The sequence below is a fragment of the Thalia democratica genome, chromosome 9, assembly GCF_965202585.1.
Source record: "Thalia democratica chromosome 9, ktThaDemo2.hap1.1, whole genome shotgun sequence".
Lineage (NCBI taxonomy): Eukaryota > Metazoa > Chordata > Thaliacea > Salpida > Salpidae > Thalia > Thalia democratica.
Window position 1 is genome coordinate 13137292 of NC_139173.1, and position 72089 is coordinate 13209380.

The following is a 72089-nucleotide window of genomic DNA, read 5'->3' on the forward strand; positions in this document are numbered from 1 at the left end:
AATTAGAAAAAATTTGATTTCACTTAAAAAATATACCATATAGATAATAATTTTTTGTAATCATCAACATATAATTTTTTGTTGAAAAACACATTTGAAGTTGCTTTACACATTTTATACTATTTAATACAGATTTTACCTTGAACTTAAATTTAAATTGAAAATAGCCCAAAAGTGTGTACTTTTAAAAATCTTGAGAAAAACATTTGGCAACCCTGATTAATTTTAGCCTAAAATTATGGTTAAAAAAGACATTGAATATAATATAATTTCAGGTTGATATTGGTGCAGTATCATCCTAGGTAGTTACCAAAAAGTTATGTTTCATGACATAAAAGTTTGAGAACATCATATATTTTTGTTTTTGAATATATTTTAAAGGTAAGTAGTTATATGTTGTCAAAACTGTAGTACTTTTTGGACACTATTACACTTAAAATGGTATTTAATAGTTTGTTATATTTGCACATTCAGTATTGTATATCTGCTTGGGATGGTGCTGCTGACAGTTACTTAAAACCAATTGTTTGTTTGCAAAAAAGGACCAGCTAAAACCACAACAAAGCTTCTATTTAAAAATACTGATGTGCTAAAATCAAATAATATGTTACCTGCAAATTTGTGAACTTATGTCCAACATTTTAATAGGTTTGATATATAGCACAATACACTTGCTAGCTCTGTTCATTCACACAACATAAGGCTTTCAATGAAGTTTAAATTTTTAACTAAAACACCTTGAACAAGACTTTGCCTAAACTGCTTAAGGTATTTGGGTTAAAAGTTTTGGTATTGCGTTCAAGAAACTATCAAAAATTTAAAAAAACATAGTTTTAATTGTAGTTATATTTTTTTTACTAAATTACTACAAGGAGTAGATCTAGAGTGCTTATGTATGTATGTTTTATTTGTATTGAAATTTGATTCATGTTATATGTACATCAACAGATGAGTCTTTTTATTTCTATTTTATGATTGTCTAGCTAATGCAAGAGTGACTGTTACAAATTATTGAAATAAATTAAATTTATTGCTAATTGAATTTATTTATTATCTTTTTTTACTATGATAGATTTAAGACAATTGGTTTTGTTATTATATTTTTTATAACAAGGTAGAGGTAAAAGTAAAATATGATTACAAATATTTACAGCACTGCACTTAATTTGATTGTTAGTCTAAAGTAGTGCTTATAAAATGGTTATTTCATTAAATTTTTACTTTCAAGGAGATATTTTACATTTTTATGGATACAATTTTACAAAATTACTGGTCCTGCATAAAGGTTTTAACCTAAATTTCACCTGCTAACTATAAAATTTGACCACTCCTAATATAGAATAATTTTTATAGAAACAAATAAATAAAACATTCACATAAACTTTTAAATATTAAACTTTATTTCATCTATTATTAAGAGAACACAATAATTAGTATCAATTAATAAACTTTAATTCAGATTAAATGAAATATTAGCATGAACTAGTAGCTTACAGGGTTGCCACACACTCAGGAAAACTCAGGATTTTTTAAAACATTAAAAAATCTCAAGACAACTCAAGACATTTTGACTTTTTTTAAATTCAGAATGACTCAAGACAGTTTTAAACTTTATAAAAATCTCAGGATAGTCAAAGTATTTTTCTAATTTAGGACAGATTTTTTTTCTAGATCTAAAATGATATTTAGTTGATCTAGTTACAATATTTGGTTATTTTTAAAACCAAATTGTTTAAAAACATAAAGTTTATTGATTTTGTAATGCGTTACAGTATCTTTTCAATATTTTTATACTATTTAACACAGTTTCTTACCTTTAACTTAACTTTAAACTAAAAATAGACCCAAAAATGTGTACTTTTAAAAACCTGGAGGAATTTTTAAAACCTGTAGAAAATTTTCCGAAAACATTTGGCAACCCTGTATTATATTTCATACATGAATATACAAGTAGCTAAGCTTTCATATAAGGGAAAATGCTAATTGTTCTAAAAATACTTTTACCAACTATAGCCTTAATTTTATTTGTTACTAAACTAAGCTAAAAAAAATAGAAAAAGATGCTGAGATAAATAAATCTTATAAAATTATTTTCACTTCCTAATGAAATTTCTGTTCAAAAAAAACTGATTTATGTGCAAACTTAAAAAAAAAGCTGACTAAATCAACAATACACATTTGCATTGAACAAATTTAAATTTTGTTTTTTCTTGTCTATAGACAAGATTTATATAAAATTCTCAAATTGGTCCAGGACACAGTCAATTGTTATTACTTATGATTTTTTCCCTGCATCAATAAGATGCATTTAAGATAGTTTTTAATTTGAAGTTTATACCGGTAAAATTTTATTTTCATTTCATTTGGAATTACTTTTACATACAAAAATTTCATTATAATGTAAAAAATCGTCTAGCTTTTAAAAATTAGGTTTTATACACAGTTTAGAGCTACTACCTCATAATATATTTTTCACTTTTATTTACTTAGTTGCATGAATGTGTTTTAGTTCTGCTAGTTTAAAGTTCACTGAAATATGAAATATACTTGTAGAAATTAAACCATCGTTTATTTATTTTTTTTTATCTATAGACAGTCAGCATCGTTTTCAATGGGTACTTATTACTCTATACTTCAAAACATAAATTTCTACTTTTAACTTTTTTTTGAAGCCTAAGTGGTAATCCTGCATATCCAGTTTATTTTGGTATGAAGATTACTAAAGTTATTTTTTCTAGCATCTTGCATATTCTTACTTAGAAATTGTTGTTAATTTAGACTTTGTTAAGTTTTTAATTAGTTTAAATTAAAAAAATTAAGGTGATATATCTACAAACTTTTTATAAATAGATACTTAAATTGTTGAAGTAATGTCTCTATAAATTCTGATAATTTTTTTTAACATATTAATTTATTTGTTGTATATTTTTATGTAGTATTTAAATATTTTAAAAATGTCTTTGGCCCTTAGCAGCAATGATGCAGAAGTAATTTCGCGAGCTTTATGTGGAAAAATAAAAGATAAAACACCCTGTGATAAAGTTTTTGATGTTTATGAAATTCAAAGTTCTGTTGACCATATCAATGTAAGTTTGTTCTTTACAGTTTACTTAAATAAAAAATTTAATATTTTTTAAAGTTTAAAACTATACATACAAAATATCAAAATTAGCATTATAATTTTTTAACAATTTATTTACTATAAAAGTTGTAAAATTTTGGTTCTAAGTGTAACAATAAGAGTTCTCAACTTATTTCAATGAGAAAAAAAAATTTACAAATAAACTGTTATAAAATAATATTTCACTCTATTAAAGATACTCAGTTTAATTTAATTCTGAAAATCAATCATAAGAGTAGATATCAAAATTAAACCTTATTTTCTTGCTCTATTTAAAACTTTTAAAAACAATACAATTTTTTAAATTCTATTATGTTCTACTTTGCAGTTTTTACTAAAATTGTTAAATCTTATTATCAGCTATGTTTTACTTTTAGGTTACTATTACATATATATTCTTTTTGTTGTCTTTTTAACATGAACTTAGATGTATTCATACTCATTTGTAGACATACAATTTAGTTAGTTTTTCCTTTACCTTATAGAGTGGAAACTTTGAATATTATATGGAATTTTTGTAGTTATTATATAAGTTTTTTAGTTAAAGGCTTATACTTGTTTTAAAAAGCTTGCTGTGGCTATAAAAAAACAACTTAATATTTTTAATACTATATCTTTAACTTGTTAATATCAGTCAAGTTCTATCTTTACACTTCAAAATTTTCTCTTTTTTAATTGTACACTGTGTCTGTTATCTAGAAACATAACAAGTCTCGAGTGGCATTACAATTTCCAGACTACTTACTACCAGATTCAGTACAAGTTGTAAATGAATTAAAAAAGAAAACAAGCGCTGAATTCTTTGTACTTGCAGATACAACTTATGGAAGGTTAGATGTGTATATTAACACAAAGAATAAGTTAAATGATACGTTGAAATACAAATGTTAAAGTTAATTTATAAACTTTCTGCAATTTTAGAATAAATAAGTATAAATTTTTTAAGTGAAAACACAGAATCTAGAATGACATAGTATTTAACTAGGTACTTAAAATTAAATTGTTTAAAAAAATTTAGCTAATTTTAAAGCTAAAATTTACTGCCAGTTTCGATATAAATGTTGGATAAACTCCAAATCTTTGTGAAACAATGTATCTCAATAAAATTCAGAGTTGAATAGCTTAAAGATTGTATTGTTATATTTGAAATGTAGGTTCAAGCAACTTATATTGTTAATGTTATACACTTCAAACAGATATTTAGATTTAGTGAAATTACTTTTGTGTTTTGTGAAACTTTATTAAACTAAATTAAGGCCATAGGGGGGTAGGCCATGTTTTTTACAAGTTGATCTTATTTTATAGAGTTTTTACTAAGCTTCAAGTTGCTTTTTACCGTTTTTAAAAATTCGAATCAGTTTTTGAGATATGACCGGCCAAAGTTGGGCCGCATAACAGGTTCCTTATGGGGAAGGAAAAACTAAAACGGCGAAAAAAGACTAATGCATTCAAAATCTATCTCCTCCTTCATTTTTTAAGCAATCTTCTTCAAACTTTTACAGTCTATTCTTTATACAATAACAAAAAAACGTTATTTGTGACTTAAAAATTTCAAGTAAAAATACCTTTTTTTTGAAAAAAAAATTTTTTGATAAAAAATCACTTTTTTTTTTTTTTTTGTCATAAAATTTTTAATTTTTAAAATTATTGAAATTCACAAATAACGTTTTTTTCTCATAATGTAAGGAACATTTCCTGAAAATTTGAAGAAGATTGCTTGAAAAATGAAGGAGAAGATAGATTTTAAAGCCCGTTTTTAAAAACTCGAGAAAAACGGCTTTAAAGTTACCCTTTATATACCCTTTATAAAGACAACCCTTTATATAACCGGTCATAAAAAAAAAGTTACTTAATATTTTTAAAATCTAAAAAAAGTATCTGAAAGATTATGAAATTTACTATAATATAAGTCTATATGTTATTTTCGGTCAAAAAATGGCTTCTACCCCCCCTATGGCCTTAATATAAAAGTATTAGTTTTTCTACTCAATTTTTAATATATATAACACTATTTAAAAATAAAGTTATTTCTAAATACTTAAAAATCTAAACTAGTTTAAAACGGGACGAGTTCAAAATCCACCTGCTACCAAAACCCACCCAGTCAAATTCAAGAACCGCTTACCGATTGAGGGTAAGGATAAGGGGTAACAGTGATAATAAAAAATAAATAAATGAAATGCAAAAAGTATATAAAATTAATTAATATAATAACATTTTCTAATAAATAAAAAATAATAATCGGGTGGATTTTGATAGTATACCATTGAAAACCCCTCAGTTTATTAGAAATAATATGTTCATATATGTAATAACTTAGCACAGCTTAAAAATATAATCAACTTCTAAATAATAAAAAAGTTTTAACTTTACTACTACAAAATTAATTTGATAATCTCACTTGAAATATTTTTTTTATTAATCCTCAAGTTTAGTTGTTGTTATTGTTGCAAGGGCATCAAGGTTAATAAAACAAATATTTGTTAGTATAGTTAAACAGAGTAGCTATAATTTTGAATGTTTATAAAATACTGAAAGAGAACAACTAAATTTACTTTCTTTTTCTGTAATTGATAAATTGTAATAGTAGTCGTGTTTGTTTTGCGAATTATATTTATTTATTATTTATTTTTAGCTTAGATGTTGATGAAGTAGCAGCTGCTCATGTAAATTGTGATTTAATAATTCATTATGGTAAAACCGCATTTACTTCAACATCTACTACTGAAACAATTTATGTTTTTGGAAAAAATGTAGTTAAAGTAGATGAAATAGTTAAAAGATATGACGAAAAGTACAACAAAAATTCAAAAACATTGGTGTTGCTTGATGTTGATTGTTATCATATTATTGGTAAGTTTTCAAAATAGTTTATTAAAAGTATAACATTTTTAAATCAAATACCTAATCTAAAGAGGAAATGAAGTTGTATCACAAAATATTTTTTTTTCAATCTGTTACTAAGCTAAAAGTTTAGAAAAATTTAACAACTTAGTTTCTAAATTCATTTAAACTTTAGTTTGTCTTTTACAATGAACTTATGTGTTTATATTAAATTTTAATACAATTTAAAATAAGAATTTTTTAACGTATAAATAAATTGTACCTTCAAATAATAAATTTAAAATTTTTATATACTTATCATCAAAGTGTTGCCACATACTCAGGATAGTTTTTTTAACTAAGGCTAGCTTTTAAAGATTTTTATTAAATTTGAGCTTATTCAGTTTTATGTTTTGTTTTATAGTAAACTTATGGTTAACTGTTTCATTTTAATTAGTTTTTCAGTATTGGTTATATACAGTAACTCCTTGTTTGATTTGTTTAGTTTATTTGTATACAATGAAAGATCTGTAAAGACAACAATAATTAATGAGATGTAACACAACGGCTTCATAACTATTACAGGTTTTAATTACTAGGTAAAATTTACTACTTGTAGCTATTTTATCATAAAAAAAACAAACATTTTTTTATATACTTTTGTAAACATTAAGTATGAAAGGATATATTTACAGTGATTTAAAGATTAAGTATATAAGCCAAAAGCAGTAGTTCTCAGAATCTTGCAAAAACTGTGCAAAGTGAATAACTGAAAATAAATGTGCGTAGTAAATCACTGTCTTAAATTAACTTTTTTATTAATATAAATTTTATTAATAAAACTACTTTTTAGCTGTTTAGTTATCTTTAAACACACGTGAGCTTTCGAATAACTTTAAAAAATAAATTTTTAAATACAGCAAGACTTTTTATGCATATATTTGAGCATAGTTTTATAGCTGAAAGATATACATATGCACTTTAAATAATATTAAATTTAGTTTTGCTTATTACCATTGTGGCAAAAGATCAAACATTTTTGTTTGTATTTTTTTTAAACTCAGGCTATTTATTTTAAGTTAAAATAGAGGTAACCCTACAATTGAACACAATAATCCATTAAAAATTAAATATTTACGAAAAAGAATACATTTCATTAACCTCCCTGATATAATTAAATACTGATATTTGAAATAATCACCTAAAGATTCTGAAAACTTGAGGCTAATAGCTTGAAAAAACTTTAAATATAGAAAACTTTTGTAGATACTAGAAATAAACTTAAGGGAAAACTTACTATGAAAAGTTTGTTCACCAATGACAGAAAACTTTTTTCAACAAACTAATAATATAAAATCTTAATGAATATTGTAATGTCTGATATTTCTTAATTGTATTTTATGCTTGTAGCTTTAATAAAGTCCCAATGTTTATTTTTTTTTATGAATGATCAAACCCAAATATAAATTTGTATAAAAAATAAAATTATTTTTAAAAGTAGAAAAGTCTTAATTATAAACTTAGTTATATGTAACTGAATAACATTTACTTATTTTGTTTAATATAATTCTCAGATTCTCTTCATGAAGCTTTTAGAGATTATAGTGTAGTCATAGCTGATTTGAAAAAAGAAGAAAACAAAAAAAAGGAAACAACTAAATCTGATTTTAATAACAGTTGTTCAGAATCTTATTCAAGCTGTAAATGTTTAAATGAGAACAAAAATTCTACAATAAAAAAGTCTGCAGAAGGTTTAGGTGCATCGGATCCAAATGTCTGTGATCTTTCAAAAGAAGGAACTGAAGTTAAAACAAAGGTTTTTTGATTTTTTTACATAAAAATTTTATCTTTTAATATATATTTAGTTTAACTTTTTTTTAGGTTTATTATGTCTTTTATCTGTTAAATACATTCACCATTTAACAACTAATAAATTAGTTGTAGATGTAAGCGTCTTTGATGACAAACTTTGATTATCTTAGTTAAAGATTTAACTGATGAAGTTTTAACTATTTTTATACAAACTCATATAGTTCAATTTTCTATATAACTAAAGTTTCTTTGAATTTTACTAAGCAATTAAAAGTATATAAAATGCAAAGTATGACCCAACAAAATAAAATCAACTTGCAAATAACAAATTATGCCTCAAAGTTGCAAGAAAGATTTGTGTTTAAATCCTTTTAACATTTATCTAAGCTTATTTTAAAACAATATTGTGGTTTAAATTTTTGAACATAAAATAAACTTGATTAAACAGCTACAGTTAGTGCGATTCAAGGGCGTATGGGGGTTAATCACCTTTTTCACAACTTAGTCTTATGTCATTGATTTTTAAGTAACCTACGAGTTGCTTTTTATAGATTTTAAAAACTCAAAATATTTTTGAGATATAGCCGGTCAAAGTCAGAGACTACAATAGGTTGTTTATGGGAGGCGCAAACTAAAACGGCTAATAACTAAAAACCACTAATAATCTATCCCTTTTACGGTTTTTGGGATAACAGCCTCAAACTTTCAGGTAATGTTCCTTTTGATATTTAAAAAAATTGTTGTAACAAAATTTAAAAAAATAAAAAGATAAGAATTTTATGACAAAAAAACAAAAAAAAAACGGTTTTTTTGTTTGTTTTTTTATTAAAATTTTAATTTTTTTAATTCTTTTCGACATAATTTTCTAAATATTGCAAGGAAAATTTCCTGAAAGTTTGAGGTCTTTATCTCAAAAAACGTAGGAGAAGATAGATTTTTAGTGAAATAGTTTTTTTTCGCTGTTTTAGTTTGCGCCTGTCATAAGGGACCTATTGTTGCCTCTGACTTTGACCTGCTACATCTCAAAAAATATTTTGAGTTTTAAAATTGGTATAAAGCATCTTGTAGCTTAGTTAAAACTCTATAAAATGATATCAAGTTGCGAAAAAGGTGATTTACCTCCCTATGCCATTAACTTCTAACAAGTACGGTTGACCCCTATAGTCTTAATAATGTAATTCACTTTCATAAACTACTACTAATATCAGCTATATATTAAATAAATAACTTATAGCAATTAATAAACTTATTGTTTTTTATTTTACAAAAAAAACTAAACACAATTACTAACACAACGACCCAAAATTCAGTTTTTTTTTTAATATCTTAACAAAAAATATGTTTCTATCATTTATATTTTGTTAGAGATAAAGGTAATCTAACTACAGTACGAATTTCTTTTTAATAAGTATAAGTATAAATAAATTTATAAGAATTTTAATATAAATTAGATTTGTATTTATTACTAAATTTTTAGACTCTTGGGATTTATTCAATAAGCACTGACTTAGCTCTGGAGGAGTTTTCTCTATATTTTGTTGGGCATTATGAAAGTGAAACATTGAAAAATGTTTTACTGCAAGAACCGTATTTGACAGGATATGTTTATGATGTCAGCACTTCTAAATGCTCTTCAATTCCTAACTCCATCAAACGGTATGTTTTAAATTTTATACATTAATTATACATTTTTGTAATTTAAGCGCAAGTTTACGCTAGAAATTAATTTAAAAAACAGCTATATATTTGATGATTAGTTGATTGTTGGTATGTTTTTGAAAAGTGTTAATGCTAATTGCAAAAACTAGTTGGAACGCAATAATTTGTTTTAAATGACTATTTTACCTATTGATTAAGCAGAATGCTAAAGCAACGGTACCTTGTGATGCAAAAAGTAAAAGATGCCCAAAGAATTGGAATTTTGGTGGGTACTATGGGAATGTCTGGGTATACAAAAATAATTTCCCACTTAAAAAGAATTATAAGAAAATCTGGCCGCCAGTCTTATACGATTATTGTTGGAAAACCAAACGTTGCAAAACTGGCTAATTTTTCAGAGGTTAGTTTGACTATATGTGTATCTTTTATGAGATTGATAGTTTTACATACAGTTAACATAGGTAAGTAAAAAAGTATTAACTAGAACTTCTTTATTTAGTATATGTACTAAAATATAAGTCTAAACTTTATGTATGATATACTAGTTTTATAGAAAAAAAGTTATAAACTTCTGTTGTAATTGAGTTAATTAAAATTTAATAAAGCTGTATAGCATTAATTTTTAAAAAGTGTGTTTTAACTTTAGACAAAAAAAGTTTAAATTTGCTCATATTTTAGAGCTTAAAGTATAGGTGAGCAAACATTTTGTAGTCATGACACGGATTTATAAAAGAAATCTTTTGCGAACTCGATTAAAAAGAAAAAGATCTTTTGCAGACCACATTACTTTAGTAAACTTTAATAAAAAAGACAAGTATTTAAAAATATTAGGTACTTTATTTTTCTATATTATTTGTGGTTTAATTCAATAAAAATTTGAGTCCATAATTTTCTAGATAGACGTGTACGTACTAGTAGCATGCCCAGAACAAACATTTGTTGATGACCCGAAAGAGTTTTTACAGCCTTTAGCTACTCCCTACGAAGTTGAAGTTGCTTTAAACAAGAACCGAAAATGGTCAAACACGAGTTATGTTACTGATTTTCGACAACTTCTAGAAGGTTAATAAAATTAAGCTTATGTTTTATGTTGTTTATCGTAAAAGTTATTGTTAAAATATAGTTTTAATTTAAAAAATGTACCAACTAAAGTATTGATTTTTTATTAAAATAAAGCGAAAATTATTAAAGTCTTTAACTTTATTTTTTAACTTTGTTGTTTACTATAAGTTATAAACATTTAAAACTATTTTAATTGAAAAATGATCAAACGATAACTTAAATTATTTAAACAACATTATACCCATTTGTTTTACTGTTATTTTCTTTAGCTTTTCATATTTAATTACATAATTTAGTCATGAAAACTATTTTTAATATTTAAACATATATAAGTGTTTAACTAAAACAATTTTTTTTAAATATGAGTAGGTGGAAAGCACTATGTTGAGTTTGAAGCAGAGGCCGATAATCATATATCGATGATTGATGGCGGTATGAAAGGTTTATCAACAGAAGACGACTTTGAAAGTAATGCAGTCACCTTATCTCATCAAAATCACGTATTGTCCGTTTTTCATCCACATGCTTCAGGTTTTTGAACAATTGTATATTCATATGATAGTAAAGTTTTAGAAATTATTTACAACTATAATTTTATTGCCTTATTCAAGTTACCTTAAACTATGTTTTATCTTGTGAGTTATGAAAAAGATTAAATGACAATATTAATGCTAAGGCGTTTATTTGAGTTTAGGTAAGTAGGATCAGAAATTTAAGTAAACACTATTAATTTTATTAAGCTTTTTTGTCAGGTTTCTCGTTTTTTAAGTACTAAAATAAAATATCTTAAACAAAGTAGTAAAGATATACCCTCAAAGTTGTTTTTTAAATACTCAATAGCAACTATTGTTGAAATATTTACTGGTATAATTTATATTTTTGTTTTTAATTAAAAGTTAATTTTTATGTTTGTATAAAAATATGCTTCCAAAAACTTTTTTATGCCGTAACAAGCTAAGCCAAATTATGCTTAAATATAAAAAGAACTTTTAAGTGAACTATTTTACTTTTATTAATTAAGTAGGTTTTTTTAAATATTTTTAGAACATACTACTTTCCTTTTTTTTATTATAGTTAATTATCAGGGTGACCACTGAACCTGAAATCCTGGATTCTGATAAATTAAAAAAAAAACCGGAACATTAAACAAAAATCACTAAAAAAACTAGGAATTTTAAACAATTTTTACATGTTTTGTAGTAAAGTTTTGAAATCTATATATAGTTTAAAAAAAAAGTTGTCGTTTTCAATTTTTTTTTGATAAAACAACAAATTTAAAGTAGCTTTACTTTACAGTATCTTTTAAATGTTGTTATACTTTTTAACACGGTTTTTACCTCAAACTTAACTTAAAACTAAAAATAGACACAAAAAACGTGTACTTTCTAAAATCTGGAAGTAGTTTCTCAAAAACCAGTGTCCACCATGTAATTATTCATGTCTATTGATTTCAAAATATCCTATACTTAAATTTAATTTTCCATTCATCAAAGATTTATTTTTATAAGAGTAACAGTTTTCGAACTTTTGATTCTTGCACAGTCTACTTTAGGAGTGGGCAACGTTTTTAGTCAGCGGGCCAGATTTACTAGATGTAATTTTTTGCCGGCCAGACTTGTTAGAAAAGTTGTACCCTGACCGCCTAATTTTTAAAAATTGTACGTTGAAGACTGAAAATAACTTTTATAAAGTATATTTTATATGTTTTATAAACAAAACAATGTAAAAGTTACAATTTATAAAAAACATAGAAACTTGTAAAGCCTAATGAGTTAACTTAAATGTATGCATTAAAATGGGGCAAATTGTATGAATACAACATACTTTTTAATAAATTGCATACGTAGTAACTGAAGTATGATATAAATAAGATCGTTTGAAATAGAAAAACATTTTATATACTAACTCCATTACAGAAATTAATTTAAAAGTTCTAATATTTATGAGTAAAATAATATTTTTTAATCAAAACCACCTAAAAGTAGTTTAGACGACGAGCTTTTGAATTAAATTGTATTAAGTAAGTATAAAATTGGAGAAATACCTAACAGAAATAAGTTAAACATAATTTAAAACCATACTTGATTACAGAATAAAAAGGTCGAAATGAGTTATACTTGTTAACTATCTAAAAAAATTTACATTGATAAATTTGTATTTAAGTTGTAATTTCAATCTTTAATTTTATTGTACATGGCTTTATATTGAAATTTTTTATAAAAATTTTTAGCTTTTTTTGGATACATTTAATAAACGAACAAATCAGCTAGTTATAATATTTTTTATTTCATTTAAGAAAGTTTTTTTATGTTTAGTATATTTACTGTTTGTGATGTTGCATCTATTAAAAAGATTTCTGTATGACAATATAGTTACTTTGTGACCATTTATTATTTAACCTATTTATTTTGCAGCACGATATTTTGCGACTCGTTCGTGGAAAGGATTAGAAATAAATGCAGAAAATACAGAAGTGAAAGGAGTTCAGTTAGGGAGAGATGGAGTCGCAACCTCTTACAAATATATTGAAAAATAGATATTTGAAAAAAGTGTAATTTACATATCTAGTAATATTTTAAAACTTCTTAGGATATTTTAATCTTAATTTTAGGCTATTTTTTATAAATTTTTTTGTTTAATAAAAAAATATTAAATCGTGGATGCTGTTAAGGTTGAATGTATATTGTTTCTTAATATTTGTTTACTCTTATAAAATTTATTTTTATATAAAGCGACATTTACTCGCTATATAAAACATAATTAAACGCTGTTTTTGTATAATATTTACATGATAAAGCAATTTTACTTCTAGCTTGTTAAAAAAAAACACATATATTCTAAAGCGAAGAGCACCAACTAATTTTTAATGAAAATATATTTAACGGTGTTTTAAAAATAAGTGTATTAATTGCTTATGGAAAACCTTACTAATTCAGTTGACAAATTGTAAGTTATTACCATTAGTAATTATTCATTTTGAAAACTTAAATCTTTACTATCTAGTGCAGTACTTCTCAAGAGTGTGCACGTTTTTACATAAGTCTAAGTGGAAATTTTTCTACTGTAAGTAGAAAACTAGTTTGATGAAATGTTTATATTTGAAACTTCTATATTTTTATTGACGTTTCAACTTTTTTGTTTGGTACTAAGGAACAATTTTTAAAGTTTTAAGTTGGCTTTATTTAGGAAAATTTTAGTATTGTGCTGTTTTCACCTAGTTAGTTTTGATTTCTATTGTTAAAAATTTTAATTATGTATACAAAGTGTGAGTTTTTTCAACATAAACTTAAATCTAGACATATATATTTCCGAAAAATACTAGTTAAAAAGTATTTAGCATTAATTTTCATTTAGTGAGATTTCCACTTTTCAAGATTTAGACTGCATTGTTTTTGTTTAAAAAGTTTTTATTCCTTTACTTCCGCAACTTATAAAACTATTGATTGAGTTTTTTAATAATTTTATTAAATGTTTTTAGTTATTTTTTTTTTAATTAACAGGTAAAATGTAGTTGTCTTATAACTTTAACTCTATAATATTTAACAGAGCAATAAAAACTATGTATTTTGATTTAAATAATCTTGTTCTTAGTCATAAACGCATTTATTTTATAAAATTTAATATTTGAAAAAAAATCAACTATCTAAATAAATAGTTTTAAAGTTTTTATATAAAGTGTTTATTTTGATTAAACAGAAATTTATACATTAAAATATGTAAAATTGTTTAAAAATAGATCTATGCTTTTATAATTTTTACCATGATGAACTTCTTTTTTGTTAAAATTATGTACTAAATATATCAAGTTCATTTACATAAACTTGTGCGTAAAATATGCAAAATGTATATTAAACTATTTAAAATGACTAAGTACAGGTCGTTTTATCTGTAAAAATCTAAACATATTTAATCTTGAAGTTTGTAGAATACTTACAACTCTAAAATGTACAAAGTAAATTTCGCCGTTTTCAGTTAAAAAAAAATTAATATTAAAATTTTCATACATATGAATTTTTACAAAGCACAGTCATCTTCCGCTTGAGTACGCACTTTCAGTTGAGTACTACTGTTTTGCAGAAAAATCGTTGTGTTAGAAAATTGAAACTTTTATTTTAGCTTTATACTAAAAACTCCACGAGTTGTTGATCATAAAATGAGACAAAAATCAGTTTTATGTTTAATGAAGATTTATTTGTCGAATTAAGGGTAAGGTGACGATCAGGGTTAACCAAATTATTTTTCAAATTGTCCCCTTTGAAGAAATTAACAAAGCTATTGCCCCCTCCAACAAAATTACTCAAAAAACTACATTTAAAACATCTAAGACCTTTTTTTCTTGCTCTTCATCTGCAACTGAAAAATATATAGTATAAGTTTCAATCAACTAATAAATACACCGGACACCTTTTTTTCGCCCACTTTAGGAAACCCTGGGTAAAGGTTGAGTTAAATATAACTACCAAGAGTCAGCTGGAATATATAAGATAAAAAAGTAGTATGAGTCAAACACGAAAAAAATACTGTTAATCAGGATTAATAATAATTTTTAAAAATCATATCAATAACAAAAAAAAACAATTATAAGACATGTATAGTTCTTTAAAGAAATAAAAAAAAAGTTTATCAAAGTATCTAAAATATTCTTATTCACAGTGGGCCGGAATTCCGCTGAATTATAGACACAGGGAGTAAAACTTGGTACTAAATCAGTAATTTTAATAAATTTAGAAATAATTTTTCAACATTACCTAAGTTTATAGAAATTTAGTTATTCAAACTAATAAGAAATATTTTTAAAAACAAAAGTTATCAGACCACAAGCAGTAACTCATAACTAAACAAAACATTTTTCAAATTAAATCTATCGGAATAAAATTTTTCTTTTTTAAACTTTTAATGTAAACTTTTTAACTAATCGTTTCATTTTCATGTACAAAAAATTTTGATATAATTTTTTTTAAGCATTAATAAATAAAGTTATATACTAATATAATAATAAGTTTTCTTTTATCGGTAAAAAAGTCCAATCAAATAATACATATTAAAAGTTTACACATTTTTGGTCGTTTTTTATATAAGGCATTTAATTTATAATTTTTACTTTTACAACAAAAATATGTATCTGAAAAACTTTTGTTAGTTCATTTGGAAAAAAAATTGTGATCAAAACAGATTGCAACTCCGGTATATACAAGTTTTTTTTCAGATGTTTAACATAGCAAAAAAAATGCAACATTAAAACAAGCATACTAGTTTAGTTAATTTTTTAAGTATTTCAATACTTATCAGGGGTGTGTCTAGACTTTTTTCAAAATGGGTTCACGATTTTTTTTTGTTCTTAATTTGCCGCTTAAGTACGCATTTCTTAGGTACGCACTGCAAGTTAAGTACGAAATACTTGGCCGAAAAACGCTGTGTTTAAAATGCTTTTTTCAGCTTAGAAATAAAAAAAACATATAAGTAGTAAAAGAAAAAAAAAATTTCATACTGTGTTAAACTTAGATATATTAAAACTAAAAGAACCAGAAAAAAGTTATGAACTTACAAATTTTGATTTAAATGTTAGTATAGGTGGAGTTCCTACAAACTTTTCTTTTAACTTTTAAATTATTCACATTTATATATCTATTTATAATAAAAATATATTTTTCAAGAAATTTAATCTTTGAAAATTGAAACTTTACTAAAAAAAAAAGTTTAGACTAATACAAATAAATTAAAAAATCTTTAAATTATAATTAAATGTTTGCCTGATGGTGCAGGGATTACAATGATGGTTTTAAAATCCCTCTTAGTTGAAAATTAAAAAAAATCAAGAATCAACTTTGTGGCCTACAGATATACAAAAATAAAATATCTTAAAATAAAACATTAAAATACCGTTAAATAATAAAAGAAAAAATTGTAAGGTGGTCTAAAGATGATTTTGAAATTTCTCTGAATTGAACTTTTCAAGGTTTATACGCTTCACACAACATTATTATATACAATCAACTAAGTAAAATGAAACTTTTGTGATTATATTGAACATTTTTTTAGTAAAATTGTACTTACTAGTTTAAAAACAATACTTAATCAAAAGTTATTTACACTAGGTAACAATTTATAATGGAAACTAAGAGCATCTTAGTAAAAAGTTTCCCAGATAAAATATGCTACTTTAAAACTTTTACATATTATCACGTTATAACTAAAATTCTATTTGAAATCTATTTCAGCTGGGCAAAAACGAGCATTTTTTGTGATGGAAACTTTAACCTTTCAGTGTTATAAATTCAACATTCATTGTATAAAGTTTATCAAATAACCAAAACAAAGTTTATAAACAACGTTTTTAGTTTTTTATTCTAAGAATCTTTTTTTTTTTCAGGGGGTTCACAGGAAACAGGAAACCAGTCAAAACACGCCCATTACTTATAGAATGAAAATAAAGACGAAAAATCAATAAAAATGTTTTTATTGAAAAGTGTTAATGCTGTTCATTTAATTATTTTTAAATAGTTTGTTGGTCAAATTTTAACAACGGTTATACTACCAACATTCGCAATCTTCTTCAATTGAAAGAAAATCTTAAGTCTTTTAAACTGATATGAAAATAGAAAGTTGTTATAGTTTTATTGTAAGCAATATAAACAAAACTAGTTGAATTACAAATAAAGCGAGCAAAATACTTTTGAAACATATTTAATGTAAGTGTTTTGCTTCAAAGAATGCCGTTATTAAAAATATTTAATTTTTTAATTTTTCGTTTGTAATTAAGTTCTGTAAATTTAAACAAGCATAAAGGTCAACATCAAGGCTTAATTTAAGTTTACAAATTGTTTTTAAAACTAATAAAAAGAAATACTTTAGAAAAAATGCTTACGATATAACTAATGAAAAAAATATCTTTTTAAGACATTTGTTAAGAAGTTATTTAAAATATTACATCAATATTTTAGACTTTTGCTAAATATTAAAAAATCATATACTAAAACTTCTGTATCATATTTCACAACTTCATTTGAAATATTTTAATTTTTAGAAGTAAACGACTACAAATTATTAACTACTTTAAGAAAATAATATTCTGATTTACAACTTGTGATAGAAAACTTTTATACATATTTAGCGTACAATGGTATCGTAATTTAGAAAAAAGCTAATGATTAATTAAAACTATTCCACTCTATAAAAATTGTTCTGATGTGCAACTTCAACTAATTTTTTGGGCATGTCTTCAAAAGTTTACAATTTTGTAAATTTTTAAAAACAAAGAATTTATAATCTAAATTGTTATTTTTTGAAAATACTCTCAAGAAATGCTAGACAATTGATTTTTCAAACTGAATAAATATCAACTGACTGTTTAAAGTACAGGTAGGAAACTTTGTTGGTCGGCGCGGTAAATGTGGAATAGTTTAGTTTTTGGTGACCGGAGTATTTAATCCACAAAGATTACTCGTTTATAAAAATTACTAACTCTATGTGATCATTTTTTACTATTTGAAGTGTAATTTTAAACTTCCCCAAACTTTTTGCTCTACTTTTCATATTGCAGAGTATCTAGTGTAAGTTTCAAAAGTAGTTTGGCGGGCCAGACTTAACTTGAGTTTAGAAAACATTGGAAGGCCGGTCATTTTCAATCCACGGGCCGTACGTCACCCATTACTATTTTAAAGCCTTAAAATAAAAATAGCTAATTTAAGTTGTTGCAAAAGAAACGTTTACCTAAAAACTTATCAAAACTATTATAATTAAAGTCGGTTTTTTTTAAACTAAATTTTAATCGTAGCTGTAGGAATAATTTTAATTTACAATGCTTTTTATTCCGAAATTATTTTGCTAAAAAAGGTTTTTAATTAGTTCGTATCATTATATTTAGCTTAAATTTCGTGAATAACTTTTTCTAGTAAATGACTAGGTTTAAAGAGTAATTATAATCTGAAAACATTTTCAAACTATCAATAAGTTAGTAAAGTTAACATCCTTAGCTGCATGTTTTACTTGATGTTTAGATTATAAAAGTTGTCCTTTAAAACTCCAGTAGATTGTATTTGTTTTACAGTACTACTGGAATAATTTATGATTGAAAACTATTTGTTATTTTTACTAAATGGTATTGAAAATTATTTATGAAAATGTAAGGGTTGGTTTTATGATGACAAATCATAAAGCAAGTTTAACTAATGATAGCCGCAAAGTTCCCAAGAAAACGTTTATCGTTGCAAGGGGTAGAGTTTGAGACTGATGTTTTTTTACCATAAAAAAAAAACAAGTAACTTATTTTGAATATCAAATATTCAAATAAAACACAACTTTAAAAAATTCCTAATTGTCTAACAAAACTTTTTTTTTTAATATTATTAACTTTTTAAAGCTTGAGTGAGATTTTTCTACAAATTCAAAACTATCCCGATTTTAACAGAGGTTTTTAAGTCTTGTAATTAGCGAGAGTGATTAAAAAAAAACACAAATTTGAGAAAAATAATAAATATTTTTACAAAAAAGTAAGTGTTCAATACAACGTATAATAACTACAGCGCAAAGAGTTAGCTTTTATTTTGATTATGCCAAAAAAAGTTTTACACGAAATAACTAATAACTACTTACTTTAAAGTTATATAAAGAATAAGATGTATAACAAGTTTGAATTAAGAATAAATTCAGAAACACGAAGTTAAAATACTTTAATACTGCTGATTTTAAAAAAAAAAAAAAAAAAAAAGCATTTAATGCAAAATATAAAATTTACATAATAAAAAAGTTAACTTAATAGTTAAGGCTTTTTTCGAAGTATAAAAACTACTAAGTTGTAGATTTAAAGCCACAAAATGAGCTATCAATTGCTAAATTTTGATAACGGTCTGTACTATTTAAAATATGTGTATGGTATTAAAGAGATGCTTGTATACGTTTTATTTATTGAACGCATTGGACAGATAGTATAGTACGGGTTTATAAGAAGTTAACAGAATGGAAAAAATAAATAAGTGAAAAAATAATATTAGCCTTTTGCATATACGACTTTTTTACATCATAAATTTGAAAACGATAGAATTTTAAAGTTTACAGAACGTTCTTTACATCGTTTTTCTTTACTTTAATCTATTTTAACATAACTATAAATCTTTTTAACGAACACATATGTGCCTAAGAATCCAAGAGAACCTGTAAAAAAACTCAAGTTTAAAATTCTAGTAAATATCGAATCTACAATATAAACTTTTTTTAAATTAAAACTATTAAGTGTTTTTATTAATTAAATTTACTTTTAACGTTTAAAATTCAAACTTATCTTTAACTTCATAAACTTAAAAATCAAATAGCATTTATTGTTACCATGATTTTATTTTTACTTGTATATCTTTTATTAAAATGTAAATGTATTGAAATTCATGTTTTAGTAAGTAGGACTTGAAAATGTTTAACTAGCGGCAGAGTAAGTTTGATACTTTAAGACAATATGACCTTTGCAAGCTTGATTTTATTTTATGGTCTACGACTGATTATATACAGTAAAGTTTTAAGAGAAATTAAACATCTGTAAACTAAGAGTCATTTGTGGGAATTAGAACTAGACATTTTTTTATATAAAAGAGAAAAAGAAAAAATAGTTATGATTGTCTGAAACACTCGATCTCCTAAATATTCACCAAAGACTACTAATAGGTAGATGCATCATGACCTAGTAAACAATACTAATTCAATATACTTTACGACGAGCCTCAACTAAAACTTGTTTAGAACTACAAGACACAGTTTACAATTCAGCTACACAAATAAAACTGTTTAAAGTACTGGACAGTAAAAGTACATTTTATTACATTTTAAACAAAATGATTTTTTTTATTTGGACAGTATACTTTTTGACAAATTTACTACTAACCACTAAACCAATAAGTATAATAACTTCTTAAATATATTTAAATATTAAATTTATTATGGTAAATAATATACTAAAAATTAGTGATAAAAAAATTAATACAGCAACTTACCACACATTAAGCCCAAGCTAATGCTAAAAATTAGCATGTATCCAAAGTAGTAAGACGTTTGAAACAGGCCGTACATTCTACAAAAGTTTAAAGTTTTTTAAATATTTTAAATATACTAGCGCATTTTTTTAACTAAAAGATTGTTTAAAACAATTTTCAAGCTACTTTTAACAATTTAGTTATGATAGAACAAAAAACGTGTATGCTTTAAGATTAGAGCTTTGAAGACTTCAAAAATAAATTCAATATAAGTAATGAACAAACAATAACTGGAATGTGAAATAAAACTTACTTTGTTTTAAAGAAAAAGTAGTAAAACGAATAAATATAAACATATAGTGCAGTTGAACTTGCAGCAATAAAACTTGTCCATTGCCTGTTAAGTATTAGGCAATAGTTAATGCTATTAATTAAAAAATTTAAATAATCAATTCAGAATTCGAGCTTAATTAAAAATTAACTTACATGAGAAAAATTTACTTTGTAAAATATTAAACAAATGTAGTCTTTAATAGAAAAAAGTACCTAGCTTATTACAATTAAAAACAAATAGATAACTTGTTCAAAAACTCGTGTCTGATAATTAATAAGTGTCCTTTTCTAGATCTATTTTAGGCATTTTAAAATATAAGTTACTACATCAACAGTTTTAACTCTTAATATATTTGATAAAAACAAAAACTTTTTAATAAAAATTGTACCTAAATATATAAAGTATACTTAAATATTGGTATTTAGTGGTTTTTAAGTTAATAATTTTTTTAACTAGTTTATTGCAGTCAAACTATTTCATTTTGTTTAAACAGGGTAGCCAAAAATTATTTGGAAAATGGTTTCAAGTTTCTGAAATTCTTACATAACTTCTAATATTTAAATTACATGTTATCTGTCTCTTATTTTGTGTAAATTCAAACCTAAGGTGAAGAAAAGTTGTTTCAGTAGTTTAGTAATACATAAAACATATCAAGTGCTACTTTACATATTTTTTATTCCATTCCTACCAAAATTAATAAAATTCATAAAAATCTTCTAAATCCGTTTTATAAAATTGTTTCAAACACTTAACACTATTACAACATAAATAAAAACATTTTTAAGTTAGGTTTTTATTGAAACTAACTACTGTTCTCGGTTGTAAATTAAACACACATTGGTTCAAACTTCCATTTGACAAAAGGAAACTTTGAACCTTTTTAAAGCTTCAAGTAAAAAATATAACATACTTTAATAAACAAAATAATCATGTAACTTATGAGATAAAGTCAGCTTTTTAAAAATTTTCAGTCATCAACGTACAAAAAGAAAACTGTTCATCATAAACGAATAAATTTTATCAAATTCACTAAAAATCTACTTCCTCCTCGGTTTTATATGCTAAAGACCTTAAATTTTAAGGAAATCTTCTTTGCATGACTAATATAAACTGTATTGTAAAAATATAATATATAAATCATAAAATTAAATAAAAACTGTTATATGATTGTTTGTTATCAATAAAAAATTAGACTTGAATTTTAAAAAGTACTGCTTAAAAACGGTAAGATGATTTTTTTAAATAACAATTTATCACCTTTCCATAACGTACCTACTATACTCTATAACTTTGATCCCCAATAGCTAAAGAGTTACTTTGAATTTTAATTAGCCTTTGAAAGAAACTGTTAGCAAAACATTGTCAGTCTAAAAAAATTTTTTGGGTAGAAAACCAGTTACTTAGGTTCTTTGATATATTTTGATTCTTTAGATTTCTAGGCCTTAACCAATTATAAATGTTTTGTAATATACAGAAACACAATCTTTAGATATTAGAACAAAAATATGTATTTCACTTATGATAACTAGTAAAAATATTTTGATTATCCTCAGCAAAGCCAAGATGCTTATTCCATTATATATGCTTTGTTGATAGTGCTTGTTATAGACGTGTAAATTCTTTGTAAAACCTCAGTCTATTAAAATCATTTAAAATCAAAATTAGACAAAAGTTTATGTGTAAGTTGATCAGCAGAAAAAAAAACTCTGCTTATATGTATACAAGAAAAAAGGCAAGGCTTTTCTATTGCTTGACAGGCTTCTAAGTAAAAAATGTAGAGTCAGTAAAAAAACAGAAAAAATATGTATTAAATTTAGATAATAAAATAAATATACAACTATACTTAATGTATGTTTTTTAATATGTATACAGTAAAGCGAAAGGTATTTAAAGTGTTAATTGAAGAAAAACCGGCGATTGTTTAATTAGATGTCCGACAAGTCTTGTGTTTTATCAAGTAGTTGCTTTACTAAAAAATATTTTATGTCTCCCACTTCTTGACGAATTTATACTTTTTAGACTCCTTCGAGCAGTGTTATTAATTTAACATTAAATATAGAGAAAGATTGTAGATTGAAATAAATTACACAGTGTTAAAATTGTTGTTATTATACATCGACAGTAAGCAAATAAAGTATTGTAGATTTATTTATTTATTTTTGGAGTGTAAATTCACAAGTAATTTAATACCGACATAAACAAAACTTCTAAAAAATAGTTTTAAGTTTCTAACTAAACGTTTGTTTTTTAAATACTTTAACTATTCTAATTCAATTTGAAACAGAATTGTTTTTTAAAGGAAGAAATTTTCTTTGTCTTAAAAAAAAATACTTTTTGAATTACTTAAATAGTGTCTTTATCTCAACAAAACTAATACAAATGCTCCAAAATGTTATTTTTTTACTAAAACATCTTAAAATTAATATGATTGTTACGTCACTATATTATATGTTTTCACTTTTTATAATTATTTAAAAATGCTCTATTCTTTTAAGTTTAATTCTACCTGATAATAATTGATAATCGAAAATAGTTTTATAAGATAAGTAAGCAAATAAAGTATTGCAGATTTGTTCATTAATTTTTGGAGTGTAACTTCACAAATAATTTAATACAGACAAAAGAAAAAGAATTCCAATAAAAAAACAAGGTTGTGCAAAATGAACATTTTAGGTAATTTCTTAATATCATTTTGTATTCTGTTAATTTAATTATACATCGACGATATCTTTTACCAAAAATAAAACATCAACAACAAATATATAATTGAGCATTTATAAAATATTTTAATACCTACTAGCAGCTTAAATTTCATTTTAGTACTTCTCAGTTTTATTTAAAATAATGCTTTTTGTAAAAATATTTTTTTGACTTATGATTTTTAACAAGTTAGAATACTAGATTAGCTATTTATACGCTGTTAACAGTCACTTTTATTTAACAAAAAAACTGCTTCTTAACTTCGTGTACTACTTTCCAATACAGCATATAGCAATATAAAATCTGAGGGGTCCATCTTGATTTTTACATGTTGATCTTATTTTGTAAAGTTTTATCTTAGCTATCAGACATTTTAGACAGTTTACAAATTAAAAGTAACTTGTGATATATAAGCGATCAAAGTCGGTGAGCTCAATAGGTACCTTATGGAAGGCGCTAACCAAAAAGGGAAAAATACTATTTCACTAAAAGTCTATCTTCCCCTTTACTTTTTAACCAATCTTCTTCAATTTTTTACAGTAAGTCCATTTCTAATATTTTTATCTTATCAATGCTGGATATTTTAATCCAAAAAAATATACTTGCAAATTAACGTAGGCTCTTATATGAAAGCTAAACGTTTAAAATATAAGTCAATTTTCATAAGGAATTAAACAACTATCAGTATTTTGAATTGCAGTCGCATTTATCAAAAGTTTTGTATTTAATATAAATTCTTTCATTGTCAGTTCTATTCACTTTTTCTTTTTAACTATAGACTTGTTACTTTCAGAAAACATTCCGTTATAGTTTTACAACGTTCAACTGTAATAATTTATTTAAAAATTTTAAGTTAAAGTTTCGTGACAAAAACTCATAAAAATCTTTGCTATTTTATAGGATTTCGAATAAAGGTTAGATTTTTTTTTTTAAACACGCATTAATTTAACATGTGAAACTTTGATTTGAAAAAATTGGTTGTCAGTTGTAGAAGAAAATAAGTTTTTAATGGTTTTAAATAAATAGTTTTCCCCCTTTTTTAGCTAGCACATAATAAACGAAGCCTACTAAGTTACTAGCTTTAATTTTTAGACCTCAATAACTACTTTATATTTTCTTAAGCTATAAAAAGTAACTAGTAGCTGAATAAAAATATACACAATAAAATAAACTTACATATAAAAAAATATCTGTAATGGCATTACTTAATTTTATTTATCACAATTACAAGAGAGACTAAATAAAATTGTTATATATATAGCAATGATTTTCAAAAGCTTAGGGATTTCTCAAAAATTTATTTTTTTAATTTAAACTTATAGGGCATTCCAAGAGTTTTCTAAGAATTATCAAATTTCATGAGTTTTGGCCACCCTGTATCAATTATGCCATAACCAGAATAAAACTTAGTCTAACCAAACCTTTAAAATTAAACTTTAAATTAATACTAAATATTTTATTTTTAATATTTTGAATGTATGAAAACAACAATGGTTTTAAGAAACTTAAACAAATATTAATTATATGTGTCAAATAAACTTTGTTAAAAAGTTTAGCATAACTCTCTATAATACTTTTTCTGACTCACCATCTGTAGTCTTCTGAGTTGAGCAAAAAGTATGTGCAGACAATTGTAACACATATCGTTACAATTGCTAAAATAATCAGAACTAGTAACGAAAATCCGTAAACATAGTAGATTTTGTATGCCCAAAATGATGTAAATATGAAGTACCTTTAAAACAGTAACTCTAAATAAAAAATACTCATTTAAGTTTGAAAAATACACCAACTAAGAGGTTAAAATTTTAAACCCATTTCAAAAGTTAATCATTATAACTATGTAAATCTAAAATACCTGTAAAACAGTATAAATAAGTTACTTTTAATTAGTATTGCTAAATAGTTAAAGGATTACTAGTGTAAGTGTATGATTAAATGAAATAATTGTTTAAATAACAATAAATGTTTAATACCACAGCTATAAATTGCTTAAAATATAGTTAACGTCAGTTGTTCTTGATAAGCTCAATTTGTCAAGGTTTACTAGTACAGAAAGAACTTACATTTCTATAAAAATTGAACCAAAAGGTAATAGTCCAGCCATTAATGAAATAATCCAAGGCTCCATAAACCATCTCTTATGGGGAATAGGTCTTGGAACAGCGTTCACCCTACAAGGAGTGCTTTCTTGACCAGATAAGTTTCGACCAAGAATAGTACCAACCAAATTCAAAGGAAGAATAATAAAAAGCAAAATACATACCATTGCAACCTTAAAAATAAATTTACCTTTGAAAATTAACAGCACTTTTATTTTATTTTAATGCTTTAAAATTTTTATTTTCAAGTACTCAAGTGTATATATATATAAAACTTCATACATTAGTCAACCATACAATTTTCTGAACACATACATAATAATAACATTTTTTAATAAAACTCTTTTCTAATTTTATATAATGTAACTATTGAAATTCCACGGAGCTTTCTGATTAAACATTTTTTTAAGATATATTTTTTTATTCTATATAAATTATCTTATAACCCAGGGGGGTTGGCAAAAAGCAGCCAAGTGCTAAGCGAAAATGTGCGGCACGCAATGTACTTTTTACCTAAATGCATATTGTTTAAAACAATAGAAGAACAATACTGTACTTATAGCTTTCAATTAGTCTCATAACTAATTATTTACTAATTACTAACTAAAACGGCGAAAATAGACTATTTTAATAAAAATCTATCTTCTCCTACGTTTTTTGAGATAACTACCTCAAATTTTCAGGAAGTGCTCCTTGCAATATTTAGAAAATTCTGTCAGAAAGAATTTTTTTGAACTGAACAATAAAATTTTATACAAAAAATAAACAAAAAAACAGTTTTTTTTTTGTTTTTTTGTTATAAATTTTTATTTTTTTTATTTTTGTAAGTTTTGTTCAGACACAATTTTCCTAAATATTTCAAGGAACATTTCCTGAAAATTTGAGGTAGTTATCTCAAAAAACGTAGGACAAGATAGATTTTTAGTTATTTCTAGTTATTTGCCGTTTTAGTTTGCGCCTCTCATAAGGAACCTATTGTTACCTCCGACTTTGACCGGCTATATCTCAAAAACTATTTTGAATTTTTTAAATCTGTAAAAAGCATCTTGTAGCTTAGTAAAAACTATATAAAATGGAATAAAATTGTGAAAAATTTGTTTTACCCTTCCCCTTATGCCCTTAATATTTTTATTAAGTTTAATGTCTTATAGTTGAAGTTTTAGAATTATAATACTATTAAGTAGCTTACATTTATCAAAAATTAACATTTACTAACCTGATAATATCATGATTTTCCTAAATCGATAGGTTTAAACTATAAGTTTTATTTTGTTTTATGTTTTAGTTTTTTATTTCAAGTTTAGCCTAATGTCTTCATGCATGTTTACGTAAAAAATTTTACAGATTTTATTCAACTAATGATCTCGTTTGATTAGGTTCAAGCGAGTGAAACATCGTATTATTAATACAATTTAAAATTTTGAATTGATAATTTGTTATAACTTAATAAACAAACTTCTTTTTTTTTACAATTACCTTCAAATAACAAAAGATAATAATCTATTTAATATATATAAATATATATTATGTGATCTACGTAAGTATATATTAAACGAAAAAAAATAATATTTAATAACTGTGTTCCACATAAGTGATAAAAATAAACTAATACATTATAAAACAATTATATTATACTAACCATGGTTCCAAAAGGTATTGCTCGTGAAGCATGATAATAAATAGCAATGAAGTTTATAAGAAACGCTGTAAAAGCTATTAGAAGCGGTAGCATCAACGAAGATATTAACATTTGACGTATCCATTTTACACCTTTAAATAGTATTAATTTTAAAATTATTATTTTAATACTAATTTGAAAATTAAAGATTAACTATTAATTTCATACTGTTTAATGTCTCAAAATTTATTTTCGTTAGTACACAAATGTAGAAACTATATATATTATTTTTGTAACAAATGGTAATCTTTTAAACTTGTAATTCTTTCTGTGCCTTTGAACGTTCTCAACAGGGTATATATTTTTTAAAATAGTACAGTAGTAAGATAATAACATGTTGCAAGTGATTTTTTATTAAATAGCTTTTACGAAGCAATTATTAACATATGTACAATAAGTTTTGAATGAAAATTTTCCGGTAATGTAAACATAGAATTTTCAATTCACTTTTTTGTCTAAGGCAAGGTGGCTGACTTTTATGAGGAATAAGCTAGATTTACTGACAATATTTATTTGCGGCCCATTGTAAAATTTAAAGAAAAAAACTTTTAAGAATATATAATAAAAGCAAGTAAAAGCAATTGTATAACTATATAAACATGAGATAAACAAGAAAAAAAAACTAAATCTTTTATCATAAAATAGTTAATGTTATGATCTTCTGCACTAGTTGCTTTTTAGCTAAAAAGTATGTGACTATATAGTTTTGCTTGGTAGGAGATATTGGAACAGCGGGCCGCAGTTTTCAGAACCTTGGTTTAAATATTCCGTTTTTTTTTTTTAAAAACTTTATCAAATATAAAAATTGTCTTGTAAATTTCTTTTTTTTTTTTAATTTCAATGGTCTTTAATGAAACTGACCTTTTTTTATGAATAATAATTAATGAACTTTACCGCAAGATCAACAACAACAGCATCCGAGACAACCTACGACCGGTTTCGTCCTAATTAGGACTCGTCGGGCAGGCATATTGACGTGAAAGCGCTGTTGAGATCTAACCGAGCGGGCTTTAGTACGAAGTACTTTTTGTTAAAGAATTAAAATAAATACATAACGTTTCGTATACATATAACATATTTTACGAACTAAATATAAAATAAATATATAGTTATAAAAACTCAAATACTTAAACGTGAGGCAAATGTTGCCGGAAAATATAGATTGTCATTATTTTTATACCAAAAAAGGAAAACAAAAGTTAGATGCTTCATATTTCATTTCAAAGCCTCACAAAACAATAACACAATCTTTTTATCAATATGACCTCCTTTAGCAGCAATTGCTGGCTCAACTCGTCCTCGAAAATCTAAACTGCTGCAAACAACATTTTCTGCGGTATTTTGGCCAACGCTTCATGGCATTACGCCTAGTCATTTTAAAAGCAAATTATAAAGAAACTATATACACCTCATGTGGTATCTGCCTAAGTATCGGGCCAGGACTCTGTAGTTTTATATAATTTTTCCTCAACAGTACCTTTTCGTCAAAAAAAAACGAGTTTACCCTTCTGCATGTCAGACTTCAGGGAATTCCAAAGAAGACAAGCTCCCCTTCATTGTTGAAAAACATTAAGATGATGACGCTTTTTGAGTAAAAAGGGAAACAATTTTAAGATCAGTTTTTAGAATTGTCCTAACTAATTTTAAAAACATCGAGCCATTTTTCTCATGGAACGTTTGGGGTCCCTCGTTACCCTCTCTCGAAAGGCTTTGATGATGCTTTTCTTGCGATATAGGCGAAGGCATCTGCTTTTGGGAAGTTTTGGTGTTACCTAGATTTTTGTACCTCCTCACCGCTTCATATTTTTCTACATAATTATCATCTTGTACAAAAGCATTCCCGCTCGATAAATTCTAACTATAGATAAGCTCGATAAAAGGCATCACCCTTAGTAATTTAAAAAGCTAGTTATAACGAAACTATCGTATAAAGTTGACCTGGATTAAACTTTAGTAACAGAATTACTATACTAGAACAAATTTTGAAACGTGAGTCTTAAATAAACACTAGAATTTAAATACCAACAGCACAACAAACACAAATATTTAAGTTTATTTGGGTCTGACAATGATTCGACATTCAATTGGTTATTTTCAAACATTTTTTAAAAATGTAATACATGTGCATTATTATATCTAGCATATAAAACACTGTGATTTGAAACATTAAAAATATAATCCTTTCTTAACCTTAAATAAAAAATATTACATGTATTCATTATATTTCTTAAAAACCTTTGAAAATGACCAACAAAGTGTTGTTAAAACTTCAGACCCGAACAAACTCAAATTTCTTCTGTTTGTTGTAATAGTGGTATTGCAAAACTATCTATTCCCAAGTTCTACTAAAATTTGAAATTTAAATAAAACTCCAGGAACATTTTCCCTACCATGTATATTAATTTTTATTTGTAGAACACAAACATTTGCTGATCACATTTAGATAAAATAAATAAGGCTTATAAAACTTTGAAAAAAGTTAACCTCCCATTCTTGAATACAGTAGACCACTTAAATAACCATTGAAAGGTGACATCGCAGAAAACACAAATACTGCAGTTGATACAACAGTTCCTCGCCTGTTAGTTAAAATCATTATCAAATGTCTACTTATTTAAATTACTAAATTTATAACTTAAATTTGTAAAACTTAGTTAATATATTAATTATATATACAAACTAATATAAAGTTGTATCATATACAAATATCAATTTTACAAAATTCACTTCGGGTTTTTGGTTTATAATAAACTATTACAAAACTTTAACATAATACATATTAAAGTCAGGAGATTAATTTAAACAGTTTAACCATTAGGAACAAATAGAAATTTTTAAGATCATGTTGTATAAAAAGTAACTTATCTAACATCCATAATCTTTCAAAAGTAAAATTATTTTAGAGTAAAATATTATAATAGTTTTAGAGTAAAATATGTCTTAATGAATAAAAAATTATTGAAAACAAAAAACTGTAACAAAATCTTACTCAGTATAGAGATCACCTATCATTACAACAAGTATAACTGCAAAAGTAGTAATAAGTACGTGAAAGCCCGTTCCAACCAGAGTAGCAAAAACAGTAGGATAATAAGGAGATCGAAACACATCTCCGTGTATCTGCTTCCAACCATATTCGTCTCCTAAATCTCTTTCCTAAAAACAAAAAATCTCAATAGAAAGCAGATAATCAGAAACTGTTCCTGTATTTACCAAACATTAACTAAGTCATATTAAATAATAAGATGCACTGACTTTTTTAGATGTTCGAAGTTTATCAAACATAATGCAGCTAACTTTTTCTTGGAAATGTACTTAACTTTTTTGATTCATACTAAATATTTAATAATCATAATCATAAAAATTGTATTAGTTTATAACTATGTATAAATTTTGATTACGTAAAAGATTTAAACTTTTTTTATGTTGCATACATGTACGTACATTTTTACGTAACGAATGTGTTCCATAAAATGTAAAACTTAAATGTTTTAAATAAGTATTATTGTAATTAAGTATTAATTTCCTTTTTATTTTTGAGGAGACTTAACTTTTCTTTTGTCTAATTATAAACTGTAAGTGATGGTTTTGAGAAAAAATAAACTAAAAAACTTCATAAAAAAATTCAAATACATGCATTTCTTCAACTTTTTAATTTTCATTGAGAATGGTTGCCAAAATTATAATTAATAAAACAATATTTGAGTTAGCGGTAACGGATTAACTCAATTTTATTAAAAGTGATATATAGACTAAATAGAGTGAGTTTTTTTATTTAAATGTAGCCTGGCGAAGGGCAACAAATAAACATCTTAACTTGTTTTTTACAATTTATTATTAACCAAGTTAAGATGTTTATTTGTTGCCCTTCGCCAGGAGCACTAAACCATGTTTTTAAAAAATTATTATTAACCATGGTTTAGTGCTCCCTTTACTGTTTTAGCTTTATCATTATAATCATTATCTTTGTAATCATTATATAACCAAAATAGTACAAATATTGTTTACAAATATCATGTTAAACGTTGTTATTTTTACACAATCATAAATAGTACTTACTAATAAATGGCACTAAATAGAAAAGCAATTGGTTAAACTAACAGTATCATCAAGATCGTCATCCTTGCTATACCTGGCATAATCTTTCTTTAAGGTTCGCATAAGAATCATGGAAACCAACCCAACAAGAAAAATAACCATCATAAAAGAATTGAATACAGAAAACCAATGTATCTAATTTGATAAATATGAAATGAGTTTAGTAGTTCAAATACTTTATCTAAAAAACTAAAATAGTTTTTTACTATTTTATTTAATTCAAACGAAAGTTCGTAAATTAGGTACTTTTTTATATAATCAAATACTGAACGAGGCAAACGTTTTTTTATTTTGTAAGACATGAAATAAACATTTTAAAAAATTTCAAACTTTGTTTCGAGACAACATTATACTTTATTAAAAACAATTTTAATTCAAGGTATTAAAAGGTAAAAAAATTAAACGCTTCTGTACGTCTCAAACTATCGAAACAATCAGTAAGCTAGCCATATGGGAAAAAGACAAAGTTATTTCTTTAGTTTAATAGCTGTATTAACTAAAGCTGCATAATAAAGATTATATAAAATACAAAATAAAAAATTAAAATGCTTAAATGCTATAACTTTAGTTAAGTTGTTTTTAAATAAAAACTGAATTAAATTAAAAAACCGAAAACTTCAATAAATTCAGTCTTTTATTGAAAACTAAATAACCATGTGTTACTTACTCTATGTTGAAAGAATTTAGGATCAAGATACTTTTCATAACGATCTTTAAAGGGAATATCGGAAGGCTTCCACTCTACCTACATAACAAAAATCTTTATAAGATGTAAAATAACAAATAATTTTGCATGTCATAAAGCTTAAAGTAATCAGAAAATATATACTTTATTAAGCAGTGTGTTTAAAATATTCAGAAAACTTAAGGCCATAGGGGGGGGGGGTCCGACTTTTTTTTTTACAAAAAATAACTTTGGATTTTATATGAAAGCTTTAAATACAAACTACAAGCCTGTTTTTATAGAATTCAAAAATATAATGTAACTTTTGAGATATTTTATTTTTTGTAAAAAGTTTCCGATACAAACGTATGGACCGCAAATTTTTCGGGGTCAATTTTCTCGGAAATTTAAAAATTCACTAAAAACCTATCTCCTCCTTCATTTTTTGACCTAGAGACTTCAAATTTTCAGGAAATGTTCCTTTTAATATTTTGAAGAATCTGAATGTTGGAATTTTTGAAATTTTGAAAAATAAAAATTTTATCTACAAAAAACTAAAAAAAAGGGTAGTTTTTTTTTTACTCAAAATTAAAAAAATTCCTACAATAGATCTCTTTAAAGTTTAATGATACACATTCTGTAAAAATTTAAGAAAGATAACTCAAAAAATGAAGGAGGAGATAGATTTTTAGTGAAATAGTTTTTTTTCGCATTTTTAGTTTTCGCCTTCCATAAGGAACCTATTGAACGCCCTATCTTTGATCGCTTATATCTCAAAAGTTACTTTGAGTTTTTTAAACGGTTAAAAGTGTCTGATAGCTCAGATTAAATTCTACAAAATAATATCAAGTTGTAAAAAACAAAGTGGACCCCCCCCCCCCATTTGTCAAAATCAAGTTTTTCAAACAATTTAAAAAATACGATTTACTATACTTGTAGTTTTAGAGAAACGTCTAATATTCATTAGGAACGTACTTTGTAAAAGTTATTGATAAAATGAGATGTGTATTTGGGGAAGTTCTTTAAAAACATTTACCTAGAAAGAACTAAAACTAAAATGAAATCATTTATTATAATTTTTTAATTACGGAAACAAAAACATGTCTATTTTAATAATTATAAACCTTTTTAACAGTTTTTTTAGCAAAACTAATAAGCTATTTGTTAATTTTACGGTCTAACACCTTAGTATAGTAAGCTTAATAATGCTTTGTCTGTGTAGTAAGGCAATATGTACATTGACATAGAACATTTTTCTAAAATTCATTCACCTCTCGCGAATCTACGCACTCTCGTTTAGTTACGCATTTTATAAATCTCATAAATATACAAAATAAATAGTCTAGAAAATATTAAATGTTTAGAATTTATTGAGTTGACAATATATATAAATTTTAATGCTAGCTCGTCTCTATATTTGTTTAGACTTTGTAAAATTTTGTTCCTTTATTGGAAAAACATTTAATTATGCCTCAATGTAGTTGTACCATGAGTTTTAATAGTTAACATCAGTTTGAATTAAAATTTTGAAAGAAAATTGATTGACTAGCAAAAGTGAAAGTTCACAACACGATGAATAATTAAGTAAATAATTAATATAACATGGCATGAAGTTTTATTTCAACTCAATAAATATCTTACTTTTAGTTAATCTGTTTCTTACCCAGTGCCCACCTAACATTAAACTTTTCTTGCATGGTATTAGAGAAAGATATTTCTCTAACACCATGCAAAACATTTTAATCTTAAGTGGGCAAGAAACAAAGTAGAAAAAAACTTTGTATACATATAAATAACTTTATTTTTAAAAATTTCACATATATGTATAACTTTATTGAAAACTATTTTCGTAAACAAAAATGTTAGAAAGTCTCCAAACTGTATTTAATGCTTTATAAGAAAACAGTTAATATAAAAAGTATATTTGCTACATCTCGTTTAATTACGCAGTTTTGTTGTGAACAAAATGTGCGTAGATTCGAGAGAAGTGACGGTAGGTTTAATAATTGTTGTAAATTTTATGTCTATCATAATGAGTTTTCATGGGGACGGGTCAAGCGTGTACGAAGGCATTTTTGCACAAAGAGCCAAAAATGCACGAAGGGACACTTTTGCACGAAGGGTAATTTTTACACGAGAGTAAAAGAATATATATAAAGTAAAAGAAAACAAAAAACTAATTAATAAAAAAACAAAAAAGAAGAAAACAAGTTACCGACCGAGTGTAATGGGTAACAGTGATAGTAAAAATAAAGATAAAAAAATTAAACATAAATTATCAATAAAAATTAAAAAAAATAATAAACCCAAAGAAAATAAAAAACAAAGTTACCGACCGACGGTAAGGGTTAGGGGTAACAGTGATAGTAAACTAAAAATTAAAATTAATAAAATAAATATGAAATTAAATTTCAACCCGTGCAAAAATGACCTTTTGTACAAAAGTGTCTTCGTGCAAAAGTGACCCCTTGTGTAAAAATTACGTCGTACAAAAATGTCTTCGTGCAAATATGTCCCTTCGTGCAAAAGTGTCCCTTCTTGAAAATTTGAACCTACACAATTTTTATGTTGTGAACATACATTTTATATAATTTATATGTTTTAAACATACTAATACAGACAAAACTATTTTCTTTATCTAAAACCAAGAAGAAACTACCTCATAAGTAAATGACAATTTAGAATTCGGCATTAGTTTTTCTTTTTTCATACTTGTTAAATTTATGTCTACTATTTGGTTATTGTTGTAACCTATTTCTAGTTTTTTGTGTGTCCATATAAGTATTGAGTCATCTTCAATTTCACCAACAATACCTAATAAATAAAACTTTAAGATTAAATTTTTTTTTAAAGTCTATGAAACAAGAAACTTTTTTGTCGATCTATATTAATATAATATGGTCCAGCAATTAAAACAAAAGGAACTGTAACTTTTTATACTTTTAGTAAACATTTTATTCATAAATATTAAAACAAAATTAAGACATATTTTTAAACATGAAAATTGTTGAAAGTATTTTCGTTTGGTTTTTCTTTAGTCAACATTAAAATAATCAAGTAATAAAATCTTTGTAGTTGTTTAAGCTAAATTATAAGAATTGATATTTTAAAGCACGCACCTTTATTTTTCAACGGTCTTTATTTAGTTAACGTTAGAGTTTCAATTTCGGAGTAGGGCTTTTTTATTAAGTGGGACATTTTGAATTTTTTAATTTAAAACAGAACATTCTGCATGATTTTTCTTTCTTTTAACTATTATCTTAAAATATTTAGGCAGTACCATATTCATATGCGATGATCAAAATTGTGAAACTAATAAACAAAAATTATTCAACACTATACAGATTCAAAAAAACAAATATTGTATAATTTAACGCTTAAAAAAGTATGTAGGATAATACTGTTGGATAAAAAACAGTAACCCTGGATTCAAGTATCTTACTTTTATATAGGCTTATTTTACAACTGGAGTAAAAGTTTAGTCGTTTATTACAAAATTTAATTCTTCATAATATTAAGTAGTCCTAAACTATGTTAAATCATTTTTAATTGCAGCCTTCTTTCAGACTTCATCTACCGAAAATGTTCTTTATAGACATCGAAGAGTAAATTTAGTACTTAAATTTATACAGATTTATGTTAGCAAAAACGTTTTTTGCAACAAAATTTAAAAGTTATAAAGAATAAAACAAGATTAGAAAAATATAATAAAGATGTTTTACTTATACTCAAACTTGATATATATGAACTCTCTTTTTCGAAAAAATTACAATATCAATTATTAGCAAAGCTACAATTGTTAATTGATAAAAAACTACTTGAGCATGACATTTTAAGTTTAATCAAACGGGTACTCGACTACTAGAATTCAGACAATTCGAACTCTATAAATCTAATTTATTGCTAATTATCTCTTTTAACAAACAATTTTTTTAATTTTTTTTTTTAATTCTATCGCTAACATATTAATTATCAAAATGAGTTTTTTTTTTTTTTTAATTTTAAATAGTTTTTGAGAGATGGCTAAAATAAGTTTAGTTTTTTAAAACATAGTAATTTGTAGTAATGACGAAATTGTAATAAACATATTAATTAGATTTACATGTAGCTACATAAGCTTTTTTTGTTAAATAGTACTTTTTGATATTTGGCCCTTTAAAATATTTTAAAGAATATGAACTGCCGAAATTTGAATTATCACGCAACCAAATCAAGCAAAAAATTTTTAAGTAAATTGGTGTTGAGAATTTTGTACAATAAAATCATTAGATCTATTTATAAAAACATAAAAAAATTAATTGCTTATTTACTTAATATAAAACAAACCCCATATGGGCAAATCATCCATATACATTTGATACCAGTAGTGGTTTTTAATAGCATAAGAAAATGCATCATGTTTTATTTCATCCACTTCAACCTGACAATACTGCTGAGCTTTGACATTTTCTGTTTATAAAAGTTGTTATAGAATTCAAGAATCTTAGTTTGAAAACTACTTTTTTATAGCATAACTACTTACATACGTTAATAAATCAGGCAGACATAGTAACCTGCTGACGTGAAAATGTTGGTAGTAGACAAGTTTTGTTTATAAAATGTTGAAAAAATACTTATCATGTATAGTTTAAACAGCTAACAATCTAATAAATATAAATAAGATTTTGTGTGAAAGTCTAAAATATTAACAATATTTCATTTTAATGAGTAAGAAATGTTCAATTAATTTCAATACATTACATTAGGAACAATTAAAACTTTTATCATAGAATAATAGGCGACAATTTTTGATTATCAGTTTTCTTAAAACTTTTATAACCAACAGAAAATCTAAAACTTTTAGTTAAGGTCTAAAAAATAATTATCCTCTTTTTCAAAATAACAATTAAACAATTACTAAAATGAATTATAAGAGTACTTAACTAAGAAAACAGTAAATAAAATTATTTCAAATAATGTATTTGTTATAGTCTTACAATAGGTTAAAGGTCATACTTAAAAAAAATACTTCAAAAACTGAATCCTTGATAAAACGAATTTTTTTTTCCGAAAATCTATTACAAGAGTTTCTTTTGATTAAAATGTTTCCAAACAAAAAATTATGTTTTATTAAGGTTTGAGTTTTTTAAAGATTTTCTTTAAACATTTTTAAACTTAATAAAAAAAATTCGTTAAAAGTTTAATACAACACTTATAGAATCTAACATTTTTTTAACCTTTAAGAACAAGATTTATATTTGAAAATTATTTAGCTAATCTACAATTCGAATTTGGAATATAAATCTCAAAAACATCTTGATACTTATATGAATAAAAATGTAACTTATATTAAAGACTACAAAATTAGGTTAAAATTAAATTAAAGATAAACATTTATGTCTCCTTTTTACATAATTTTAACAACCTTTTTGATTGTTAGGTATTTTTTTAAAAGTTTTGAAACAATTGTTGAGCATATTTTTTTAAACTGGAAATAGTTTTTGTAACTTTAAGTTTTAATATATTCTTTTATTATTTCAATTGTATTAACAATCAAGTCTCTATAAATTTGTTAGTGAAAATAAAATTTATAAAATAAAAAATTGTTGATATTTATAAACTATACAAAAAACTTACAATACTTATTGTTATTACTTTTAATACTATTTTACACATTTTTTGATTTGTTTAGCTTTAATCTATTATACAACGTGAACAGACACTAGAAGATTAAGTTTCTCTAAGTATGCAAACTTCCACAGTTGTAAGAATACAAATATATTCTATTTGAATAACAAACTTATAGAATACATAAGGTTTATCATTATTCTATGAACTACATTTAGGTGAATTGTTTCTTTATTTCTACTTATGTTAGTTTTTTAGAATAAATCTATTACTAACAGAGTCAATAAAACTAATTAACTGAAAACTTTTTTGATAAAATTGTATACTTAATGACTTAGTTTGTAAATATTTTCATCTAAACCGACTTAGTGTAAAAAGTTTACTTTAACTTTGAAAACACTGTAAAAAATGACTAAACAAAAGAAATTTGCAGACAGGAAATATATTAAGTAAAATATAAACAGAAAGTTTTTTAGTAGTAACAGCTTTATAATATAACAATTTAGATATATTTATACTTGATCAATTAAAGTTACTTCAAAATTTTTGACAATATTACTAACAACAAAGTTCTACTTATCTTAACAAAGACAAATACAAAAAAGCTTAAACTGAAGTAAAAATTCTCATAAAATTTGTAAACAAATTATCTTAACTTTAAATTATAGTAATTTTAACTACAAGTATGCAAATAAGTTAATTCTTTAACAACATTTTTACACACACAATAATTTTAAATATCTCCTTCCAGTATCAATAGTATTATCGGCTAGAATACTTAAAGGTCAGTCTGATTTGCATATTTGCTGAGTCAAAGGGTTGCCAAATGTGTTCAAATTTTCTACAGATTTTCAAAATATCATTCAGGTTTTCAAATTACACGTTTTAGGGTCTATTTTTAGTTCAAAATTAGGTTTAAGGTAAAAAAAACTGTGTTAAATAGTTTAATGACATTGAAAAGATATCATAAAGCTTCTTAAAATGTGTATTTAAGAAAAAAAATTTTGGTATGACAAAAAAAAAGTTATCTATACGATAGAACTTTTTGTGTTAAATCTAAATTTTACTACTTCATATGTAAAAGTTCTTTAAAATTCCATATTTTTCCAGGTAATTTTTGTTTAAAGTTCCAAGTTGTTTTTTCAAAATTTCTCAAATTCCAGAATTTTCAAGGATTCCAGGTTTTTTGGCAACCCTGTGAGTTAGCAAAAAGAAAAAAAGTTATTCTAAATGTTATTTTTAATTATTCAATTAGTCAAATTTTATATTTTGATAAATTTTTAATATGTTTGGGTAAGGTGAGTTAGGGATAACGGTAAAAATATTTTTTTTTTTTAATTGCTGACTCAGCAAATATGCAAATCAGACTTTGCTTTAAGTATATTTCCGTATTTTGAAAGATATGTTCAAATCAGTTATGTAACATACTCATCAATAAAAGATCATCATTTAAATTTATAATTTAGTTTTGTTAACAATTTATTATGGGTTAGCAAGATATTATGGACAAACATGTTGCAGTATGAGGTTACAACTTAGAGATATTCAACATAATAAGAAATCAGTATAATATATCACTAGCATTGAAAGGAACTGAAAAATAATAATTTCAACAAGCAAGTGTATAGTGTCTACTTTTATTAAACCTTATTAACTTTAATGTAGTTTAAAGAACTATTTTATTCGGTTTACAATACTATCATTTCTAACTTTTATGTTTTTTAAGTTTTGATTATTCTAAGCTTTTTATTTACTAACTTGATCAAAAAAAATTTTTACGTCTATAACTTGTTACGTTTTTAAATTTGTATTCAATGAAAACATAGTATGACACTTTTTAAACAGTAAAGTTAATCAGAATAACAAGCATCTTAAAGTTTAAAAATCAAGTTATAAAAGTAAAGTCAAAGTATTTTATTTATTGAAGGTTTAGGATTATGATGATATCAGAGTTGCCACTCTTTGAAACAAAATAGCCAAACTGAATTACATCAAATTAGCCTAAATCATCCCGAGTTCGTGAATAAACTGCAAGTAAATTAATAAAGGCATAAGGAAGTAAAAAGATTTAATTTACAACACATAACATTGACTATTATATATAAACTTCAAGTATAAACTATATATCAGTTTTTAATATATATAAAATGTAAATTGACTTATGAGAAATAGTTATTTAAAAAAGAAAGTTTCTCATACAAAAATAGAGACAATATACTTAACAATTTTCTCAAATTAACTAAAACTGTATCTACTTTTGGAGCTAGAAACCTTAAATTTTTAGAAAACATGAATTAGAAAAAAAAATTTAGTTACAAGTTGCAATTTCTAAAATATCAAAAAAAAATCTTAGTTTTACAAACAAAAAATTAACAGTTTTCAAAAGTTTTAGGACTTATTCAAGTGAATTGCTAAAGCATTAGTAACAGACTAACTACAAAAAGTTGAAGAAAATTAGTTAAAAACGAAGTAGAAGATAGATTTTTAGTGAAAGTTTTTTTTTTTTTGATTTTCAACTTCTTTAATAAACATGCTGAACTCGCTCAATTTGATAGATCTAGTAAATTACTTTTAATTTTATTAACCTGTAAAATGTGTCTGATAGCTAAGATTAGTTGTAAAAATAATGTGTACCACCATATATCCTAAAGAGTCAAAAACTGAAAGTAAATACTGTTAATAAGGTTTTGTATTTACAAAAATCAAAGTATTAAATAACTTTTAAAATGAAAGAGTAGTTATAAAATTACAAAAATAACATGATACTTCTGAAAATAAAATAATGAGCTTAAGTTTTGGAAAAAAAATCAAATATGCCTGAAATTTCTAAATAATTTAAAAGTTTTTAACTAGCCTGGTCCAGGTTGGTCTTAATTGGCCTGAGTTTTTTTATAACACTAAACTAGCTTGGATTAACCGGAATTGTTAGAGTTAACTAAGTGTGTGACAATGCTGTGATATACAAAAACAAAGTATAATTTATATACCTTTAAATTTAATATCTAGTCCACTAAACTTTAATTCTACTCCTTGTAAAGCATCACCCAAGTTCTCATGGTGACGATCTAGTTTAGTTTCTTTTGGTCCTTTACAAAAAGGCAGTCTGTAAATTGCTTTAATAAATAATTCCTAACTGTGTTTTTCTAGTAATTTATTTCAAATACAAATAGTTTTTTTTTTTGAAAATCAAAACTTTCATACTAACTTTATATACAGCTTAGTTCTTAACAAATTATTACTTATATCATAGTTGTATTACTATTAAAAGTTAACATTAACATTTATTAATATAAGGATAACACATAAATTAAAATTGCTACTACTTGTGTAGTTTTTAGTAGTGATTTATTGTATACAGAATCCAAAACTGGCTGGATCTGGCCTACTTTTTTTAGTAAGATTCAGATATGGCCGGATCCTAATTTTAAAAATAAATCTGGATGTGGGTTCAATAATTTAAAAAGAGTAATACATAATTTTTAATAAAAACATAATGTCTATATCTTAAATGATCTCTCAAAAGACACAACTAATCCATTAAACATAAAAATATTACATTACTAGTACTAATTGTAATTGCTATATACTATAAGTTTACAAATTTTTTGTTGAGATAGAAGTTGGTAAAACTTTTATTTAAAACTCCAAAGCTTAATTTATTATTTGCACTTTATTGGCATGTTTAGCTTATTTTGATCAAAAAGAGCATTTTGATTTGATTAAATGTAGTTTAAGTTCCTTTTTATATGATGTATCAGTATATTTTTTTATGTTTATGTATTCTAACTTTTAACAAATCACGTTTAAGCTTCAGTAGCTTATTTTTCCCATAATATTAAAGTACAGATCTTTCCTGGTTTATTTTGCTTTGTTTCATCTAGAATCTTAAAATTTAGATTTTTTTACAAAATCATTCTTTTAAAGATTAGCATTATGGTTATAAGAATTTAGTATTGTTTACTAAACTTTACATATATCATAATACATTACTTTAAATTCTTCTATTTGAACCAATAGAATGCATACCTTACCCTTATGTGTAATTTAAGCCCTGTAAACATGCTTTTAATGAGGCACTTTCCTTTTTCTGGACATATTGATATGTTTTACCATTAGAAAATATGTGTGTTTTATTTTATCTTTTTTTTTTCTTCTAGTGCTTTATGGTTTTAGGCGGGTAAACACTTTTTTCACAATTTGATCTTACTTTATACAGTTTTTATTAAGCTACAAGATGCTTTTTACAGATTTTAAAAATTATAAATAATTTTTGAGATATAGCCAGTCAAAGTCAGAGGCTACAATAGGTTTCTTGTGGGAGGTGCAAACTATAACGGCAAAACAAACTATAAACTTTAAAAATCTATCTTCTCCTACGTTTTATGAGATAACTAACTCAAACTTTCAGGAAATGTTCCTTGCAACACTTGAAAAATTCTATCAAAAAGATTTTTTTTTTATTAAAAATGAAAAAGTTTATACAAAAGATAAACAAAAAAATGTTTTTATATTTTTTCATAAAACTTATATTTTAATTTTTTTAAATTCTGTTCAGACAGATTTTTTTTAATATTGCAAGGAAAACTTTATGAAAGTTTGACGTAGTTATCTCAAAAAACATAGGAGAAGATAGATTTTTAGTGATTTCTCGTTATTTGCTGTTTTAGTTTGCGCCTCCCATAAGGAACCTATAGTTACCTCCGACTTTGACCTGCTATATCTCAAAAAAATTTTTGAATTTAATAGATTTGTAAAAAGCATCTTGTAGCTTATTAAAAACTATATAAAATAAAATCAAATTGTGAAAAAAGCTAATTTTAAACTAAAATCATATTAATAATTAAATTTGCTATAAAATTTTAATTTTATGTGTTGCTTAAATCTTATGCCATTTACTTTCTAATGTCTAGTCTGCAAAAGACTTTTCTGACAAACTTTGCAAACAGTAATCTATTATACTCTAAGTAACAAAGAAATAAATAAATTAAATTCAAGAGTAATGTAACATTTACAGTCTCGAAACTTTTTAGTTAACTGGATCCGGCCAGGTTTAATTTGAAAACAGACCTGGATCTAACGATATCTCTTAATAATAAAACTAATTTAATTTTAAATTAATTTTATTTTATTTACTAACATTGCACTGACAAATAAATATAACATATGTTTACTAGGAGACTAAAAGTATAACTTTAATATAAAATTATATAAAAAGTATACCTATAATACTCATAAGTTTCTTGTCTATTGTGATATGGTCCAACAGTATTCATCCATAACAAGACATCTTCTTTGTCAAAATACTGTAAGTTCGTATTTTTAAAACTTAGTTGTTAAAACTTTTAAGTTTAAAGAAAAATGAGTGAAAAATTTAAATGTTTTTATCATCATACTTAAGCAATGCAACTACTATACTTTCTTAAAATTGAATTTCTCTGTAACCTTTATCAAAGTATTAACTAAATATTTTAAAACAGGTAATTTAGAACACTATTTCGACCAAAGAAACTTTATAATTTAAATGTAAAACATTTCTAATTTTAAAAAATTATTCTGGTGGTGTTAAAATAAGCAGGCATGCTTATTTTAAATCATTTTTTCAAATTGCTATTATGGGCATAAGGAGGTCCAACATTTGTTTACGTAGATTAACAATGGCTTTTATTTCAAAGCTTAGGGAGGTTACATAACAATTCAAATTAGGACAACTCAAATTCCGGCAATTCAAATTCTAAAAAAAATATTAAAAGACTTTATCTCAAAAAGTAATATAAATTTGAAAAAAGTAAAAAATGCGTATGTAGATCTTATTAATATCTACAAGCCACTTTTACCTTTTTTGAAAAATCTTAAATATTTTACAATATATTTTAAAATTACTAAAAATAACTATATTATTTACTTTAAAAAAGCCATATCTCAAAGAATATTGAACTTTTTGCAAAAATAAAAAAATGGCCTGTTGATAAATGATTTACATATGCATTTTTTATTTTAGAAAAATATATATTATTTTTTTATTTTTAGCTGTTTCAATTTTTTATTAAGAATTTGCATTGTTGGAATTTGAATTGTCCAAATTTAAAGAGTTGTGCACGCGCTTAGAGAATATACCTTAAGACACATATTTTTTATAGAAAACAAAAAATAAATAAATTTTGAAATAAAACAAGTTTTGTAATAAATATCCGTTACCACCAAGACCAAAAATTTTTAAGATTCAATTCATTTATATTTTGAAAATAACACTAAAATTTTATCTCCTCCTTCATTTTTAAAGTAATTCAATTCAAATTTTCAGGAAATTTACTTTTCAATATAACAAACAACTACTTGTAGTAAGTGAATTTTTGAAAAAAAATGTTTAAAATTTTTTTTTTTGTTTGTATTTTAGAAAAGTAGTTTTTTTACAAAAAATGAGAAACTTGTTTCCTACAAGTTGTTTAAAAAATATTAAAGATTACTCTGAGAATTTTTTAAATAATTGCTCAAAAAGTGAAAGAGAAGATAGATTTATAGTGAAATAATTTGTTTTTGTCTTTTTAGAATGGCGCCTTCCATTAAAAACCTATTAAACACCCTTAAACATATCTCAAAATTTACTTTAAATTTCAACAAGAGGTAAACAGTAACTAGTAGCGTTATTAATTATGTAAAACATAAGACAAAATTTGAAAAAAATGCATTTTACCCCTCCCCCACCTATGCTCTTATAAATATGCTAATAGTGTAACAAGCATTTACGAGTTACCACTGAATTTTGAGAAATTTCTTCTAGGTTTTGAAAGTTTTTAGGTCTATTTTTAGTTTAAAGTTTAAAACTTTCTTAAGTAGTATAACAACATTGAAAAAATACTGAAAAGCTACTTTAAAATTGTTTTTCAATAAAAATATTTTTGATAATGACAAAATTTTTTTATCTATATGTTAGATTTTTTGTGTCAAATCAATAATTTCCTAACTAACATGTGAAAATTGTTTAAAATTCCAGATTTTCTAGGTTTTTTGTCCAAAACTCCAGTATTTTCCATTATTTTTTATAATTTCCTAAATTTCAAGTTTTATTTTTCAATCTAAATTGTCAAATTCTAGGTTTATCTAGAATTCCAGGTTTTGTGGCAACCCTGCATTTAGCAACTAATACATTAAAAATATATAAAATTAAAATATGTGAAACAACTTACAATATGTGAGTCTTCATCTGAAAAAGCTAAACAAAACAACGAAATTAAGTATGAAATTTGAATGATAGTCTTCATTTATAAGGATTTTCTGAAAAAAAAACAGCTAGTTATCAATATAATCAAGTTAAATATCAATTTTTGAATTAGTTTAAAATTAGTCAGTCTAGTAAGCATACATCAAAAACTAAAAACTAAATTTTAATTTGCTATCAATAAGATATGATAGTATATTTTTTATCAAAATGTTTTATGTATGTTTTTATAAGTAACTGACATTACAAAACTCAATACTTCTAATATCTGTAACTTATAGTTACTATAATTTGTTGCGAGTAATACACTAATAGATTGTGAGTAAACATGTTATTTGTAACCACTTATAGATCAGAAATACAACTAAAAACTAATGAGTTTAATTTGTATGATGTATTTACAATTATTAAGATGCAATCTACCATTTTAAAAAATATATATATAAGTTTGGTATAAAATTTTTTTTTTTTTTTAAAGGTAGAAAAACATCAGAAAATACTCACTCTCCCCTCTGCAACGATAAACGTTTTCTAAAGAATTAATTAAATATATACTCTAACTACCAATATATTCAGTTAATAAAGAAATGACATGTTTTCACTTATAGCTTTTATTTAGTCAGTTAAAGTGTTATATTTTGGTATATGTTATATTTATACCCTGGTAAAATTTATATGTGTTTTAATGATCAGTTAAATTGTCATGAAAATTTAAAATGACATCAAGGTCTCTTGTAAAATTTGCTTATAATAGCACACAATGCATAATAAATAATTGAACCTGTAGTACACAAATAATGAATACAAAAACAATTATTGAAAAAACAACTAAAAATTCAATAAAACACACTAGATCAGTGCTTCTAAAATGGGGTTCCGCAAAGCCTTGTGAAATTTAAAAAAGAACATTTATTTAATTAAACATTTTATGTAAAATTAAAATTATGGGTTCTGCAGAAAAGTTGAACTTTGGAAAAGGGTTCCGCCACTAGAAAAAGGTTCAGAAGCACTGCACTAGATAATGGGCAAATATATTTTTGATTATTACCAACACTGACTTGTTTTAAAATAAACTAGATTAGATTACAGAGTTGTAAAATTCTTCTTCAAAAATTTTGATTTATAAGTTGCTAAGCAGATATAGCTACATGAATCAACGTGTATCATGTTAAAAAAATTAAAATTTTCATTTTCACAGGACTAAATTTGTTAAAATATTTATTGAGCAAGGTAAAAAATCTTGACTTACAGGTGCAAAATTTTTAGTTTATACTAAAGTGCATTGACAAATCTGAAGCGTTTTTTATTTTCTTAAAGCATTTTACTTTATTTTATGTTAACTTTTGACACTTGCGGATTCCAAAATTATAACAATCTATTAACAGTAAATAAATTAAAATACATTAAGTATACTAATAATATTAAATGCTTTAAGAAAAAGTTAAATCAGAAAAAAAATTAGCATATTTTCATAATACGTATTTTAAAATATATTTTTTATCACCGACATTTTGGAAAAGGAGAATCTATTTTTGTGAACACTTTAAGTTTCACAGGTCTAAGGTATGAGAATGTTGTTAGCAATATGCTTTGAAACCATGTATAAATTGCTCAAGTTACGCAACGTCCCTTCTTTTAAATAAAGATTAAACATGACTTTAATAAATAAGTTATACTTATTAATAAAGAATTTGCGTTTAAAATTTTAATTTCGAATGTTTACAATATGGCTAGCTAGGTTGTTTAAATCTAAAACAACTTCATAAATTTTTCATTGCATAAGATTTAAACCTTGTAATAATAATTAATGATAATGTTTTTTTATATATTTAGTCATCTTCTATATTTTACTTAAAGCGTTATTTCTAAAGATATAAAAAATTCATAAATAAAGTACACAAGCGCTAAAACTTTTTAAAATTAGTCTTTTAAAGTTAGTTTTATACATTTCATATAAGATGTAACGTTAAAAGGCGTTAAATCCTGGAGATCCTGATAAGCTAAGCTTATCGGAATATATACCACAGATGTTTTTGTGTTAAAACTTTATTCCGACTAACACGTTTCACTGCTCTCAAATAAATTTAAGAACCGATCTACGGAGTCTATAAAATATTAACACACATTAGAAAAAAAGCATGTATAATTATGTATAGTGTTTATGTAGGTAGTAACTATAAACGAACTTTATGGTTTAAAAACAAAATTTGGAACAAAAACATAAAATTATAAAATTATCTACAAAAAATACAAATTTAATAAAAGCAAACACTAACCTCAAAAAAGCTCTAAGAATAGGCAAGTTTTTAAAATGAAAATTAAATTGAGTTGTGCAGAAATGTTACGTCATAATAAATTTAACAAATTGGTCAATAATTTATGCAGCTTAAAAACATGAAGTATTAAATTTGCAAGTGTTTGTGATGGTAAATGTGAGTGTTGTGAAATAAATAAGTGCATAAGTAGACTGAGTTATTTTAAGTAGAATCGTCGGTTGTGGGGACAAATATTCGATAAATTTTGCCGCTTATTCAGAAGTAGGTCTTTATCTTCTGCTGCAATTACTGCTCTTTCTGTATTGCAAGTTGGGAAAATTCTATTTACTCCGTTGGATGCATGTTTGATAATTGAAACAATACTCCACTCCATGTTTGGCCTTTTACCGTACCTGTGAAACAAGCTCCAGACATAATCCGATAAACGCGTGCTTTGTTTTTTACTTATATTTTTAAAAGTATGTTTATGGTTAGCATATCTATCCTTGAAACTACCTGCTGTACTTCCGATATAAATTTTATCTGGGCCCTTACTTTTAACTTTAACTTTATAAATTACATTTTTAATTAAACAATTACCTTTTAATATGCAGTTATTTTTATTTATTTTACGGCAATTACATGTTATAGGCATATTAATTAACTTATTACTATTAGGCTTAGTTGGTTTTGAATATCTATTTATAGTTTTATTGTTATGCATTTTACTTATGCTTTTAGCGCTATTATCACTTACTTGTTCTAAGTTTTCTTTTAAAATTTTAGAGAGGTTTCTGATTGAAGGACCAAGTCCAACCCACGTATCGTATGTTGTTCATTCTTGGCCTACGCGCATGGTCTAGATAACATTTAAATTAAATAAATAATTTCTGGTTTATTAATCTTCAGTTCAATCAACTTTCTTAAAGATAAAGGGTGAATTTACTCCGCAACTAAACATTTATTGATTTAAATATATACAACACAAAATATTAAAAAAAATGTTTGAGTAAATTTTAAATTGTAATATAATTAGTTTAAGAGTAAAATGTGGTAATTATTAGTTTTGTGCGAATTTTTTTTAGAAATATCATGCGCTAGACAATATTTACAAATAACAAACGCTACCAAGCACAATGAACAACTGTTTTACTATTAAGGATTCTTTTGAAAGGATTGGTTTTGAGAAAATATTTAACCTTTATTCTAAGTATTATTTGCCAATATTGGTAAGTAGCAGTTTTAAACTTTATTTAAATATCACTAAAATCAGCTATTTTTAAATATAATTTATCCTTCATTCTTAAAGACCGTAACTATCCAAAATAAAGAGATGCGGATTAAAAACAAAACCGAAAAAGGTCTGTTTCAAGTATTCATAAAAAGTCACCAAGGTGCTCAAATCTGTGAATCGGTTAAATTTTTCTTCCTTTGCAACTTAAATGGATTTCTACCTACTTAAAAGTTTGTTCATGTTTTAAAGGGTTAGTTTATTTGTTTGTTCATAAAATTAAAATACTAAACATTAACTACCTAAAATGGTTGTGGATAGGCTTTCATATTTTTCTAAAAGTGTCAGTATATCCGCCAAATACAAAAGATCATATAAGCAAGCATTTAAAATAGTAGTTTTCATACATCATTGGCATATAAGCAAATTAATATCAATATAAATACATAACGAAGAGGGAAAAAACGTGTTGTCAATTCAGTTTTTCACTTTAAACTAATATTGGCAAGATAAGTAAAAGTTTTGTATAAATACTTTTCCAAAACTGGTCCTTTTAAAAAATCCCATAAAAATTAGTAAAGTTACAAGTAAGTAATTTTGAGGCTATATAAAGGTCAGCCTGAGCTTAAAAATTAGTCTGCAAACTTTTTAAAGCTTTTTTTATATTTTTATACCCATATCACTAACCCACATATTAAAAGTTGAAATATGTTAAGTAAAGTTTAAAAATAAATATAAATCTAAACATGAAAAAATGCTTATTGACTCAGCTTTTTTCATCTCCGACTGACCTTTAAGTACAGTAGCCTCCAAAGCTATATTACTTACGCATTCATGCCAAATTTATAATCCGAATCACCGATGTTTGACCATAGCACACTTGAAGATAATAAAAAACTGAAGAGAAGAAAATCAGACTTTGTAAGTATAGAAAAAAAGGAAAAAAATTCAAAATATATTGTTATAGAGTTTCAGTAACGCATACGATAAAACAACTCGTTTTATTTCTTAAACAAGAACAAAATTTAAATTTATTTTAATAAACATATGTATAGATTCAGGAGAAAAAGTTACTCTCATTTAGAATTTTATTAAATTTTAAATGAGAATAACATTAAATATTAAACATAAAATAAAACAAACAAAAAAGATTAATATTCTATTTTAGTTATATAATGTATAAAGATCAAAAAGAACATTTGCTAACGTTGAAACGTCACAAAACTCCAGATCAGAATTAATCAGAAGATGTGAAGACTTTACAAAATTTTAACTGAAATAATTTTTATAATATTCTATCATGTTTATATTTTATATTTTCTAGTTATTTTCATGGTTTCCAAATGTTTTTGAAAAATTTCTTCCAAGTTTTTAAAGTACAAGTTTTAGGGTTTATTTTTAGTATAAGATTAAGTTTAAGGTAAAAAACTGTAATGAATAGTATAACATCTTTGATATAAAATTGTAAGCCTTTAAAAAAAATATTTGTATAAAAAATTGCTTTAATGATAACAAATAAATCTTTATGATAGTTTAAAAAATCGAATTTTTGTTGATTTAAGAATATTTCGTAAAAGTTGTTTAAAATTTCAGATTTTTCAATGATTTTTGTTCAACATTCCAGGTTTTTATGAAACTTTCTAAATTCCAGCTATTTCCAGGTTTTTTAGCTAAAATTGTTAAATTACAGTTTTTTTAAGGATCTAGTATTTTTGACAACATAGTTTTTTATGCAATTAATTAATAAAAAATTCTTTATATCTTTAATAAAATAATTTTTTGATTAAATTTGAAATTTTCTGAATAATGAACAATAAAATGTATTTAAAAAAGTTGTTATAATAAACAATGATCAGGATTTTTTTAGAAATAATCATAACTACAATTCTCTTCAAGTTGTTATCGGATGAATATAGAGAGTGCATTTTGTTTTTTATAGTTTACGATTCGTGAACATTGACTTAAGCAAGTAAACGATCTATTTCAGTACCATCTATTTGTAATATTATTATTTTTTATCTGTTTGCTCCTATTAGTACAGCTATCTCTGAAGCCATAACTAACTTTTTTTTAAGTTTTACAAAAGTAAATAAGCCACCTTAAAGTTAACATTTTGATTTTTTCTACAACTAAAAAGGTTCCTTTCTATATTCTTAGTTATTATCTTTTAGAATTTACTGGTTTAGTTCGGCAAATATAAGTTTTAATTTTAATGTACATGCATTACTAATTTTGATGGTTTTTACTAGAGATGTTAGGAATGAATCAGTTTTTGCAAAATTTTATCAAAAGTTTTAAGAAGACTTAACCAATATTGGTTTTTAATGATTTGATATTGAAAAACTTTACCCAAATATCACTGGTTATATTTTTGACCTCAACTTTGCAAAAATAGCTAAAATAATCAACTCAGAAATAAGTCAGGCCTTTTTACTTTAATTTTGGACTCATCAGGCAGGCATGGTCACGAGAAACCGCTGTTGAGATCTAAACCAAGCGGGCTTAAGTGCATGTGCACTGAAGCGACCGTTTGTGGGTAAAATCCGAAAATTATTAGCTATTAATAAGAATAAAGCTAACGTATAATAAAAAATATACAAGAAATTAGATGTTACACTACATTAGAATACAAACAACTAATAGTGATATGTAAATCTATAAAAATAAAAGTCTGTTACACCATACAGTTTCTTACTAAATAAAAATATTGTTTACTAATTCTTAAATTTATGTAGTAAACATAGTCTCAAAACTGTTCCCTTAAAATCGATTTCACAGCAATATCACCCAAGTTAGTTACGATTGTATAACAAACTTGAAATTTTCTGAAATTTAATTGTTGTTCTAAAAGGCTTAAAAGGAAAACAAAATGAAGAAAGCAAACTTCATAACTACAAAAGAATATTGATATGCTTAGTTGAAGTAACATGTCTCATAAAAAATGTTAGTAAAAGATCTTTGATTACGCATTAGGGAAAAATTATGCATTATATACTTCAACAGGAATAGATTTGAAGAGTAAATACGGAAAAATATTTCTTATATGTATAAAATTAAGTTCTTATATAGACAAATTGCAAACTTCAATGAGTATAATAAATCAGTGTAAAATCGGAATTTTAAATGAAATAATACAAAATTAACCAGTACTTTACATAAAATTGAAATATTTTAACAAAAACATTGGCGAAAGCCTGGACTCTCGTATGCCGTGAGACAAGCTCAAATATACAAAAGGGTTGATCATACCAATTCGACCATAAACCACAAGCTTCGGTAGACTGAGACCGGTTTCGTCCTCATTAGGACTCATCAGTCAGTCACAACCGAAAAACTTGCAATCTTCAATCGGTTCATCAATATAATCTTCATGCGAAAGCGTGATAAACTGTTTGTAGATTGAAGACTGCAAGCTTTTCGGTTGTGACTGACGAGTACTAATGAGGATAAAACCGGTCTCAGTCTACCAAAGCTTGTGGTATGATGATCGAGTTGGTATGATCAACCCTTTTAAAAGATTTTTGCTTACGTGAAAAGATCCCTAAACTCAAGATCAGAATTAATCGGTAAATGCAGATACTTTCAATTTCTATTTAAAAAAGTGTAATTTTAAGTTTGTATTTAAAGTGTTCGAACCTCAACACCATTTTTTTGTAAATTTTTACGTATGTTGTACACATGGAGTTGAATAATTTTTTTCAATCATTCATTGAAAAGTATTGATTTTTTAAATAAATCAAAATTATTATTACTTAGTACTGACCACTTAAAACAAATAACGACCATGAATAAAACTTTGTGGTATTCAGTATTCTCCTATGTTTTAAATAACTATCTTTTCATAGCTCTTTCTAAAGTTTATTATTAAAGAATTAAATATACCTAGAGAATTTAACACGGTATGTTTGAATTTAATCTAAAAGTTGTTCTTTTGGCTCTTAAAAGTATATATTTTCAAAATAGGTATAACAAAATTATTGTAAAAAGTACAATATTGCTTCAACTGTCTTAAAAATGAACAAATAACACGCTTTCAATTCACAAGTACTTTCGTTTATTAAAACATTATCAAGCGATAAACGGCTTATTCAATATATTGAATAAGTATATATTTTCTTAATTTCGAACTATAAGGTATTTTACCAATTCATGTTATGGGATTTTTAAGCGTCGTTTCTTATCTTCTTAAATAAACGAATATATACTAAAAAAAACTAAAATGGTTTTTCATAGGATCTCATCATTATTTTAAAATAATAGTATTGGTCGTGGTTTTCACTGGTTTTTAGCGAACTTTCCTTCAGGTTTTTAAAAGTACACGTTTTTGGGTCTATTTTTAGTTTGAAACTGTGTTAAATAGTATAACAACATTGAATAAAATACTGTATAGCTAATTTAAATGTGTTTTTTTATGAAATACTTTTGATGATGAAAAAATAATTATATATCTGATAGACTTTTGGTGTCAAATCATTATCTAACTACTTACATGTAAAAATTTTTGGTTTTGTATTTCTCAATTTCCAAGATTTCTTTAGCCCAAATCAGCGATACTTAATCTGAGGTAAATTTCCTTGTTTTAGGGGGTAAGTTTTCTTTATATTATGTTTAGTTTTATAACTTTTATATATAATAAGTTTAAAGATCAAAAACCTCAGTTTTTTTTTCCTCAAGTCAAACACTATTTTATAGATTGGGTAATTACTTTCTAACCGGTGGTAAATTTAGTACTGACCTTCAAAAAGGGGTATAACATGAAAAAAAGGTTAAGAACTGCTGGCCTAAATTGTTAATTTCTAGGTGTTATGGCTACCCTGATACAAAAAAAAAAAACAAAAGAAGCATGAAAGATTAGCGGATTTAAAACTGCAAACCAATACAAACATATTTAACTTGACATTTTAGTGTCTTCTGTAGTAACGAGAAAATATTCAACGTTCTAAAAAAACATCAGTTTTAATTAAAATTGATTATGATTTAAGTTTCTGCTTGTGTAATTTTGTTATAAATTTAATGTGATTGAGTTTAAAAATGTAGACGCTAATCCAATAAATCTTTGTTTTAATCCAATAAATGACTTTCTTTAATAAAATTGGACACGAACCCTTTATTATTATAAATAGCGTATAGAATCCGGGGTATACTAATAAAATCCACCCGATCAGAGTTCACCCGCGTTCAAAATCCGCTAGATTTTTTTTTTACATTTCTTTTATTTACTAACTTTTTTTATATTGTTTTTTTTTTTCACTATCACTGTTGTTACCCCTAACCCTCGTTCGGTAAGCTGTTCTCGAATTTGATTGGGTGGATTTTGATCGCGGTTGGATTTTGAACGTGTTCCATAATCCGGGTTTAGTAATCACAAGTTGTTGATTGTTACATATTCAATACATCATTAATTTAATTAACTTCATCCAGTAATCAAGTTTTTTCAATATAGATAAATATTTTGTAAATTGTTTTATATTAAATTAAAAATAAAAACATGAAAGTATTATGCAAGTTTTCAAGCTAAAGATTTTTTGTTTTCTAGATAATTGTAATTAGAAAAACTGATGAAATTGACAAAAAAATTAACAAAAATTTTAGAAAAATAAAGTAAAGACTTGGTAAAAATAAAATTGTTAGATTATTAAACTAAACTTTCATAAAATAAATTTAAAAAAAATTTCAAATTCAAGGGTTCCCCTAGATTTTTTCCAAACATACGGTTAATATAAACTTTCTGACACATCTTCAGTTAAAATACACTTATTATCACCTTAATTCTGCACAGAGAACAATTTATTTTGTTTTCGACATTGCTAGTAAATAAAAAATTTAACGATTTTTAAAAGCACATTAATTTATCATATATATTTTTTATGTTTAAAATTGAAAATAAACTGCGAAACAATAAATTTATTAAAAATTAACTAAATAACATAGTAAACTCAAAATTACTATAAGTCATAATAAACAGTTTAAATTTTCTAATCATTGTTGACTAGTTGCAGATTTGGAAAGCCTTTCACGGATAAACTGGTCAGTATCTAGAAATCGCGCAGCACAGTTCGACAAACAAGTTTCTTGGCGCCCTAAAGACGATCCTACACTACTTACACATTTATCCCAACAATCAGTTGTTAGCTTGTTTACGATAGACTTCAGTTGACTCTGTATAAATATAGTTTAAAGTTATGTTAGAAAGTAATTGAGTGAGTTAAAATAAAAAAACTGTTTTACACAGCTAAACAAACTTCATCAAGAAAAAATTAATTTAGATTTTTATATTAATATCACACAAATTTTCATATGTTGTTGTTACCATCGTGGCCACGCATCCAGATTAAAAAATAGAGTGGCACAGCCGAGATTATTTTAAACCTATTTCTTTTAATTCCAACAGCGTAATATTTTACCTAAAGCTACTATTTAGTTTTTTCTACCATTAACAGTAAAGTGTGGGAACTGGTAAAACCTGTAATGCTTTACAGTTTCATCAGTCATCTATCTGCACAGTTGGTTTTAACACGAGAGTAATTATATTAAGGGGATAGGAGGATTAACATTTTTTTACAAAAATAAAATTTACTGCTTACAAATGAAAGCATCAACCATGAACTAAAAGTCAGTTTTAAAGAGCATAAAAACTCTAACAGTGTTTCATAACATAGTAATTATTTTAATTGCAACAAAACGGAGTTTTTTTTTTAGTTGTAACATAAATTATCAAATCAATTAACTTTAGTTAACATTTATCTATTGTTATAAAAACTACAAAGCTAATTTTGTATAAGTTGAAAAATTTACTAAAAAACTCAAGGATTACAATGGGTAAGCAGTGATTGACATTTTGGTGACTAAAAATTTATGAAAGAATTGACCGATTTTAAATATAAATGCAAATAACTTTTGTTAGTTTTCTTTTATATAATCATTAAGAAATACTTAATAATTTTACGTCATGATTTAATCTTTTAACAAGATGAAAACTTTTGAATTACTTTGTTATTAATAATTATTTTACATTCTTTACCTAATATGGTACAAATCCCAATGAAAATCACATAATAAGTTAGTCGAAAACTAAAAACTTTTTCTTTGTAAAAAAAATTCTATTTTTAAACAAAAGCTCAGGGTTAAAAACTAGGAGATATTAATTATAAAAAACCTTCTTAAGTAACATGGTTGTCAATAAGTGTTATGTACAGGGGTTGTTAGTATCAAACACTGGAAAATCAAGTGATATTATTTGTGTGTAGCATTATCAATCTTCACAATTAAGAATGGCAAGATGTCTTGGTCGTTCAAGTGATACAAATATATCCCCTTAAACTTGACCTTAATTAAGGGCATAGGGGAGTTAATCACTTTTTTCACAATTTGATCTTATTTTATATTTATATTTTATATAGTTTTTACAAGATGCTTTTTACAGCTTTTAAAATTTCAAAATAATTTTTGAGATATAGCTGGTCAAAGTCAGAGGCAACAATAAGTTCCTTTTGGGAGACGCAAACTAAAACGGCAGATAACTAGAAATCACTAAAAATCTATTTCCTCCAACGTTTTTTGAGATAACTACCTCAAATTTTCAGGAAATGTTTCTTGCAATATTTAGAACAAAATTAAAAAAAAATTATAACAAAAAAACAAAAAAATTGTAAAAAGTACACATGTAAGTCTAATTTGTAAGATTATGATAGAATTTATTTTTAATTATTAATTAAATTACTTTAAATCTTAATGTAGCCATATCACAATAAATTTTCAATTTTTTACAAAAAATATGTTTTAATGTATTAATTACAGGTGTCAGCAGGACATAAAAAAGAACAATTTAAATAAACTTAAAAAAAAAAGTAATTATTATTTGAAAAAAATAATTTAGGTGACAGAATTTATTAAAAGACAACACTAAAATTTAAAAATATTGTTTAAAAACATAACTATATCAAGAAAAGTTGAAACAAAGTTTTGAATTTGCTCGCGGGCCGCAATTTGCTGACTCTGAATTAGACCTATTTACATTTTTAATTTTTGAATATATAATTTACTTTTAGATTTGTTACCCTTAAAAAAAAATTAAACTGTATGTATATGAACAGTCAAGCACTCTAGGATTCCATAATTTTAAGTCAAGGCAATCTTTTTATATGTGCATCAGCCGAGGTTGATTAACTTAACTTAATAAAGTCTGCATGTTTGAATTAGAAATTCTAAAGATGGAGGCTGGTTTTTAAATAAGGACCTAATGCTTGCATGGTTGCCACTGATCAAGCTGAGAAAAATTTCCTGTCTTTCCTGACTTTTTACAAAAAATTTCTTGACTTTTCTAAATCAAACTCTTAAATTAAACTTATTCTAAAATACATAACCTAACACTTGAAACTATATAAAGCATTCAATCTAATTTTAATATAGATTAAAATCAACAGTTTTTTGCTGAATTCTATCATCAAACTTCCAGTACATCACTTAAACCATCTGTGTATGATTGATGTTTGTAATAAACAGCTCTATCAGCAAAATACTTGTATTATCACCTTATAAACACAGCTTGTCTGAAAAAAGACACAATTTTTTAGCATTTCCTAGCATAAATGTATCTAGATAAACAAACGACATATAAGGAACTTTTGCAATTAAAACCTTAAATAAATAAGGAACTTTCACAACTTAAACCTTAAAACAATAACGAACTTTTACAGTTGAAACATTAAAACAATAAAGAACTAAATCAAATACTGTTTTTTTAAATGTATGTACTAAAATTTATTTTCTTCGTTTTTTATTAGCACTTCAACCTCCTCATCTCATGAAGACATGGTTTCCTTCATCGGTCTTAATTCCGCTTCAGTATACAAATTAACTTGTTACATAAAATACTAAACTAACTGCTTAGTTATAAAGAACTCAATTATTTACTTTAACAAAAAACACTTTGATTCTAAAATTATGCTAGATAAACTTTTATATATCAAAGTTTTACTATGGAAGTGTCCTTGCTACGGATCATCAATACTAAAAAGCTTACAAAATCCGCTTGTTCAAGTAGGGTACTTGTTCAATATGTTAACAGAAAACTTTTGCAGTTTTATAAAGGATATTTTACTAATTTATACCAGATGAAGGCATTGGAAATATTACTAAATATTTTTGTAAATTTCTAGGAAAATTTTTAAACTTTTTCCAACTTTAAAAGGACTTTTAATTAACTTTTACCATTTGAAGGCTTTAGAAAACAAGGAATTTTGTTAATTTAACCTGACAAAATCTGACTTTTTTTAAATTTTATAAAATTTCTTGACTTTTTTCAAAACCCCCCTTTTTTCCTGACTTTTGTCATTTTTTTAAATTTTTCCTGAGTTTTCCTCATTTCCTGACCGAGTGGCAACCCTGAGCTTGGAACAATAAAAATTTGGACTGCCAATAAAATTCCTGTTAACATTCTTTGGCCCTTTAAAGATACATTCAGCAGAATAGCTTATGCAGAAAAAATTCCAGATTAGGATTCATTCTTCAGAAATTAGGAGTTATTTATTTAGTTTTAAGAATTTTCTTGATGAAAGTTAGGTCTATTTGAATTTTTTTTTAGTAGTAAGAACTTCAAATATAATTCAATTTCAGTTTATATACAGTAGACTACCGCTTAAGTACAAAAATTGAACCTGACCAAAAAGTGCGTACTTAGCACGGGTAGTGCTTACTTTTTGACGACATAGTATAATATGAAATTTAGTTGTTTGTTTTCTTTCTTACATTTAGCCACCAAATAATTAAGCCAAATAAACAAGTCTTTTTATTTTAAATAACATTTGATACATAATTCTAATCTGCAAAATGTTTTAATAAATTTTTAAATTATTTAGTTTTTCTATAAAAAGTTTCTACATAATGCTAGTCAAGCTAATTGTAGTTTAGTTAATACATTTATTATAATTTTCCTTTAGCTAAAAAGTGTTTGATTTTTTTTATTTGAAAGAAAAACGTTTCTGGACTGTTTTTGTAAGAAAGTTTATATCAATAGAAACATTTATAGTATAAGTGCACAATGACAAGATGCTCATTAAATTTTTTCAACTTTAGTTTTTTGTTGTTGTTGCTTCTTTTTATATGTTTTTTGACTTTATAAAAATTGTAACTAGTTTTTGTGGTTAACTAGTTTTGTATTATGTCACATTGAAATTAGCCTTTCTTTTGCAAATATTCTGAAGGTTTTTGAATATAAAATATTTAGAAAAAATTAGAAAAATGGATGGTAGGCGTCAGAAAATGACTTTACGGAACAAGTCTTCAGAAAAAATCTAAGTCTAAGAAAAATTAGATTTTTTTTTGTCATTCTAGGTAAGTGCGTACTTAAGCGGTAGTCTACTGTACTTTTACAACAAGGTATTAGAACTTCAATCTAAGTAAAAATTTTTTTTTGAATATACACCTGATACAAACATGTTACTCTAGCTATTTTTGCATTGTGTTTAGTTATATGATACATTTAATTATATTACAATGCATTACAATTATTAGATCGTTGAGTTGACCTTATTGAATTGTCTTCTAAATCAGGGTTTCCCAAATTCTTTTTCATAGTCACCTCTTTTTAACAAAATCTCATTCTAAGTCTATAAAAAAACTGTCCTGAGATTTGTAAAAAAAATCATAACTACCCTTATATTAAACTTTTTTTTTATCCTCATCAGCCAGAGTTTAAGAAAAACTTCAAAATATCCTGAGTTATTCTGAGTGTTTGGCTACCCTAAACTAAGCTAACAGTAGTTTTATCTCTTTTCAAAATTAAAATTATTTAACATATAAGCAATTAAAGTTGGTAAGTTGATTGCTTTCTTATGGAAAGAGCAAATCAATGGGCAAAAAAAATTATTCCAAAAAAATAAATGTTCATTCTTTTTACTTTTAAAACCTATATTCTTCATATTTTACTATTTAGTTCATTTCTAGTAGTATATAAATGAAATGAAAATATATTTCTAGTATACCCAAGTCTTTTAGCTTTATTTTTATTAATAAAACGACACTTTTTTTGTTTAATTATTTTTTTACTATTCAATACTTTTAGATTTTATAACTAAAAATATTTTGAACTACTTATTAAGATTATTTCCAGAAATTTTTAGACCTTACACTCAAAAAATAAAAGTTGATAGATTATTTAAAACTTCAAGTTTATAAAAAAGAATTGGTCCATAAACTTATATTGGAAACTTTTTAGTGAATTGACTGTATCTCATAAGTTAATTTAAATTTTATATTAAGTGATATGTAATCATACTTAAAGCTTTCATCTGTATGTTTATATATGAAAATTAAAATATTCTACCTTCTCAGTGCTCTTAATAACTAATTACTGTTACAATTTAACTGAATTTTTAGATATATATATTAAATTAATTTAGTAAAAAGAGACAAAATTCAAACCATCTTTAGTAAATTGACTGAGTGATAGTCAGTAGTTAAACTTGAGCTTACTTATGCTCAGAAAGTTTAATATTAATTAAAACAAATAACAATTATACCTGAGCTTCTATTTTTCTTTGTTCTTCCATAAGCATCCTTGCAAGTTCTGGGTTATCTTTTAACTGCTGTGCAACTTCTTGCATTTGATCCATTTTTATTTTAGATATATCTAAAAAATATCTAGTTGTTATTAAAAAACAAAACTCATTTAATTTACTTTATTAATTTATAAGCAATGAAACTTAATTAAATAAAACTTTATTATTGAAAATAAGCTAATTAAATCAGGGTTGCCACTGTTTGAGTCAAAAAAAAACTGCCTTGAATGACCTTAAAATGCATTGAGTTATCTTAAGTCTTTTTTGTAACTTTTCTTCAATCAAGATACCATGAATAAATTTGAATCTAATTTTCAAATTATAACCTAGTTGGATCTGGCTCTTGGAAAGCTATAACCGGATCAAGCTGGATCTAGCAGTTGAAAACAATAAAACACCTTTTTTTCCATAGGTAAAAAAAATATTTAATGTTTTGCTTATAAGTCTACCTAGATAATGTCAGGGTTGCCACTCTTTGAGTCAAAAAACTGACCATGAGTGACCTTAAACTGTCCTTAGTCACCCTGAGTTTATTTGAGATCTTTTCTTTTATATACTAATAAAACAATAGTTATATAAAATGCTTAAGGCAAAAAAACTTTGAGACTATTACCAAAGTGTGATAACTTCAAATAAGAATATTATACTGTTTTAAAATTAAATTGATTAATCTTGGGATATATAAAAACTAGATTTACAATTTATTGTTTCTGCACAAAATTTCACTTTATTTACTTCAACACAGTTTGAATCAACTGTGCAGTGCATTTTAAATAACCTTAAGCACCATATCTTATTATACACTTATCTTATTTTACAGTTATAATAAAACTGCTTATTTTAATACTATTTAAATCAATTATTATTGTAGTATAAAATTTTCAGCACCATTTATGACATCAAGTTGTATTAAAAAAATCTATTTTGGACTAGACTTTTTGAAATTTAAGTCTTTTGTTGGACAAAATAGTTACAACTGATTACACTAAAAACAAAAACTAGCTATTTTCAAGCTATTTTGCTATAAATGACAATGAAAATTTTAATATTTTATCAATTTTTTCACTATTTGATCTTATTTTATAGAGTTTCAACTTAACTACAAGATGCTATTTACTGATTTTTAAAATTCAATATAGTTTTTGAGACATAGCACAGGGTTCCCACTTGTTTTTTCAATAATTTTTCCAGGTTTTCTAAATTTCTTCCAGGTTTTTAAAAGTACACATTTTGGGTCTATTTTTAGTTTATATTTAAGTTTAAGGTAAGAAACTTTGTTAAATAGTATAAAAACAATGAAAAGATAAAATATTCACTTAAATGCATATTTATTATACCTTTATTACCTCAATGTTAACCTACAATGTTAATCTTCAATTTTAAATAAACAATTTAATATAAACTCAAATCATAATAAATATTAATTTTAGACTTATAACAAAAACTAATATGTTATTTCTTACAATAGTAATGAACTAGATGCAAAACTAAAAAATTTTAAACAAGCATTTCAAAATTAATAAAAATGATGTTTTCGAACAAAATTGGGTATATATTAACAAAATATTGAACACCCTTTTTTGGTTTTTTATCTTATTTTATATAGTTTTTACTAAGCTACAAGATGCTTTTTACAGATTTTAAAAATTCAGAATAATTTTTGAGATATAGCCGGTCAAAATTGGAGGCAACAATAGGAACCTTATGGGAGGCGCAAACTAAAACAGCAAATAACCAGAAATCACATAAAATCTATCTCCTCCTACGTTTTTTGTGAAATCTACCTAAAATTTTCAGGAAATGTTCCTTGCAATATTTAGAAAATTTGGTAGGAACAGAATTTAAAAAAATTATAAAATAAAAATTTTATAAAAAAAAGTAAAAACAAATGTTTTTTTTTGTTTATTTTTTGTATAAAATTTTTATTTTTAATTTTTTTAAATTCCTTCTGACAAAATTTTCTAAATATATCAAGGAACATTTCCTGAAAATTTGAGGTAGTTATCTCAAAAAACGTAGGAGAAGATAGATTTTTAGTGAAATAGTCTATTTTTGCCATTTTAGTTTGCGCCTCCCATAAGGGACCTATTGTTGCCTCCGACTTTGACCGGCTATATCTCAAAAATTATCCTGAATTTTTAAAATCTGTAAAAAGCATGTTGTAGCTTAGTAAAAACTATATAAAATAAGATAAAAAACCAAAAAAGGGTGTTTACCCCCCCTATGCCCTTAATTGGTTTATCTTAGGGTTGCTATTCTTTAATGCATCAAACTAAACCTAGTTGCTTCAAAACTATAAGAAAGAAATTGAGTGGATATATTAGTATAAATGATAATCTAAAAATATTTACTATTAACTAAGCTTAAAAACCTAAACAATAACATAAAAGCATATTTTATAGAATTTTTTTTACTCTTAAAGTATTACAAACTAGTTTAAAATTAAGATTTTTTTTCACTAGCATGTGTTTTGCTAATAGAAAATCAAACTAGCCTGAATTGAATTATTCAGAGTTATCTTAAGTTAGACCAAGTTTTAAGAACTACCCCGAGTTTATGCGCATGAGTGTGTTGCAACCCTGATCTAGGGTGGCCATTAGTATTTAAAAAAATTAATTTTGACTTTTAGAAGTTCTTACAATTTTTTTTGATTTGTTTTCTAGATTTGTCTAAGTTGTAAAAACTAGCAGGGGTTTTGAAAAAAAAAATTGAAATAGCTTCAAGTTAGTTGAGTTGGTTGAGTTAATCTGAAATTTTCAAAAATTTCAAACTAGTCAAGTTATCCTGAATAGCCTGAGTGTGTGGCAACCCAATCAAAGTCATGAAAATCAACTTTAGTTTATTGTACAACAAAAAAAGATTAAAAAAATGGTCCTTAAATCTGGTGCACAAAGAACCTTTCGGTTATCGATTTGCACACTAGGATACCTTTTAACGTCTTGTCCAAGACTTCACACACAATTCAGAAAAAGTAAAATAAGAGAATGACCTTGAAGCAAAAAAGTCAGCCTTATTGTTTAAAAACTACCTTGATTTAAGGAAAAAATAGTTACAGCCTGTGATATAATAAAGTATCTCCTTTAGCCTGAGATTTGAAAAATCTTCAAACATATTAAAGTCTGCCTTAACTATACTAAAACTTTAAACTAACTAGAGTAAGGTTACTATGGAATTTTTACAATTGTACTTTAGAATTGCTTCTACCCCCCTATGGCCTTAATATAAGTATTCCAGTATTGTTTCGTATCTTATGGAACTTATATTTGTTATCTCATCATGTTTATTAAAATACAAGAGTAACTACAAAATTAAAAATGTGAGTTCTATATCATTTATGAAGATAACTTTAGAGTTCAAATAAAACAAAAAAGCCATTTAATCCTGTACAAACAAAAACACTAATGTAATTCTAAAACTAATTCAATCATGTCCTGGAAAATACATTAAAGGTATCCGTTGTGTGCGTTCCGATAACCGAAAGTTTCTTCGTGCACCAGATCTTAAAACAAAACATTTTGAGCGTCTTTTTTTTCGTTATATAAATTTAAATTAACTAATATGAATTACCCATGTAAGCTAAAATGAGCTAAAAAAATATATCAAAATAAACTAAATTTGAAATTTACAAAGGTACTACAAAAACTTAAAATCGCACAACTAAAACTAAATACCGTTTCGTTTAATATATATGTTTAACTTTTTAATAAAAAATAATTTAATTCTTGTATTTTTTAACAAAAACTTTGTACCTATTTAATGAATCAAAATAAACTTTTAACTAGAGTCTAGATCTAGACTATGATGTTAACTTAGCAACGTTTTTAAATCATCATTCTTAGAAAATAAAAATTCATTTTCTTTACTCAAAATTTTGTTAAATTTTATTTTTTTAATTTGTTATTGACTAAAAAAAGCATATAAAATTTTGTTTGTGAGCAGTCGGGTTGCTATTACTAGTTAGACTATTTTATTGAAAATTAACAAAAATGTTAATTTGTTAGTTTTAATTTAAAAAGCCAATCGGTGATTATGTATTCAGTGCTGAGACTTCTCACAGGATCCTTATAATTTTCAAGGCTACATAGTGATTTGTAACATACGTTTTAAAAATTCTAAAAATAAATTTGTAGCAGATGTTGTTTACGTAATTTAAACGCAGCTAAACATGAATACTGACATAAGCATAGTTATTCTTTTGTATTTTACGTCATTAGTTAGTAGTAGTATACTAATGTAAAGTGTAAGTACGACGATACAAATTACAAAATTAATGATAGAGTTTATATATTTGTCCTGGTCCTGGACAATACATTATACTGTATCCAAGTTGTGTACGACCCAATAATCTAAAGTTTTTTTTGTACACCAGGTCCTAGGATCAATTATTCTGAGCACTTCTTATTTGTCGTTAAACAAACATCATTATTATTATACTAGGTCGAAAAAAGGTAACTAAAATATATTTACACTTGCCAAAACTCAAGTTGTATACTTAAAACAACGTTAGCTTACCACTAGGCTATTAAATTTAGCTTGGCGGTATTTTGACGGGTATGGTACTAAACTAGCAATAAAAAAGCATCCTTTATCACGCCGATAATAAATAAAAGGCGCAAGAAGATCTACCAAGTATGCAATTTAGTGTACGAAAATATCAAGCAGCTAAAGATAACAAACATTTGTTAAATAAAAGACAAAATATTTTAAATAACTGCTTTAGAATAAATTTTAAAATCTTTGTAACATACCAAATACAACATAAACTGATAAATTAGTTAAGTTTGCCTTAAAATATCTAGAATATATATCATAAGAATTTAATTTATTTACTATTTATAAAACTATTAGTAGTGAATAAAAAGTTTTTCAGTTAAGTCTTTCAGTTTTTCCCAGAATAATTACGAAATGTGAGAAAATAGTTATAAAAATCACATGTAAATATGATTTTATAAACGGTCAGTGGGAAAATTTATTTTTCTTCAAAACAAAGAACATGTGGAATAAATTACCAAAGAATGTGTTAAAAAATTTAGCTTTGTTTAAATCTAAAAAGGTTTAGTTTAATTATTATAAAAGTTGAATTAAAAACCACTAAAAAATAGATATATAGTAATAATTATAAGTATTTTATAGTGTTTTTACCGTATTTATAGAAAGTAAGGATCTTTATATACTATTTATAGTATTAACTATTATTCATTTTTTAGGCCTTCTCCAGTATTTTTTACAGTTTTTTTCATTACTTTTTTTTTCGTCAAATGAGTAGTGTTTTATAAGCATTTTTTCTAGAAGTTTATCCTTTTATTTGTAGTTTTATATATAAGTTTTAACTTAAAAAACTGTTTATGTGTCGACTAATTTTTTACTTTTTTATTTTAAACGCATTAGTTTTTTGTGTTATTTTATTAGATAAGTTATTTATAAATATAATTTTGTTTATGTTTTTATTAATCGTTAATTACGAATTTATGGCATTTTTGTGTTACTTTTTTTTGTGTGTCTTCCTGTTTAATGGCTTAGGTTTTGATGCCTGAGTCCAACTTCGCACAATAAACAACATAATAATGTTTTGTTTAATTTAAGCCTGATATAAAATGTTACTTAGTGAAATAATTTAAATTATTTTAAGTGACTGCTTTTATGTTTTCTTACGCAGTCTTTGTTTTATTTGTATAAGATTGTTTAAACGACGTTTGTGAACTAATAACATTTATGATCAATGTATATTGTATTTTTTTTGTAGTTATAATTTAGTTTACTTATACTTTAAAATAAATTTAGTTAATACATATTACAAACTTTATCTTTTAATTCAGTGCGTTTTATTCAGGGGTAAATTTACCCATAAGTGTAATGTAAGTTAGGTTCCCTTTTTTTAGAAGGTTAATTTTGTTGATTAAAATTATTTAAACTAGTGTTTATTAATTTTCTTTTTTATTTATAAGTTATTAATTAGCTGTGATTTTTTATTGTTAAATAGACTCTTTAATCTCTTACTTTTTTAATGTTTAATAAGCTTAAGGCTTAAAAATATATTTTTAAAAACAATTAAAGCCTTTTGATTGAATAAACACTACATTGTATACTAAAAATAAGTTTGGTGGTCACCAGTGGACTCACCACTCACCTTCACTACTCATACTCACCTTCCATAAAAGAGTAAAATAAGAAAAAAAAAAAAAATTGCGTTTCTTCTAATCTTTGAAGTACTTATACTTATACTTTTCAGAACTCTGTGAAACTGTGTTACTAATCTAACACAGAGAAATTTATATTAGTTTTGATAAAGAAGAATTTCGGAAGTTGTTTTTATGGTTTGTTGAAATCATGTTTTGGTATCGTTTTATAAATTATCTTAAAAACAAAATCAAATGCAGGTTATATACTCTAATTAAAAAAAAAACTTTCACTCTTTAGTTATAAATGGTCGACTTTAAAATGTTTGTTTCAGCTCAGATATACCGAGAGTTAAAATATAAGTTTGATTTGATTGAAGTAATATGTTGTTAATTGAACAATAAAAAAAACCTCTAAAATTATTTGATCATATGATCTGGTCTAGTGTACGAAAAAACCTTTCTTTCGTACACCTACAATCATACAGGTTGCCGTTATAGAATCGTTTGTATTTGATTCATAACTGTTTATTAAAATTTTTTGAAAGATAGTTTTTCTATTATAATATTAATTTTTTTTACTTCGTATAAAAACATTGTTAATTAATAGTTTCGTATTGTCGCTGATAAGACCTTTTTATTTAGAAAGTTATATTATTTTATTGGTAATATATTCGGTGCTTTTAATTAAAAATTTATTAAAATATAGTAAACTTTCAAGTTGTGTAGCTGAAAAATTTCATTTAAATTAAGAAAAAATCTATACAATAATCAATTATTAAACCTTTATAAACAAAAAAATTTTTGTAATAAAATTAATAATATTATAGTCAAAAATCATAAAAAATTTAAAGTTGGAACAGATATGTGAACAAAACAAAGAAAGAAAGAAAAATGTGAACGCTCACAACTAAGACAGACCTTTCGGTCATCGAGCTGCACACCATTTACTTGTAACTATTCTTTGAGCTAACTTTAAAACAATAATGAAAGAATTAAAACAAAAACTTAATAAGTAACTGTATATACAAAATTTTTTTTTTTTTTTTTTTTAAGTTTAAAAATGGTAAGCACCCTTTTTTAACCCATTACTGCCAATATTGACCATGGAAACCATAGTCTACCATGGGCTCCACACCGTCTCCTCCCCTAGATTTCTATTTTTATGATCATGTACATTCACATTTTTCTTGTTGCCCTTTCTACAAGAGCAACCACAAAAAATGCAACAGATATCTCAAAATTGAATAAATGGGGAGAGTTAGTAATGTCAGTATATATAAAATATTCAGTAATGTCATAAAACTGAAAGAGCGCCATGTATTTTAAAAAAGTGTCTTTAAATTTCTAGTATATGTGTTTGTAGGTAAATAAAAATAGAGCAAAAAAAAAAAAAAAAAAAAAAACTTGGTCTAACTGTTTTATAGATTTGTAAACAATTCAGTTTTAAACAATAAAATCTAGTACTAATAATTGATAGAATTTGTTTAAACTACTTAAAATAAAATCACTTCTAACAATAAAGAGCTAAATTTAAAAACAAAATAATAAAGTAATAATAAAAGTATTTAATTGAGTTAAATAAACTGTTTGTAAACCTAAAACTAATTTTTAACAAATAAAATTAAATAACCAGAATGTCTAAAAAATATGAAGTTTTTACTTCTAAATTTAAAATCTCAATCTTCTGAAACAAATTGACAATTAATATATAGTAAACAAAAAATTCTGGTTTTGCCCTCATCATAAACTTTAAGTTAAGTAAATAAAAAAACAACAATTATTTAAAGATAAAGAAAGTTAAGATAATTAAAAAAAGATATTGCAATTATTTTAAAGATATCTTTGTCTAATCTTTAATTAATTTCAACAAATTGTAGGAAAAAGATTAAAAAAAAAAAATAAACACAATAATTGATAGACAAATAGGCTGAAAAATTTATATAAAAAGTCCTGATAAACTAGAAGTTTGATATAAAAAAAATTCTGGAGTTTTGATCAAAAAAAGTTGGAAAACCTGGAATTTTGAACAATTTTCAGATATAGAATAATGAAATTTATATTGAACACAAGGTTTCTATTATTTATCATAACTATTTTTTTGAAATACTTTGATTTTATACTAAAATTGGTGAAGACCTTTTGTTCTCTCAAAATCCTGGAAAAAAATTAAAATACTTGACATTTTTTAATAAAAAATAGGTTACCTTCCTTTCTTCCTTAGTTCTTTTAAGTTCTTTGTAATATTATGAAGTAATTTTCTTATTTTTTTTATTGTTTTATGTAAAGTTTCTTATAGTATAATAGTATATACACTCTTAAGCTTTTAAACATAAGTAAAATTTTTTTTGTAAAAAAAAAACTATGACATCAAAAAAATCCTATAGAAAATCATAAATCATGAAAAGTGTTTCTAAAAAGCCATTGTCTACCCTGTATAGTATGTGGTAAAAATTATAAGGAAAAATTTAATATTTAGAACTCTTTATAAGGTTGCCAAAAAGCAGAAAGTCCTTTAAAAACCTGGAATTTTGCAATTCAGTCAAAAAGAAAACTGAAAAGACTTAACTAAAAAGTTGGAGATATTTTGAAAAAAACATGTTAAAGCCGGGAATTTTGAACCCAAATAACTAAAAAAGCCCAAAAAAACTGGAGTTTTAAACAATTTTACATGTTTATTGATGATATTTTGATTAAATTCAAAAAATCTACCATACACATTTTTTTTGTATGATTTAAAATTTATTTACTGTAAAAAAATTATCTAGTAGCATTACAATTACTTATCAATATTTTTATAATATCTACTATTATAGGAAGGTTTTTAATATAACATATACCATTTGAAACTTATTATTAACAGATCACTCATTTTGTTTTATATTTTATTTCACAAAGCTTTTCATAACTATACTAGATCCATTTTCAAGTGATAAATGTTAAATAGATTTGAAAAAAAACTTTTTGGTTAGTAAACAGTTTAAAAAAAACTTTTAATTATGATGTATGAACAAGTTTAAATAAATACAAACTTTAGTGGTATAGCAAGTAAAACTGAATTAAAGATATGTTTATCAATAGATTCTTAATAATTTTGCTTTTCCATTTAATGCTATTTGCGTATTTAACTTGGTCGCTCTTCCTCAATCAATATTAATTCCAGGCTGTAGAGTTTGCTTTGTTTACACCGTTTCAAAACTTTAAAGTTTTGAACTATGTCAGAGTTTTGACAGGGCGTGCAATTAAAACAAATCTAAACTAACACACTTTAAATGTTGCTTGAATATTTAGTTTTACACCTCTTTTTATCCAAGATAACAAATTTCAGTGGGCCTAAATCTGGTTTAACTGGAAATAGAGTAAGGAGAATAAGTGTTGTAATCAGTAAATGTAATTATTTTCTAATATTAAACTTTAAGTAGACCTAGGTTAAGTTAATTGAGTTTTTTGAATGAAAAAAACCTAATAGAACAAAAGTCTTTAAAATTTTGTTAATAGATCTTTAAAATGTTTTGTTTATGTTTTTTAATGTTAGAAAATAATATAAAATATTATTTTATAAATATATATATATTTAATAAGCCTTAAAATAGGCAAATAAAATTCTTATTTTAACTGGGTCACCAAACACCTAAGCTACTCAGGATAAATCAGGTTGCTGTTGTTTGAAATTTTTGAAAAATAGACTGACTCAGACAAACTCAGGATAGTTTGATTTAAGACAGGTAACCTTGTGTTATAAAGTTTTACCAAAACAACTATTTTGTAAGGGAATATTTATTTAATAATGATGTTTTGGTGCCCATGAAATATGAACACTGAACAGCTATAAAAAATAATGTATATTATGTATTGGAAATAAGTATGCATAAAAAAATAGTTATGCATTGGCTCTGTCTTCTACAAATAATAAACTTTAAAATTAAAATCAAAAAAATATTTGTTTTGATAAAAAAAAGCTTTGCTTGTTTGGATCTATAGGATTTAATTCTGTGATATAATTTGGTTACTACTCACTTAGATTAAAGTAGTTTGAATTTTTTGAGAGTTTAAACAACTCAGACTTATAAGAAGTTTTTAAGTCAAAGATCAGGCTAGTTTGCGTTTATTTCTTGAAGTTTTAGCCAACTTTTTGAACTTTAATGAAGGTTTTAGTTTCTTTATGAAAATTTGTATACTTTTTAGTAGTCATATCACATGATTTGGGTGTTTAGTCTATCTACTTTTTGTTCATTTGATAGTAGTATAAACTTAATACAGAGTGGCCACTCAACCTGGATCCTGGAAAAACTTCGAATTTCACAATTTTGGCTGAAAAAACCTGGAGTTTGAGAAATTTTGAAAAAAACCTGGAAAATCCTAAAATTTCAAACAATTTTTATATGTATTGTAGTAAAATTTCAATTTGACACAAAAAATTAATCTTATAGATAAAAGTTATTTGTTATTATCAAAAATTTCATCATCAAATTTTTTTAAAATTAAAATTATATTTACAGATGTTTCACAGTATCTTTTCAATGTTTTTGTAATATTTAAGGCAGTAGTTAACCTTTATTTTAAACAAAAATAGACAAAAAGTTATGTACTTTTGAAAACCTGGTAGAAATTTCTAAAAAACTCATGGCCACCCTGCAAATAGCAATATTAACTTTTTAGTGTTTAGCTACTTATAAAACTTTTAAAAATTTTCAATTTAAGGGCATAGACATTTAAGCCCAATATTTTTTACAAAATTTAACATTAAGCTTTATATGAAAGCTTAGTTATATACTATAAGATACTTCACATAGAATAAAAGTTATTTATAAACTAATGAGATGTTGTCAGTTGTGTAAAAAGTTAACAATACAAACGTATGAAAGATAAATTTGTTGCCAATTTTCTTTGATTTTTTAAAAATTCTTAAAAATATTTATTCTCTTTCATTTTTGATTAATTTATATCAAATTTTTAGGAAATGTTCCTTGCATTAGTATAAAAAATCCTATTGCAAAAATAAAATATAAATCAAATTTAAAAATATATTACAAAAGTTTAAATATAATCGATTTTTATTATTAATATTTTTTTAAATAAAAAAATTTTTACTCGAAAGTTTCAGAAAGATTGCTTAAGAAGATATATTTTTAATAAAATGGTAATTTTTTTGCCATTTTACTTTAGTCCTTCCATAAGGAACCTATTGAGCTCATATCTCAAAAACTAAATTGAATTTTACAAAACACTAAAAAGTAGCTTTTAGCTAAGTTTTAGAGATAATTGAAATTAGATTGACATATAAAAAAGTCTGTATCCCTATGCCCTTATTTAAAAAAAAAGTTTACCCTTAAACCCCTGATAGTTCAGGCTAGTTTTTTGGAACTCAGCTGTTTTTTGCTTGGAAAAATGGTAATCTTGTTATAAAATACTTTATGTTTTTAACTAAATGTTGTGCATACCGTTTTAGATAATGTCTAAGTAAATTACAGTAATAAGCCTGTAAAAAAATTGCTTTTGAAATAATTAAAATAACTAAGATTTATCATTTTAGATTTAAATCAAAATTTCATTCAACATATATGTATATTAGGGTGCATCTGCTGCCCCAACCTTGGAATTTCCTTAGTAAAATTTTTTGACGTTTGGGAGATCACATAAGTAGACAGCACAAAAAAATTAGTTTCCTAGCTTTAAGCCTGCTGAAGAAAATTACAATTGAAAGTTTTGCTATATATCAGTATATTTATAAAGGGAAAAAAAGACTATTTCACTAAAAACTTATTTAATCCTACATTATTTGAGATAAAAATAAATAAAAAAAGTAAAATTTTATGGAAAAATAACGAAAAAAATTCAGTTAATTTTTTTATTTTTTTAATATTTTTTTTATTTTTTTAAATTTTGTTTATACAGATTTTTTTAAATATGGCAAGGAACATTTACTAACCGTTTCAGGTAATTATCTTGAAAAACATAGGACAAAATAAGTTTTTAGTGAAGGTCTTTTTACCCTTTTTAAATATACCAATATAAAGCAAAATTTTCATAAGTAATTTGTTTCAGCAAGTTTAAAGTTAGGAAGCTAATTTTTTTGTGCTGTCTATTTATGTGATTT

At 24.7% G+C, this 72089-nt stretch overlaps 3 protein-coding genes across 3 annotated transcripts; 1 reads left to right on the forward strand and 2 right to left on the reverse strand.

Annotated features, from left to right (window-relative positions):
• Nucleotides 1–2954: 2954 nt before the first annotated feature.
• On the forward strand, nucleotides 2955–13934 carry LOC145844837 (2-(3-amino-3-carboxypropyl)histidine synthase subunit 2-like). Its single transcript, XM_082952256.1, has 9 exons — nucleotides 2955–3086; nucleotides 3821–3951; nucleotides 5757–5974; nucleotides 7519–7760; nucleotides 9234–9412; nucleotides 9617–9815; nucleotides 10312–10477; nucleotides 10847–11008; nucleotides 12892–13934. Exons 1-9 carry the CDS (start codon nucleotides 2955–2957, stop codon nucleotides 13011–13013), a joined length of 1551 nt encoding a protein of 516 aa, XP_082808382.1. The 3' UTR covers nucleotides 13014–13934.
• A 5082-nt stretch (nucleotides 13935–19016) lies between these two features.
• LOC145844635 (transmembrane 9 superfamily member 3-like) lies at nucleotides 19017–46020 on the reverse strand. The gene is made up of 16 exons (XM_082952036.1): nucleotides 45891–46020; nucleotides 44801–44888; nucleotides 42837–42919; nucleotides 40604–40719; nucleotides 36336–36458; nucleotides 34669–34823; nucleotides 32013–32090; nucleotides 31349–31480; nucleotides 30237–30403; nucleotides 29732–29826; nucleotides 27209–27339; nucleotides 25534–25742; nucleotides 25056–25202; nucleotides 20747–20830; nucleotides 20455–20531; nucleotides 19017–19627 (listed from the first exon to the last, which is right to left on the reverse strand). The coding sequence occupies exons 2-16, from the start codon at nucleotides 44873–44875 to the stop codon at nucleotides 19560–19562; spliced, it is 1740 nt and encodes a 579-aa protein (XP_082808162.1). The 5' UTR covers nucleotides 44876–44888; nucleotides 45891–46020; the 3' UTR covers nucleotides 19017–19559.
• An 8067-nt stretch (nucleotides 46021–54087) lies between these two features.
• On the reverse strand, nucleotides 54088–59950 carry LOC145844279 (uncharacterized). Its single transcript, XM_082951662.1, has 2 exons — nucleotides 59838–59950; nucleotides 54088–54477 (listed from the first exon to the last, which is right to left on the reverse strand). Exons 1-2 carry the CDS (start codon nucleotides 59928–59930, stop codon nucleotides 54298–54300), a joined length of 273 nt encoding a protein of 90 aa, XP_082807788.1. The 5' UTR covers nucleotides 59931–59950; the 3' UTR covers nucleotides 54088–54297.
• Nucleotides 59951–72089: the final 12139 nt, after the last annotated feature.

Excerpts from the sequence above, each read along its gene's own strand:
- LOC145844837 (XM_082952256.1), top strand. The coding sequence starts at position 2,955 with ATGTCTTTGGCCCTTAGCAGCAATGATGCAGAAGTAATTTCGCGAGCT. Across the intron at positions 3,952-5,756 it reads GCAGATACAACTTATGGAAG|CTTAGATGTTGATGAAGTAG; the intron begins GTTAGATGTGTA and ends ATTTATTTTTAG. Across the intron at positions 9,413-9,616 it reads ATTCCTAACTCCATCAAACG|AATGCTAAAGCAACGGTACC; the intron begins GTATGTTTTAAA and ends TTGATTAAGCAG.
- LOC145844635 (XM_082952036.1), bottom strand. The coding sequence starts at position 44,875 with ATGAAGACTATCATTCAAATTTCATACTTAATTTCGTTGTTTTGTTTA. Across the intron at positions 34,824-36,335 it reads GGATGATTTGCCCATATGGG|GTATTGTTGGTGAAATTGAA; the intron begins GTTTGTTTTATA and ends TTTATTTATTAG. Across the intron at positions 20,831-25,055 it reads AACTCAGAAGACTACAGATG|GCAATGGACAAGTTTTATTG; the intron begins GTGAGTCAGAAA and ends AATACTTAACAG.
- LOC145844279 (XM_082951662.1), bottom strand. The coding sequence starts at position 59,930 with ATGGATCAAATGCAAGAAGTTGCACAGCAGTTAAAAGATAACCCAGAA. Across the intron at positions 54,478-59,837 it reads AAAGAAAAATAGAAGCTCAG|AGTCAACTGAAGTCTATCGT; the intron begins GTATAATTGTTA and ends ATATTTATACAG.